Below are 70,554 nucleotides of genomic sequence, written 5' to 3'. Positions count from 1 at the left end.
AAAACCATACCAATTTCTTTCAGCTGGTGGATGGATAAAGGAATGGCAGTACATCCACACAGGGGAATATTGTTCAACAATAAAAAGAAATGAAATTCTGTTACTTGTAACAATGTGGCTGAATTTCAAACACAGTATGCTGAATAAAAGAAGCCAGACTCAAGAGGTCACATACCTACGTGTCCATTAATATGACTACAAGAGGCAAAATTAAAGGAACAGAAAACAGGTTAGAGATGGCCAGGAGCTGGGGGGCAGGGGGGCAGTGGAGGATGACAACCACTCTAGTCCCATCACGGTAGGTACTTACTCGACCCGATGCATCTGCGAAAACTCACTGAACCGACCACCAAAACCAGGAATGTCACTGCCTACAAACAAACTTTTAAATTGAATTTTAAGAACATAGTCTATTGAAGTTCAATAAAATATATACTTGACCAAGTGCCTGGTCACAGAAGGAATCTTAAGAACCAGGAAAGATCCATATTACACACACAGATCTTCTAACTACAGTCCAATAAAACTCTAAATCGGTTATAAAAATTTAGCTCCCAGACGTTATCCTTCTGGAAACTAAGAAGATGCATGTTAAAAAAAAAAAAAAAATCAATGGGGAAAAGAATAGCATGATAGAACCCATAAAATATTTCAAGCAGAATAATAACAGAAGCATTAAATGTGAAAACGTGTAGAACACAGCCCAAGTGGCCTTTGGAGTAAAGAGCATAATCAGAGAAGACAGGAATTTTTTTTTTGTTTGTGTATTTATTTTGAGAGAAAGAGAGAGAGGGAGGGAGAGAGAGAGTGCTTGTGCTCATGTGCGGGAGAGGCGGGGGGTGGGTGGAGAGAGAGAGAGAGAGAGAGAGAGAGAGAGAGAGAATCCCAAGCAGGCTCCCTGCTCTCACTGTGGAGTCGGACCCAGAGCTTGATCTCCATGAGATCATGACATGAGCCGAAATCAAGAGTCAGATGCTTAACCTACTGAGCCACCCAGGAGCCCCAGAAAACAACTTTTTTAATAATAAAGTAACCCTTTGGCTCAAGGAGTTACAAAATGGACAATGACAATTTAAAAAGTGGAAAGAAGGAAGTAATAAAAATAAGAACAAAACTAGCTGTGATGGCAAGTAAGGCACACTGCAGAGAGGACAGTGATAAAATGACAACGGAATTGCGACTGCCAGCCAGCCAAGAAAGCTGATGAAAGAATGCAGAATCCAATCAGGCAGAAAAAAAGATACACTGAAGCCAGTCACGTGGAAAAGGAAATCAGGCATATTCCAGCTCGGAGTGCAGAAGTTCATTCCCTGAAATCAAGTGATGGAGAAAGATTGCAATTATTGGTTCCCCAGAAGAAACACTGGTTTCTTTCTTTCTTTTTTTTTAAATTTTTTAAAATGTTTATTTTTGAGAGAGAGAGAGACAGGGAGACAGAGTATGAGCAGGGGAGGGGCCAAGAGAGAGGGAGACACAGAATCCGAAGCAGCCTCCAGGATCTGAGCTGTCAGCACAGAGCCCAACGCGGGGCTCAAGCTCACGGACCACGAGATCATGACTTGAGTCGAAGTCAGATGCTTAACTGACTGAGCCACCCAGGCACCCCAAACTTGTTTCTAGATCTCAGTCCACCTGAAAGGTTTTGGCCGGGTCCGCCCATGCCCACCTGGTCCTGGGCACAGACAGGGCCCCATCCTAAGAAAGGGCTGAGTATGTGCCGATCTGTGGCGCAGGCAGAATTGGCCTAGAATAGTTCTCAGGACCCCAAACGGCTTTTATTTTCATGGATTTTAGCTACCGATATTCACTGTATTCAAATTAAAAAAATTTTTATTCACTTAAAAATAACAATAATAAATTCAATACATCATTCACAGACAATGCGAAATGATAACAAGGCAAATATCCATAACTGTGGAAAACCATGAGTGAACTGTGCTTTATTTGTTTAATAAAATGGTATACAGCTTACTTGTAACTAAATCTATAGATGACGGGTGAGTCTCAGGGGAAAAAAAAAAACTCTTGAATGGGAAAGGCAGGTTGGCAGAAGAGAAGAGCCATATACAATACCATTTACATAATTTCTCAAGTTAGAAAAGAAATTAATTGGTAGAAGCAAATCTCTGAATGTCGGGCTGAATTTGGACTTACTTTAGCAGGCAGTGAGAGCTCACTGTTGAATGAATGAACCACCAAAAGATTTTGAGCAGGAATCCCACACTTCTGCTATAAGATCAGTCTGGCAGTTTCTTAACCTGAGGTCCACAGACAGAAGTCAGGGGGCTTGTGTCCTTGCCTGGGGGGAAATTTATCTTTGTTTTCAGGAAATGGGACGTTTCCTTCCATTAAGTGTAGTCAACAAAACACAGTGCTATTGGCAGGAACTGGGACTTTGGCCCTAACAGAATATTTTTATTCTGATATTTTCCTATCAGATATTTTCCTATCACATTATAGTTGCGGTAGATTTCTTTAAATACCCTTCTAGTCATCACCCTTGGAAATTACAGTAGGCTTTAGATCTGCTGCTGGATCTCATTACTTAGTAAATTGATTTAAAAAACACTCATAGGGGCACGTGGGTGGCTCAGTAGGTTAAGCATCTGACTTTGGCTCCGGTCATGATCTCCTGGTTTGTGGGTTCGAGCCCCAGAGCAGGTTCTGGGTTCGAGCCCCAGAGCAGGTTCTGTGCTGACAGCTCAGAGCCTGGAGCCTGCTTTGGATTCTGTGTCTCCCTCTCTGCCCCTTGCCTGCTCACGCTCTCTCTCTCTCTCTCTCTCTGTCTCAGAAATAAACAGCTAAAAAAAATTTTAAAGCACACATATATATTACATCTCAAAATTGATTTTTAAAACATTTCAAAAATGCATTTTAATATGAAGGTTTCCTTTGTAATTCTGTGTTTCATTTTATGCGTTTAAAAAACTGATTCTGAGAATGTTCATAAGGTTCACTGGACTGGCAAAGGGGTCCAAGGCCCCAAGGAAAAAAGAAAAGTGAAAAATAAGACGGCTAAGAGTGGGAAGAGGAGGGAAGATGTCTGAAGGCTGCAGCAGTCTGATCCAATGATAGCGGGGCTGGAATGAGGGTGTGAAGGACAGAGGGGAAGCTCAGCCCTACAACCCGATCTGACTCATTTCCTGCCCAGCCCCAGCCCCTAGCACAGTGCCTGGAATGCAGAGGCCACCAAGTCTAATTTGTTAAATGAATGGAAAATGGAACTGGCGTGGGAAGCAGCAGTGAACTGGGATATACTGGGCTGGTCCAGTAAGTGGGCTTATGAGGTTAGAAAGAAGGAAGGATCCTGGTCCCCGGGGGGCTCAGTCGGGTAATCGTCTGACTTTGACTCGGGTCTTGATCTCGCCATTTGTGAGTTTGAGCCCCGCGTCGGGCTCTGTGCTGACAGCTCAGAGCCTGGAGCCTGCTTCGGGTTCTGTGTGTCTCTCTCTCTGCCCCTCCCTCACTTGTACTCTCTCTCTCTCTCTAAAATAAATAAATATTAAAAAAAAAAAAAGAAAGAAAGAAAGAAGGAAGGAAGGGAGGATCATAGGGGGATAGAAGCTGTTGCATCAAACCTGGCTGCATTCCAGTGGGGTCTGGCCCCGGGGACAGGTCTAGAAGGATGGAAACGTGCAGGGAGCCCCTACTAAAGGGCAAGAATAGCCCAGAAGTGCGCAATGGTCTCACTTTTCAATTTCACTGATCTTGTTCCAGATTTGCCTTTTCTCCTTTCTAGATGGGACTCTTGAGCCATTGCCACAAAGCACATCTGTCAGTCTTCCTGAACGTCTCCACAGAAGCAGGTTGGGACAAAGCTTTTCCCGGCCCAGAACTTCTATTGCAAAGAATGGCTTGCCTATGTGACACCGCCCAGGCAAGATGTGGATCCGGGGCCAGGATCGACATGCAAGAAAAGGCAACTGGATTTGAGAAGAGTTAATTTTATATGTCAACCTGACTGTGTCATCCCATGCTCAGATATCTGGTTTAACAGAGAAAGGCAAACTCACTGTGCCTGTTTTGGAGGTAGGACTTGGTTTTCTCCGGTCTCCAGACTTGGACTCAAATTGAAACTCACAGCATCGGCTTTCCTGGTTCTCAGGCCTTTGACTCAGGCTAGAAATACACCATTGGCTCTCCTGGGTTTCCAGCTTGTCCAGTGTGGATCCTGGGACTTCTCAACCTCCATAACCACACAATTGATTGATTGATCTATCGATCTCTCTATCCCCTATTGATTCTGTTGCTGATTCCACAGCAGTAGAAATGATCTTTGTCCATGGCCTTTCACCTACAAAAGTGGTACAGATGTGACCAATGTCGTAAATTCAGAGAACACATGCTCCTCGTGCTTTATTAAATTTGCTAAATCAACAAAAGAACATCAGGGAAAACGAGGTAATGAATTTCAGTAGAACTTAAGTTTGGCTCAAATGGTGGAGGTGAGGACTGCTTTGGAGGGGGGCAGGAATTTGGGTTGTCGGGGACACATGGACACACACACACACACACACACACACACACACACCTGCTTCACATCCTCCTCGTGCATTCTTCATGATCTCTGGCAACATGACTTCCACCCCGAGACTCCACTCTTAGATCTTTACCCTTGGTCGCCTCTAGTCTCCAAACTCCAGCCCTTCCCAGCTAATGATGTATATCCCTAGCCTTGAGCTTTCAAAAATAATGGAAACATAGATAGTATGATGGCACCCAGTGCCTTCATTTCACAGATCATAACATTGAAGAGCTTAGAAACCTAGAGATGTGTCCAGGGACGTGTATCTGCTGGTAATTTAGCAGAGTTGAGACTAGAAGCCAGATTTCCCCAATAGAACTCTAGCACTCTCTCGGATAACCTGGTTTTCCCTCTGGTCTATATCCTTGTTAGCTATCTGCTGTCTTCAATTAGATATGCTCTGTTCACCTCAGATACTACAAATCCTCAACATACAGCAGTCACCCGTAAAAACGTTGAGTCTTTTTTAAATTCAAAAAAAAATTTTTAATATGAAATTTATTGTCAAATAACAGTGCTCATCCCAACAGGTGCCCTCCTCAATACCCTTCACCCACCCTCCCCTCCCTCCCACCCCCCATCAACCCTCAGTTTGTTCTCAGTTTTTAAGAGTCTCTTATGTTTTGGCTCCCTCCCTCTCTAACCTTTTTTTATACTACGTGGCAATGAGAAAGAATGAAATATGGCCATTTGTAGCAACGTGGATGGAACTGGAGGGTATTATGCTAAGTGAAATAAGTCAGGCAGAGAAAGACAGATACCATATGTTTCCACTCTTATGTGGATCCTGAGAAACTTAACACAAGACCACGGGGGAGGGGAAGGAAAAAACATTGAGTCTTAAATAGAAAGCTAGGGGCAAGTATTTGTCCCGTCGGAGAGTCACAGGGTTAATATCCTTAATTTGTAAAAGAGCGTCCTGTTCATTCAACACGTTTATTCAGTGCTCAGCAGGTGCACTGTGCTAGACATTAAGAACACAATGGTGAGTAAGAATAGCACGGTTTCTCCGTGCGTGGAGTTCACTGTCTAGTGGGCAGAAACAAATGAATCTGAAATCGCCATTGGGAAAGGCAGTCACGTGCAGCTTCTAGGCTCCTGCATCGGAGGGCGGCCCTGGGCCTGGAACATTCCCTTACAAAGTGATAAAGAGCCCTTATGACCTGTGCTGGGTATAGCTCTGGGCTCTGGGATATCTTTTCCCATCCCACGTTTGAACAGACGTAGTTCTTTGTTCTATTTAAGCGTGGTCAAAGGCCCTCGGGCCTGACTTCAGCTTTCTGGATTTCAGACCCCAAGGGGGAGGGCATGGGGTCCTCGGCCTCCAGTGCAAAGGGGGTGCGTGCGGACCATCTCCCCGTGTGGGCTGTGAGGTAAAGACCCGCTGGCCGTGCGTGGGAGACAAACACGGCTATTGAAGCCGATCTTGCTCTGTCTCTTCTCTACGTGAGTGAAGTGTCCTTCCACCCAGGGCCCGCGTGAGTCATGTCTTTCCTGGCAACCTCGACACCTGCAAACTAGGCAGTGGTTTGACATCCTGGGACTCCTGTCCCTGCTGTTAGGCCACAGGTGCCACTCACCCGACAATTATCATAATGAAACACGAACTGGAGGAAAGGAATGCCTGCCGAGGACACATGTCATGGAGGGCCTGACCCATGCTGGATGTGTGACCCAGACTGGGGAGTGTCGGGGGCTATGAATGAAGTTCTGAGCCGAGAATGAAAGCCTACACAAGCACGAATTAAGGAAGGGTGGAAGAAGGGGCAGACACCACAGGCCAAGGAAATTACGTGCAAAGGCCCTGTGGCATATTTGAAAAACTGAAAGAAGGCTGCTATCCCCTCCGGGTATAAAGTGGGAAGAAGGATGTGGCTCAAAGAGATTGGAGAGGGAAGCAGGCACCAGACAGTGCAGGGCCTTCTAGGTCACATTAAGGATTGAAACCTGCATCGACTGAGGAATGGACAGCACAGGAGCGATTGTTAAGGAGGCGCTGACACAGCGAGATTTGTGTTTTGACGAGATGAAGCCGGCGGTGGTGGGAAAAATGGATCTGAAGGGGAGAAAGTAGACACCGAGAACTAGGTGGGACCGTTGCCAGCATCCAGGAGAAAGAGAATGGTTGCTCAGGCCAGAGGTTCTCAACCAGGGACACGTTGCCCCCTCGGAAGACACCTGGCAATCTCTAGAAACGTTTTCGATAGTCACACCGTGCGTGAGGATGTTACTGGCATTTAGCAGCTAAAGGTCAGGGTTGCTACTAAATAAACACCCTATAGTACACACGATTGTTCCCGCAACAAAGAACTACCTGGCCGGAAATATAAATCGTGCCTAGACTGAGAACCCCTGGCTCCGACTGTGGTGGCGGTGGAGACGGGGCGCACACTGCGGGGAGAATTAGGAGGGGAAAGTCAGCCGTGCTCGGTGACTGGTGGATGATGAGGGAAGAGGGAACGATTAGCAAAGCGAACCCTCCGCTTTCTGGCTTGCTCACTCGAATGAGTGAGGCTACCATCCACTGAGACAAGACACACAGGAGAAGTTGACGGTTTGCTGGGGGAGGATGAGGCGCTCGGCTGGAGCCCGACAAAACTGAGACGCCCCTGAGACATCCAGAAGAAATCAGACAGGCCATTCCCTGGGTCCACGGCTCAAGAGGAAAAGCCTGAGCAGGACACGTGCGTTTAAGAGGCTTCGGTGCGCCTTGGTGGGGCGATTGAGCGACTGACTTGATTTCACCTCAGGTCACGATCTCAAGGTTTGTGAGTTCGAGCCCAGCACTGGGCTCTGTGCTGAGAGTGAGGAGCCTGCTCGGGATTCTCTCTCTCCCTCTCTCTCTGCCCCTCCACTACTCTCCCGCGCACGCGCTCTCTCTCTCAAGATAAATAAATAAGCTTTAAAAAAAGAGGCTTCTGTGAATAAAACGGGAGCCACAGGCATGGATGAGATTACCGAGAAAGGGGGTACAGGGTTTGGAAGAAAGAGGGCCCGCGGCAGAGTCTTGAGAAACTCTTGGGAGAGGAGCACAAACCAGCAAAAAGCATCTAGAGAGCATCTGGGGAGGCGGGAAGAAAACTAGGGGCATGTCACCTCCCAGAAACTTCAAGAAGTGTTTCCCCTACACCTTCTCCAACACAGAGCACCTACAGAGTTTTTTTTAAAGCTTTGCTAAACTGATAAGTCAAGAAAAATCTTGTTTAAAGATGTCGAGGTTTTTTTTGTTTTTTGTTTTTGTTTTTTCTTTTTAGAGAGAGAGAGTGTGTGTGTGTAAGTGGGGGAGAGGGAGAAAGGCAGAGAGAGAGAGAGAGAGAGAGGGAGAGAGAGACTCCCAAGCAGTCTCCACGCTCAGTGCAGAGCCCCACATGGGGCTCAATCCCACAACCCTGGGATCTTGGCCTCAGCTGAAATCGAGAGTCAGACGTTCAAGTGACTGAGCCACCCAGATGCCCCAAAGATGTCAAAATTTTAATTGGCAATTTTGGGGTAATGAGATTAAGCACCTTTGCCATATTTACTGGCCATTTATACTTCTTTTGTGAATTGGCCAGTGTATGTCGTTTGTCCATTTTCCTTTTCTAGATACTCCTATTTTTCTAGATGGGTATGACCTCATTATATATTTTGATTTTTCACGCTTTGCTGTCACATTCTTATATATTGCTACACAATTTTTTCTTTTCACTGAGCTCACAACCGTGAGATCATGACTTGAGCCCAAATCAAGAGCCAGATGGTTAACCGACTGAGCCACCCCGGTGCCCCTCTTTTCTCTTTTAAGATGTCTTTTTCCACGCAGTTGTTTCACGTTTTTTTTGGGGGGGGGGTTGTTTTTTGGTTTTTGGTTTTTGCAAGATTGTTAACTTTGTCTTCTTGCTTTGGTTTCACGCTGGAGGACGCTGTTCCTTTCCAAGGATCATAAAAATGTTCTCTTCTATTTTCTTAGGATAGTAAATCCTTTTTTTACATTTAAACCTTTAATCTGACTAAAATCTAGTTTTGTCTGTGATGAGTAATTGGGATTTTTTTTTCTCAATTCAGTTGAGAAATGTCATCTTTCAATCCCCTCTTTATGTTAAACTAAATCCCGTAGGCCATTAATCTGATATCAGCCTATCTTTTAATTTTTTTTTTAACGTTTATTTATTTTTGAGACAGAGAGAGACAGAGCATGAATGGGGGAGGGTCAGAGAGAGGGAGACACAGAATCCGAAGCAGGCTCCAGGCTCTGAGCTGTCAGCACAGAGCCCGACGCGGGGCTCGAACTCACGGTCCGTGAGATCATGACCTGAGCCGAAGTCGGACGCTTAACCGACCAAGCCACCCAGGCGCCCCAATATCAGCCTATCTCTTTTGTTCTTTAGATCTCTTGATATATTCTTGTACCCAAACCACCTGCTTTAATTACTGTAGCTTTATGTTATGGTTTGATATCTGGTAGTGCACATCTGTATTACTTTATAATCAGGAAAACCCATAACGGTTTACATATGTATGAATGTGTATGTACCTGTGAAGGGTTGATAGGGAAGTGTGTGTGTGTGTGTGTGTGTGTGTGTGTTCTTACACGTGGAAGGTTGGTGGAGAAGTGCCTCTGAATGACTAGGAGTAGTTTGGGACCTGCAAAGGAATTTGAGACAGTGCCAGGAGCAGAGTTTCCAGGGACATTTGGAAAATAAAGGAGACCATTGGGCCCTCAAAGGAGGTTGGTGCTCACATTTCCAAAGCCTCTAAATTGAGGGAAGCAAAGAGGAAAGCTGGCAACACGGACAGGTCTCTGTTATCTTTAGAACGAGCACCAACTGTATTTCAAAGCCCTTTAGGCCCAGGAACCTTCTCTCAGCTCCTGGGGAATCACTGAGGATCTTAAGGTCAGTCATTCACTCCATAGCCCAAAGTCACTGACCTCAGGTGTCAGTGCAGCATCAGCAGCTGTTTGTGGGTTTACGGCCCCCGGGTGCAGAGATCAGCTCTCAGTCGTGTGTCTTGTCTCTCATTGGCACAAAGCTTTCAAAGAAAGTAAGTCTTGTAATTCAACAAGCATTCACTGATTGTCTGACATCCGCCTCGAAGACCCTCTACAAATCTCCCAGAAGGGCCCGTTTCAAACAACTCAGAGTGACGGATGCTCCTACACACACACACACACACACACACACACACACACACACAAATGCACACGCCTAGCTTGGAGCCCTTGTCTCTGGGCTCAGAGGTCTCAAATGAGGGCATTCTTCTCTAAAGGGCCCCATAATAGTGGGTTTGGCCCCATTTGCACAGGACAGGAAACCTAGTGGCACATAGGGTCTAGCTCTCCAGGAGAACAGGCAGACACAGCCCAGACCTTAGCTCTTCCTTCCAGGTAGTCTGGAGCCACTAGGAGGGGTGGTCAAACAGAAGCCCACTTAACCCTTTTGCTGGATCATTCCAAGAGTCCTTGAGGTCGCTGAGTAGAGCCAAAAGTCTGCCTGCTGCTGCATTAAAAACAGACTCCTGGGACATTTGAATCGCTGCATTTCTGTCCTGTTTGGCCTCTTCCAGGAAGAGCTTGCCCTGAATCATAACCTAATGATACCCATATAAAATGAGGTAGGAAAAATAGATGATAGATAAGAAAGGAAGAAATGAACTGCGGTGGGGTAGAGCATTGCTGAGTAACCAGTGAGGGGGTCCTTGGGCAGGGTCACCCTAGTTCTTCTAAAATACATGCCAGGAAACGTCTCTGTATTACTTTCCTCCCCTGGCCCAAGTGACTCAGGGACCGGGGTGCCTGCTGGCCTCACGCTCAACACTACGGGTGTTTACCGGCTTCCACTGCACGGAGAGATGGGGCACAGGGCTCACCCGTGCGCACCCGCGAGGCGCTTTCCGTGGCCCCACTCCCCCTCCACTTGGGCTTGGGGTGAGGGTGGAGGAAACCGAAAGAGAGGTCCAAGCGTTCTTGGCCTTGACGTTGACGGAAGAGGGAGTCGGGCAGTCGACACCCTCCTCACCTTCTCCAGGTAGCGCTGGCGGGGCGGGGACGGAGGGCACTGGAAGAAGTGTGTACGAAAGGTGCTGGGCCTTGACCCCGCCGAGGGGGCGGCGCCGGGCCGCGGCGGCCCCGCCCCCGGCCCGCGCAGCCCCGCCTCCCCCGCCTCCCCCGCCGCCGCAGAGCCTCCCGCGAGCTGGCGGCCGGCGGCCACTGCGGCAGCGCAGCTCGCCCTCCGCCGAGCGTCCGCGCGCAGGTGAGGACCGGGGACCCCGCGCCCCCGCCGCCGAGGGAGGCGCTGGAAGCTTCGTGGCGCTGGGCGCTGGGAGGGAAGGAGGCGAAATCGGATTCCGCAGAGGCAGGGAGGGAGGGACCGAAGGACGCGCGCCCCAACCTTCGGGCGGCGGGGAGGGGTCCGTGCCAAGCGGGGAGAGGTGGCCGCGTCTTCCCCGAGCGCATCTGTGGGCCCGGAGATGCGCCGGCGCGCAGAGAGCCTGGCTGCGCGGAGACGCAGTTCCAGAGCGGGGCCTCCCAGATCCCGGGGCGCCGGAGCCGGGGGGGCCCTGGATCCCCTTGCAGTCGGTTCCAGCCGGCAGCTAAAAATAAACCTCCCGGGGCTTCCAGGGGCGACTCCAAGTTCACGGGTCGCCGACCCCCACAGGAACCTGCCCTGCTGCTGTGAGTTGGAGAGCCCTGCCTCAGCCCTGTGAATGTTACCAGTAGGTGGAAGATTCGTTCTGCCCAGGGCGGTGTGCACAGGTGGAAAAATCTGCAGGAAGTGATTGACTTCTTCTCTGAAGATTTTCAGTTTAAAATTTGGGCAGACCCGTTCTTTTCCTCGCGTCTGGGGAGGGGACGCTAGAATTTCAGCCGAGCTTTGGGTCTGGGGCCGAAGATCTTAGGTGTATGTGTCCCCCGGAAGGTTTTGATTTGGAAGAAGTGAAGTGGGTTGGAAAGCGGGTTTTGCTTTGTGATGGGCTTTTCTGCTGGGACCAGTGAGATTCCTTTGCGAAAGGTAATCATAGCCTTTCTATCTGAAAAACAGGATTAAGAGGCAGCTGCGTGGCTTCCACATCACCCCCCTCCCGCCCCCCGGACAGATGTTCTTTAGTGGCGCCCCCAAATTGGGCTTGACACTGCACGTTTGGGGAACTGAAGTCAGGGTCCACGGACACACTGTCATTCTGTGTTCTCTCACCTACAGTTGGGAGGAAAGATGTTCACTGTGCTGACCCGCCAACCCTGTGAGCAAGCAGGTTAGTATCTCCGAACAGGCAGCAAGTGTGATATTGACAAGGCACAATCCCGGCTTCAGCCCCCAGTGTTTTAACGCCTGTCCCCTGCCAATGACTTTAAGGTCTTTGGTTTGAGCCTCAGTTGCTCGCCAGGCTTTCACCACCAGGCATGCCTCAGGTGGAAGTAAGGCTTTCCATCAAAGTTAACACAAAACGAGGACTAACGTAACGTGCATGTTTTGCTTAAATGGTGTTTCCGGGTTGCATAATCCACTAATTTGGCCCTTTGTGGTTTCCCTTACCAACCTGTGTGTGAAGGTTTGCCTGAGAGTATTGTTGATTCTGTGATGAGTTGCGAGGTACTCAGATCACTCCTCTACTTCCACCCAAGTGTTGCTGCTGGCACAGCACCTACGGCACCCGGCGCTCCCCACCCCACCCTAGGTCAGCGTTGTTACCCCTGACACCGGAGGCACATGTGCAGAACTCTCACACACCCGCTTGCAAGCTTGCCCTGCCTGCCTGCCTCTGGAGTATGTTTTGCGGTTGTTCGTGTAGAAGCCCAGAAGGGTCTGGCCTCTCTACTCTCAGGTAGACACCTTGTAATTACGGGGTTTGTTCACTCCTAATGACAGCACAGCTCTGGGCTGTATCCCCTAAATGAATGAGACCTGGTCTGGTCCATTTTGCCTTGTGATACGCTTTTCTGCTGGGGCAAAGGTCTGCTTAAGGGTAATCATAGCTTTTTACCTGAAAACTGCTGAGGCGAAGGACTGGGGAGTCCAGGGTGGTCAGCCACTGCTCACGTATCACCCCCCTCCCTGCCCTGGACAGATTATCCTTAGTTGCGTCCCAAGACTGGGCATTCTTGTCTTCCAAAACGATATGATTTTAGGATAGTAGAAGCAGTTTATACAAACCTTTTTCTGTAGAAGGAAATTGTACCTAAAGAGCTAATTTACTTTGATTTCCAGGTTTTCCCCCAAAATGCTTTCAAATTTTAACACATATGCTGTAATACCACACATCAGGCTAACTTGTTACACTGTTTAATTTAGCAAATTAAAGTTCTCCCGTGTCTTGTTAGGGGGGCGGAAAGTGCCTTAAACCTGTAAAGCTGACACTGACATGTGACATATTCTTCAAATGTTGATGCAGACTCATGTCCGCGGATAAACTGGTTTCTGGCTAGTTCATGTACTTTTATCTGGAATCACAGAAAAGTGATCTGGGACCCATTTAGAGGCTCTGAAGGTCAACTTCACAGTGGCTGGCCTCCCTCCAATTGCTGTCACATACAATTCTGCAGCGAGTAACTTTAGGTATAAGTCGTTTTGCATGCACGGGGCTAGTTCCGTGGCATAAATTCCCAGAAGTGGGATTGCAAGTCAGATGGCACACACCTCTGGAACTTTGATAAACATGGACAAACCACTCTCCGTTGATGGTGTGCCGGTCTACACTCCCAGTGACAAGGTAGGAGAATTAGGTGTTGGGTGACCATCTTGAGTAACAGGAAGTGTCTGTACCTCAGGGAAATCAGAATGGGCGAAGAGAGTTGGCTGTTCTGAGCTACAGAGATGCACTACGTGACTGGCCTTGCCAGCTACTCAGTACTGTGATATAATCGGATATTGAGACCGAACCTAATTCTATACAGTTTTATACACATGCCCTTTTTTCTTTCCAGAAAAATGTCTCCTAGAAACAACGAAGAAGCAAAGCCTGGGTTATATGGTCTACAAGTAAATGTTCTAGAATAGGAACACACGTGGCTATAGAACACTTGAAATGTAGCTAGTGAGACAGAGGAACTGAGTTTTTAATTTTATTTTAATTCGTCTACATTTATTTTTTTTAATGGTTATTTATTTTTGAGAGACAGAGAGAGACAGAGCACGGACAGGGGAGGGGCAGAGAGAGAGGGAGACACAGAATCCGAAGCAGCCTCCAGCTGTCAGCACAGAGCTCCACACGAGGCTCGAACCCAGGAACCGTGAGATCATGACGTGAACCAAAGTTGGATGCTTAACCGACTGAGCCACCCAGGTGCCCCGATTAATTCATCTACGTTTAAATGCCCAATTGGTGATGTTTACAGCAGCACTTTCAACAATAGCCAGATTACAGAAAGAGCCCAAATGTCTATCAACACATGGATGGATAAAGAAGATGTGGTTTATATATACAATGGAATACTGCTTGGCAATGAGAAAGAATGAAATCTGGCCATTTGCAACAACATGGATGCAACTGGAGGGTGTTATGCTAAGTGAAATAAGTCAGAGAACGACAGATACCATATATTTTCACTCGTGGGGAACTTGAGAAACTTAACAGAAGACCACGGGGGATGGGAAGGGGTAAAAATAGTTACACACAGAGAGGGAGGGAGGCAAACCATAAGAGACTCTTAAATACAGAGAACAAACTGAGGGTTGATGGGGGATCAGGGAGAGGGGAAAATGGGGGATGGGCATTGAGGAGGGCACTTGTTGGGATGAGCACTGGGTGTTGTATGTAGCGATGAATCATGGGACTCTACCCCCAAAACCAAGAGCACACTGTATACACTGTATGTTAGCTAACTTGACGATGTTAAAAAAAATAAAAATTAAATAAATAAATAAATAGAATGCCCAATTGATAAGAGACATATTGGGATTATCTGAATCCAGTGATCCTTCTGTGATGCTAGTGTTTATCATATTTCAGCCAATTGGGTATCACCATTGACATTTATGTCATAGTAGTTTTACCAAGACTATTATTTAGTGAATATTTTATTTTATTTTATTTTATTTAATTTACATCCAAATTAGTTAGCATATAGTGCAACAGTGATTTCAGGAGTGGATTCCTTAATGTCCCTGACCCATTTAGCCCATCCCCCCTCCCACAACCCCTCCAGTAGCCCTCTGTTTGTTCTCCATATTGAAGAGTCTCCTCTGTTTTGTCCCCCTCCCTGTTTTTATATTATTTTTGCTTCCCTTCCTTTATGTTCATCTATTTTGTCTCTTAAAGTCCTCATATATGTGAAGTCATACGATATTTGTCTTTCTCTGACTAATTTCGCTTAGCATAATACCCTCTAGTTCCATCCACATAGTTGCAAATGGCAAGATTTCATTCTGATCGCTGAGTAATACTCCACTGTATATATATGCCACATCTTCTTTATCCTTTCATCCATCGATGGACATTTGGGCTCTTTCCATACTTTGGCTGTTGTCGATAGTGCTGCTATAAACATGGGGGTGCATGTGCCCCTTTGAAACAGCACACCTGGATCCCTTGGATAAATGCCTAGTAGTGCAATTGCTGAGTCGTAGGGTAGTTCTTTTTTTAATTTTTTGAGGAACCTCCATACTGTTTTCCAGAGTGGCTGCACCAGCTTGCATCCCCAAGTCAATATTTTAATTGAATGCCTTTTTATGTTTAAAAAAAAATAAGTATAATTTATATACAGTGAAATGGATAGATCTTAAGTTGTGCCCCTAAATTGGGTACCCTTGTCTTCCAAAAGGGGATGTTTTTAGGATGGGACAATTTCTTTTTTTAATTTTTGTCATGTTTATTTATTTATTTTGAGAGAGAGAAAGAACACAAGCAGGGGAGGGGGGGGGGAGAGAGAGAGAGAGAGAGGGAGGGAGAATCCCAAGCAGACTCCACATTGTCAGCACAGAGTCTGACACAGGGTTCGAACCCATGAACTGTGAGATCATGACCTGAGCCAAAATCAAGAATCAAACCAATTGAGACTCCCAGGCACCCCAGGATGGGGCAATTTATTGAAAAAAAAATTTTTTTAAGGGAAATTATACCTAAGGAGTGGTTTACTTTATTTATTTGTTTGTTTGTTTGTTTATTTTCTGCCCTGAGGAATTCTGTCAGTCTTTTATTTTTCTTAAACCTTTTTTTTTTAATTTCCCCCCAGAAGGGTTTACTTACTTACTTACTTACTTACTTATTTATTTATTTATTTAATATAACTTATTGTCAAATTGGCTAACATACAGTATGTAAAGTGTGGAGCTGGTTACTTTAATTTTCACATTTTCCTCAAAGGACTTTGAAAGTTTTGATGAATTTTGACAAAAGCACGCACCCATATACTCCACAATTCTGTGAAGATATGGGGCATTTCTATTACCCCACACAGTGCTCCTGTGTTCCTTCCCGGGGAACCCCTGCCCCAGCCCTCTAGACTGTCACTGTTCTCATCTTAGTCACCTGCCTGTTTTAGAACTTCACGTGAATGGAATCATTTCGGTACAGAACAGTATTTGTTTCTTTCTTTAAAAAAAAAAAAAATCTGTTGCTACTGCATTTATGAAATTTCCATTAGCCCATACTGGTTTCTTACGACCCAAGTAAATATCTGCTCAACATGATCTAGTTAAGTGGGGCGCCTGGTTGGCTCAGTTGGTTAAGCATCCAATTTCAGCTCAGGTCATGATCTCATGGTTTGTGGGTTCGAGCCCCGCGTCAGGCTCTGTGCTGGAGCTGGCTTTGGATTCTGTGTCTCCCCCCTCTCTCTGTCCCTGCCCAGCTCACGATCTGCCTCAAAAATAAATAAAGCATGAAAAACATTTTTTAAGTGATCTAGTTAAGCAATATTAGTTAATCATTAGTCCATTATGGTAATCATGTACCTTTATACAATACAGATATAATTATCTTTATTCAGAGGCTATGTATTTAGATGAAGATGATTCATATGCTGCTTCTTTTTGTTTTGTTTTGTTTTGCTTTTAAATGAGTATAGTTTCCATGTTGTGATTAAACTATGAGTACCAGAGATGACATGACCCCTTTGGGAGTGAACACGTGGGTCTAGTGATTCTTTGTGAATGTAGGGGAGACCCTATACCTTCACTGAAGACACAGGAAAAATGGCTGAGGTTGACGTCTTACTGGAAACTCAAATATTTCAGAAATACATACATGTTACTGTTTCCTTGACAGTATGTCACTGAGTACTGAGCCTGATAATCATTGACTATATCTGAAGCGTAGTATTCATTTCTCTTTGTCTGATGTTATTTTTAAATGAAATATTATACCGCTGGCATTAATAGAAAACCCATATTTTTTCATCTACATTGAAGTAAATGTTATTGTAAAGCATCTCAGGGCTGACCGATAATATGCATAACACGTTTCGGGAGATACCAGGAAACTAAACCACGCACATCTTCTCTGCAAATGGCGTTTTAGTTCCCTCTCTGGAGAAAAGATAAATGGGCTTTGGAGCCCAATCACTCCTCTGCCTCAAAAAGTCTTGGCCTTACTAAAGCCAGAGGAAGTGCTGTAGGCATGCAGTCGTGCACCCAGTCCTTGGATGCTACAAAGAAGGCCAGTGCCTTGTTCCTACTTTCCCCTCATGTGTCTTCTGGGTCTTTCCATTTTAGGCCTCAAGGCCCTCTCCCGAACCCCAGCCATCATCGCCTTGGTGGTCTTGATTTTGAGTGTTGTGGTGCTTGTGACCATCACACTCATCCAGTTTCACCAGAAAGAGGTCCTCCTTCCAGGACTGAAGGTAAGTGTGAAGGGATTGGCACTGAAGGGATGGGCTATGACGTCAGGTATTCTAAGGCCATGAGTTAGAAGAAAACCCTTTACCCCATCTCCAGTGGGGGAAGACCCAAGGAAGAGCCCAAGGATCCTTGACATAAGACCCAGGGAGAAGCTCTGGACATACTGGCTTTGTGCTGTTTGACACTACAGATTGATAATGGTGACCCTTCTCCAAGGACCGTGTGGCCTTGCTTTGACTCCTGACTGTTGGAGCCCAAGCTAGTCCTTGTAGCCAAGGATTCCAGAAGGCTGCCAGAGATCTAGCAGCTTGTACATTTCCCAAGACCACACAACCCTGACCATGAGTGAAGACAGGGAGACCCAGCCTCCTCTTCTGGCCTGATCTGGTAAACAAGACATCAATGACTTGAAAAGGTCCCCTTGAGCTGTATTTGTGCAACCTCTCTTGAGTCTAAAAGTGTGCCATGATCCCTCTGACTCTTCCCCTTGAAAAATTACTCAGGACCCGTGCTCAGTTTCAGAGGCTACTCTTAGCCCTTTTGATAAGTGCCCAAATGACCTCTCAAATGATGTCTGACAGTCTGAGAACCATATACATCACCCCAGCCTTGGATGTAAGGGTGATGGGAGGTGATCCTGTGCAAGACTGTCAGACGAAGGGGAAAAGAGTCCTTCAGTCATTTTGGGTAGAGGTTGGCAAAATTTTTCTGTAAAGAGCTAAGTACTACATATTTAGACTTTAAAGGTCATTATAGTCTCTGTCACGTATCTTTTTTTGTTTGTTTCTTTCCTATGACTCTTTAAAAATGTACAAACCCTTCTTAGCTATAGGGCCATAGGAGCCAAGAAAACCAACTGTTATTTGAATCTCATTTAGCCTTTACCCTTGATCTCAAGAATCCTGTCTACATCTTCCTGCTCTTAGTGACTATTCAAAGGCTGTATTTGAAATAGAAGTTTTTTTTTAATTTTACAAGATAAAAAAGAAACTAATATTGCCTCGGCTGTGTGGGTGAGTTAGACCCACCATTCTGAGGCTGCTCTTCTGAAGGATCAAAGTAAAACTCCTTTAGATGATGGCATTTGGTTCTTTTATAAGACATTTTACTTAAGAATCTCAGTCCCCCCCCCCCCCACTCCAGGGGCGCCTGGGTGGCTCAGTCGGTTAAGCAACCGACTCTTGATTTCAGCTCAGGTCATGATCTCACGGCTCATGAGATCAAGCCCCGAGTTGGGCTCTGCGCTGACAGCATGAAGCCTGCTTGGGATTCTCTCTGCTTCTCCCCTGCTCATTCTTTCTCTCTCTCTCTCAAAATAAATAAACTTAAAAAGATCTCAGGCCCCCATGAATAACATGAAGAAAAAAAAAAAAAAAACCTTATGCAACTGTCCAGTGACGAGAGAAAACCAAATTATCTGGTTGTCTAAAGACAATAGCCAAGGCCAAGAGAAGCCATTTTCCCAACCTCTGGGCACTGTCTTCCTCTCTAAACTGCATAAAATCAGGATTGCAACCAGGAGAATCACCATCTCCTTATGCTTTGTAAACTTTTCAGCTTGGTGAGCACTTTTCCCTGAATTATCTCATGTAACCCTTGTGGCAGCGATAGCAGGGGGACAAAGCAAGCATTGTCACCCCCACTTTGCAAGTGAGGAACCATGGGTTTGGCCAGTGGATGGCAGGACGGGAACTGAAACCTTGTCCCTCCTGTTCCCAAGGCCAGGGCTTTCTTCACTACCTCCCTCCTCTCCCTGATCCTAAGTTCAGAATGAGGGACCCAGGAGGAGGTACTGACCTTGACTAGAGAACTTATCCTCCTTTGCACAGGAGGGATGGGTGGGGGAGGGTGGGTGCAGATGCAGGAAGGCTTGCTGAACGGGGGGATGGAAGTACCCCCCAATTGGGGCAAGACTAATGCCACTCTTAAACCCCAGGAACCACTCTTACACCCCATATTTCAGAGGAACCAGCTCTAGCTGTATTCCAGGTTTATCTCTCTCCATGGCGCAAGGGAATGTGCCCACCCAGAGTCATGCGTCCCCTTCTAGAATGTGCTGTGGTGCCTGAGACTCCAGAAGCCAGGGTCTGTGTGGACCTCCTCCTGAGGACCGGCCTCACCAGTGATCTGAGGGGTGGCAAAGGGGCAGCCATTTGCAGGAAGTGTAGACAGGGCGTGGATATGGGGTCGGAGCTGTCCCACCTTCTATAGTCAGCATACAGGTGCGTGAGGCTCTTTGCTCTGTGGATTTGCCAGGGGTGTGGGGTGAGGACGGGTGGAAGTTTGGAGGGAGAGTAAAAGTCTTCATTTAAAAAATTTTCCCTCAGGCCCTGCAGAAGTTTGGGATGGGTTGGTTAAGGCAGTTGACAGCCGCTAGCTTCCACTTGTTCTAGGAGGTAAGAGGTAAGTCCTCTGTTCATACTGGAGGGGCGTGGAGGGATTAGAAGACTAGAAGAGTAAACTGAGTAGAGAAAAGTAGACCCCAGGGCAGTAAGGAGGCTACCATTGAAAGAGAGGACCACACATGTCTCAGGCTCCTGGGTCAGGTGGGTTCCCCTGATCAAAGATGTGAGTAAAAGCAGGCCATCTGGGAATGACCCGAGGAAACACAGGTAGGGGGTGGGAGGTGAGACAGGAGGGAAGGCAGCCCCTGGAGGGCCTGCCACCCAGCAGGTTACCACCGTGGGCAGTGGGGGCTCAGTCCTGGGGAGGACTCTCAGTCTGGGAGCCAGTGTAAAACTCATCCCCAGGTGAGTCCTCTACCAAAGGGCATCTGGAACACCCGCTTCGCAGGTATCCCACTCAAGGACATACTTACACGACATGGACATGACTCAAGGACATGACTTCCACTAGTCATTGGCGGAGTGGCTGCTCCCTGGGAGACGCTAACCCCCTCGTTATCTCTGGCACGCTGCATGCTCAGGGGGGTTCGGCCACTAGAGAAAGGCTTTAGACGCGTGGAAAGCGCATGGTTGGACAGCACAGCGGTAAGGCCTGAGGAGTGTGGGCAGGGAACCCTCCAGGACTATTCCATGTGGATATGATTACTCACGGGTGAGAACAGAGGAGCAGAGAGGGTGGGTCGCTTCTCACCGTTGCTCGCACTGGAAACGGCAGACGTGGGACCTAAGAAACAAAAGAGAACAGAAAATAGGGCCTCGAACGAGGGTTTAGAAGGACCAGAAGCACCACGCTCGCCAATTAGCAGACAGTTCGTTCAAAGAGGGGATCTGTAATCTGCTCAGAATCGCGCTGCCAGGCCCCAGTCACAGTTGCAGGGGACAAGAGGTTGTATAACCCTGGAATGTTGACTCAGAGGACTCCTTCTGCTTAGCTGGGTGGATTAAATGTGAGAAAAGACAGATGTTCTGAGCCGGGGGTACCGGGAGCAGAATGGCCACCTGAAAGAACATTCCACATGCAGCCCTTCTCAGGTTGAGGACAAGCCTCTTGTGTTTGGCTCTTCGGTGTGTGCCAGGGGTGGGAAGGGCAGTTGTGGAAGTGAAGCTGAATGAATTCAAGGGCTTTTACGTTGTGATGTTTGTGTTTTCATAACCTTGAACGTTGTTTTGCCTCTGTGTAAAAATGACAGCTGGTTACGAGAGCCGGCTCCACAATGGCCTGTGGGGGGGGGGGGGCTGGAATTTTCCTTAAGACCCTAATGAAAGGTCATGATAGCTGGCTATTACATGCAACCTTGGCTTACCTAACCGTGGTCTATCGGAGTTTAAGAGCAGAAGTATCAAAACTCAGTCAAGGGTCAACGCGTGCCCAGTGCCATTTTCATTGTTGCTGGTCCAACCTGCTCCACCAGCCTGAAGGGTAAACATGGTGGCATCACTTCTGTTTTTCACTCGGCCCCCCACCTGCTTCCTTCTCATGAAGTCCAATCTCTTCCTCTCGAGACTTCTCCCTCCCCAGCCCCAATCACAACTGTCTAGAAGCCCTGGAGTTTCTCAGTCCAGGATGATCAGTACCCCATTGCCGCTGCCCCTTGCGGCCACAGGACATCAGTGTCCAAGAGGGGCCTACGTAGTCCCGCTCAGGTCCCATGAGATCGCCGTATTGGGTCACACTCCCGTGCTTGGCCGCTATTCTCCAAAGCACAACCACGAGACCAGGCTGTGCTAAAACCATTCCCTTGTAGGGGCACCTGTGTGGCTCCGTCGGTTAAGCGTCCGACTCTTGATTTTGCCTTAGGTCATGATCTCATGCTGCGTGGGTGTAAGCCCCGCCCTGGGTCTGCGCTGACAGTGCAGAATCCGCTTGGGATTCTCTCTCTCCCTCTCTCTCTCTCTGTCCTTCACCACTTGCATTCTCGGTCTGTCTCTCAAAAACAAACAAACAAACAAACATTCCCTTGTAACCCTCATTGGTTACCAGTCATCAGCCGGGATCTCTGGTGCCTTGTGGCCCTCCCTGGTTACCCCTTAGAGAGCGAAAGTTGGATAATTAGTTTCTTCCTTTCCAGACAGATGTGGCTTCTTCATCACATCGGTCCACCTCCCCTGTAGTCAGATCTGCACACTACTTAGCTACAAGCTTGCTTTTGAGGGACTTTTTGTCTGAACAAAGAAAGTCTGCTCTACGCACCAGGCATCTTTTTTTTTTTTTTTTTTTTTTTTTTTTGAGAGACAGAGAGAGAGAGAGTGTGCATGTGAGTGGGAGAGGGGCAGAGAGAGGAGGGGGGAAGAGGATCTGAAGCAGGCCCCGAGCTGACGGCAGAGAGTCCAAGGCGGGGCCCGAACTCACAGACTGTGAGATCAGGACCTGGGCCAAAATTGGGTGCTCGACCGACTCCCTACTGAGGCACCCTCGGCACCTCATTACTAAACAGTCAACCCTGTTAGACCTGGTTTCCTGGGAACTCAGTGAAAGCATGGGGGCTGTGTGTAGAGGTCTGACGGCCAGTTAGAACCAAGCTCGGGCCCAAGTCTGTGACTGTGGGCAATGATTTACCTCTGTGAGCCTCAGTTTCCCCATGTGTCGAGTGGGAAGGATGACCACACCTGCCCTGTAGATGCAACACTAAAGCACTTTGGGCAATGCCTGGCATATTAGAAGTGCTCCACAAATGTGTATTACTGCTAGGATCCCTCTTATTATGCCAAGAGGGACGATGATGGTGATGGCCATGGATGATGATGACAGTGCCAATAACAAATCTAAGAAAACTGTTCTTACGACTTTTGCTTTTGTTAGAAGCTCACACATCCCTTAAGTTTTGGATCATGGGCTTCTCCCGGAAGACTGTTTCCTTTCGGTTAACCCACTGAGTGTGTCTCCGGTTCTACGTTCAAGCCACGTTCTTTTCTGACACTGCGTTGGACAGGGGGTCACTCACTGCCCAGCTGAACTGAATGAAATCAGTCCCCATCCCACCCACGCCATCAAACCACATTGAGTTCCGCTGATTTAGGTAAGGGAGCTCTCGAAAAGACCAACTTTTCCACTTTGGAAAACGTCAGAGAACAGTGGTGGGGTGGATACCTAGTCCTCAGGAGTAGCCCCGGGCTCAGGGCTGGTCCCTGTCAGCACATCCGGCAGGTGCCCGAGGGGAGGGCCAGCTGCTCCCACCTTGGTGAACATTGGATGCCAGCTGGGATGACGATGAACGTGAAAGTGGCCCTTCTTCCTCCTTCCTGAGCTTGGCACAGCAGCCCCAAGCCTCCTTCACAGGGAAAACGCACTCTTTGTGAAGAGCTGGGATCCAGCAGATCTGGGAAGGGTGGGGACCCTGCGGAGTGGTTGCTCACGTGTGCTCCCTCCTGTAGTCAGGACCTGGTGTGGAAGGGCCAGGGGCCGGTGCTGGGCTGGTGGGGGGTCGGCAGCAGGAGGGAGGAGAGAAAGCGGACTGGTAGGGAGGCTCAGATCGCTTGAGTGCCCGGTTTCCTTCAGTGCCACCTGTGCGTTATCTCCGGGTGAGCAGGCTGTGAACAATGCCTTCCTTGTTCCCCCGGGGGGTGTCATGTCAGGATCCCCGTCAGCATTCGTCAGACTGAAGGCTGAGATTAGCAGCGTGTCTAAGTTCAAATACCGACGGGCGCAGGATGTTCCGTCTCAATATAATGGGAAAGCTGCGATTGAGGAGCTAGGGCCACCCGTTTTTATTCGGTCCCCTTGTTTCAAATGAAACAAGCGTTTGTGGACAGTGGAAAGCTGGAGCCCTCCCAAATGGCTAGCATCAGGGAATTGGTTAAATGGATTATTGTACATCTCACGGAAGAGGTGGGGAATGTATTGAAAGCGATATCAGTGTTTTTATTGGCGGCGAGAGATGTACACGATACACTTTTTATGTAAGAACAGAGCGTTGGAAAAGTCTACGTGCAGTGTAATCCTGGGTTGAATTGAAAACATATGTGTGACCGCATTTTCATATATGTAGCTGTATGCACAGGCGGCCATTAGAAAAGATATATAACAAGGTGTTATAACAATGGTGGGATTTGAGGGGTGTTATTTACTTCTCTTTCCTCTGGTCTTTGTGGTTTTGTTTATTTTGCTTTGTTGATCTTTCCATATCGCCTGTGTTTATTGAGCAGCCACGAGTGTTAGGCATAGGGTCTGTTTACTTCTGCAAGTTAAGTTGTCTGCCCACGAGGAAACCCAGAGACGTTAGGCCTCTTGCTACCTAGGGTCGCAAAGCAAGCAAGCATCCGTCTGAGTTCGACCTGCTTCCAGAACCCAATTTCATCTTCCTCCCTGAGACCAGCTAGCTTAACCCAACAGCAGTGGAATTGGAGAAAAGCTCCAGAAGCCTCCACTGCCCTGGGCTGACTCCGGGCCCACGCACATACTGACCTAGGTCAGCATTACTCATTCCAATCCCCGTAGGCTGCTAACGCATGCCCTTTCCTGCTCAGGCTTGGTCCAGGGCCTGGGCTGGGCCACACCCTCAGGGGAGGAAGCTTCCTGGTGCCTGCCTCAAGGTGGGGACATCGTCCAGGACTCCTAGCCTGCTCTCCTGAGCACAGCTAGTCCTGGCACTGCTCTGGCAGACCCCCCTGTCTGTCCATGTACCGTGTTACCAAAGGGGGACAGTATGTCAGCGTTAGTTGGCATTTTGGGGTTTTTCTCCTTAATTGTGAATACCTTCATTCTGCAGGCCAGTGCGGGTATTGACGTGTGTCACCCTTGTGAGAATTTCCTATATTTACTTCAGGCTTATTGGCCTGGAAGTTTGAAGAACAGAGGGCAGCAGGCGACTATTTTCATTTCCCTCCTGAGGCCCAGGTGGCTTCTGTCCCCCACCTCAGAGGTCTGGAAGAGGAAGAATCAGGGAACAAGTAAGATCCTCGGAGTATTAATTTTCAACCTTGGCTGCATATTGGAATCACCAAGGGAGCTTTAGAAACTGCGGATGCCTGGGTCCACTCCCGGAGATTCTGATTTAATGGGTCTGGGATGTGGCCTTGGCCCTGGGAGTTTCCAAAACTCCCCAAGTCATTCTAATGTGGGCCAAGAGTGAGAACCATGCCCCAGAACACCTGACCCACCCCACCCCCATCCCCTTCCCCCACAGCCCAAGGAGACAAAGTTGGTTTGGAGAAACTCGGTTTTTTCCCTTGGTCAGCCCCTCCCCAAATGAAGCAGTGTGGATTACCCTCTGGAGAATATTCGGGGTTCTCGGTGGCCCATTGGAAAAGAGTCCTCAGAGAGGCCCAGCCCATTTCTGACTCTCCCTTCCCCCTTTTGTTCAGTATGGAATCGTGCTCGATGCCGGGTCTTCCAGAACCACCGTCTACGTCTATCAGTGGCCAGCGGAGAAGGAGAATAATACTGGAGTGGTCAGTCAAACCTTCAAGTGTAGTGTGAAAGGTAAGGCCCGGACTGTGTGCGGGAGGCCCAAAGGGAAGCAAGGGAGAGTCCTAAGGGCCTTCGGAGGCCTGGAGGGATCCCAAGAAGCTGCCTGGAGGCAGGAATGAGCACTGCACTGGGCGTCAGGAACATATGTCATCCAATGGTAGTGGCACTCCCCATCCATGCAGTGACCTTGGGCCAGTCACCCCCTTCCTCTGGGCTTCAGTTTTCTCATGTCTAAAACATGGCGGTGCGTGGTGTGAGATTTTACCCTGCCACATTTGCTCGAATGCTGACGGAAGGCACAAGTCTCCTGGGTCAGAACAAAGGATGGTTTCTTACTCACAGTAATAGCAGTAGGCAGAGTATCAGCATTTTCTTGTGCTGGTTCTCTGAGTTTCACTTTGCACCAGGTGATGTAAGGAGGGCCAGATAGTATCTGCTTGCACGGTGGGTCGTATTACAGAAGAGGAACCCCGAGATTAGGGAATCTGAGACATTTATAATGCCTGCCTCTTGATCTGGGGGGAAACACTGTCTCTATCTTCTGAGCCTTGAAAGTATAATCCGGAGCAAAGGCAGTCGGGGCTTCTGCTCGTAGGACATGCAGAAACATGAGGGAGTCGTGGAAAATTGTATTCCAGTAGGGGAATTGTATTCTAATTGGCCGTGTATGTCAGGGTGGGGGTTGGTGGTGGTAGAGATAGATGGACAAGGCATAACCAGCTGGCCATGGCTCGGGTCCAGTAAAGCTTGATTTATAGACCCTGAAATTTTGAATTTCATATAGTTTTCAAGTGTCACAACATAGTCTTTTAATTTTTTCCCTAGTATTTAAAATTGTAAAAACGGTCTTAGCCCACGGGCTGTACAAAAAAAAAAAGGTGATGAACTGGATTCGGCCTGAGAGATGCCCACCCTTGAGACAGAACATTCTCGGCATCTTTAATGGCCCTCCACAACATAGCCTGAATTTTACATTCACTGTTTCCTTTGTCCTTCTTACAGTTTCATCCTTATGCGTTTAGTTTTTCCTGTTTTTGAAAGCGGGATCAAACATGTATACACATAAATGGAGTCAACATTTATTCTGTAATTTGCTTCGTTGACGGACATCGGGTTTTTTTTTTTTTGTTTGTTTTGTTTTTTGTTTTTTTTCAACGTTTTTTATTTATTTTTGGGACAGAGAGAGATAGAGCATGAACGGGGGAGGGGCAGAGAGAGAGGGAGACACAGAATCGGAAACAGGCTCCAGGCTCTGAGCCATCAGCCCAGAGCCTGACGCGGGGCTCGAACTCACGGACCACGAGATCATGACCTGGCTGAAGTCGGACGCTTAACCGACTGCGCCACCCAGGCGCCCCAGGGTTTTTAAGATCCATCTGTGTGAATAGGGAGGAGAGGAAGCTCATACGTTCTTCCCTGTTGATGGGCATTTGTGTTTCCATGATTATGGAAGGGATAAGGTTGAGTATGTTTATATTTTAATTTACTTATAACATTATAAGTTATAAATATGCTTATGTATTTTATATTTATATGTCACATGACCATTTCTGGTTTTGTGAAATTCCTATTCTTGACTTTTTCTCATTACTCATTGGGGTTCTTTTTTTTTTTTTAAGGTTTATTTATTTTGAGAGAGACAGAGCGTGAGTGGGGGAGGGGCGTAGAGAGAGGGAGACACAGAATCTGAAGCAGGATCCAGGCTCTGAGCAGTCAGCACAGAGCCCACTGTGGGGCTCGAAGGCATGAACTGTAAGACCATGACCTGAGCTAAAGTCGGTCACTTAACCGACTGAGCCACCCAGGCACCCCCGGAGTTCTTTATACATATTGTGAATATGAGTGCCCAGCTAGCAGCATTATTATGTTGTTCTCATATTTCCTCACAGCTAGTGATTTGTCTTTTTAAGTCTCTTCATTGTGTCTTTTGGTGAATAGAAGTTCTTTCTATGTAGGCACAATTATCAGTCTTCTCTTTTATGGTTTTGCTCTTGTGTATTTAAGAAATCCTTTAGCCTGAGATCATAAAGATATCCTTCAGTGAAAGTTTTATAATCTTGTCTTTTATATTTAAGGTTTATTTATTTTTGAGAAGGGGGGGAGAAAGAGAGAATAAGTGTGGGGAGGGGCGGGGAGAGAGGGAGACAGAGAAACCTGAGCAGGCTCCACACTGTCAGTGCAGAGCCCAGTGTGGGGCTCGAACCCACAAACCGTGAGATCATGACTTGAGCTGAAACCCAGAGTCAGACACTTCACCGACTGAGCCACTCACGTACCCCACAATTAAGTCTTTGGTACACATAACCAACCCCAGTTAGTGAGTGTGTGTCTGTGTGTGCCTTTTTATTCTTTTAAATGTATTTATTTAAATAACTTATTGTTTAAATAAATTATGTATTTAAATTCAAACACAGTGTAGTATTGGTTTCAGGAGTAGAACCCAGTGATCCATCCTTTATGTGTGTGCCTTTCTAAAAACCACCCTCTTCAGAGCATCATGATCTCTGACTTGGCCTGGAGCTTCCTGACCAGGATGTTAACACATCCTGAATGTGTTACTGAGGTATACCCTCAGCCCACGGACAACAGGTTAGAGACCCTGGACCGGTTCCCCCGGCCCCAAGCAGCCTCCTTCATTTGCCTCCATGATCTGCCCAAAGATAATCATCTCTGGGGGTCATGGCATTGAAAAAGCTGGGAAGCAGAATTAGCCTTTCCCACAGGGAGACTAACAGAGATCTTTGAATAACAGGGTGAATTCTGATCATCTGCCTTTCAATGGAGGGAAGCCAGGAGCTCACCTACCCCGGTACCTAGGTGTCCAGGTTAGGTTGTCGATGAGCGGATATTGAGACAGTTTGGGATGCAAGGTAATTGTGAGAGATCCATACCTGTGGGGGGAAGGGGGAAGGAGGAGGACTGGCCAGAAAGAGAAGTCGTACTGCCACGTGGGCCTGACGGAGCTCCGGGCGATCAGTTATCTTGCATGGCCCAAATTGGCTGGGCTGCGACACCCCCGTTGCCCTCAGTTGTCGGATGGCGGCATCCTGGGAAAAGCAAGACGTTGAGCCAGGCAGCTGTCTGCAGCTAAGGCAAACCATGAAGGAGCTGACAGCGGAGACCCTAAGCCTTTATTTGAAGGGGCGTCTGCCTGGCCTCTCTCACAACGGGGCACTCGGATGTTTTCTGAGTACCGATTGCGTTGTTATCCACAAGACACGGGTGGCCACGGCCTTGCTCGGAGCTCAGCCGGAGATCCCCTCTCTGCTGTCCTCACTTCTGAGCCATCTCCTCCCCTTCAAGCGTGGAAGAGGGCAGCCGGATGTTCATTTTGAAAGGTGAGACCAGCCACTTCCAGAAAAGAGAGGGTCGGGTAGGGTAGTCGTTAAGACTTCACCTCATCCCTCCCGTGTGAGTTCTGGGATGTTTCTGACCTCTCTGAGTTTTGACCTCTTCATCTCTAAAATACGAAGCATGAGAGTAGTAACGCCCATCCCCTGGGAATCATTTGAAGATTCAATGACGTGATATGTGCAAAGCAGGTAGCAAATGTGTGGCACGTGGTAAGCACTTAGTAAGTGTTAGCTGTTATTATTCATGGCACGGTTTAGAGCTCCTGGATATTCTTGCCACGAAGTTAGTCTGTCCCAGATCTGTCTTTAGACCCGGAGAGCAATTCAGCCAAGTCAGTCCTGATGATCTTCTGGCTGTAGGGGGAGATGTGACCTTCATGGGAGGGGCCCTTGGCCACCCAGGATGTGATTTAGGGGAGGGGCAGGGTCATGGAGCCCACACCATATCCATAAATGAGTCTTCCCTTTGATCGTAGTAGCCTCGGGGATCCATATATATACTCCAAATGACCAGAAGACCACAAACTAAATCGCAAAATACAGACTTGAAGTTTGGCAAGTGCCATCGCCTTGAAGACACGTGGCTTCTCCAAGGATAATTTGGGTTTCTGGTTTCCCAGTTGCAAATTTCCCAGGGCTCCCCTGCCTTGGCCAGTCTGAGGGGGTGGTGAACGCTTGCTTGCCCTGCAGTGTTTCCCGGATACCCAGGCTCTTGGAGATTTCTTTCTTGTGGGCGAGGAGGGACCTGGTGCGTATCATCACTCCTCACTTGCCGCTGTTTTCCTGAGTTCACCAGGTGCTGCCTTAGCTGCTGGTCCCCATGCTGGTGTCTGAAGCTCTGGCTGCTTGTCGTAAAGCCATTCCCTGGAGGGCACCGGTCCCCTACACGCCCCTCCTGTCTTTCGCGGTGTGCGGTTCTCAAGCCTGCTGCTATCTCCTCCCACAAAAGGACATTCACGTGTTCCCTTTAAACCAGTGCTTGAACTCTACTGGGGCCTAAGTGTAGCCATCTCCTCCATTGAAATGCCTTAAGGAGTTCCTTTGGGGACCTGGCCATTACAGTTTTGAAAGCATCCTTTGCTTGGGTACATATCCTCGAGTAAGTTTTGTGTCATCTGTCCAGCCGTCTTTCTCCAGACTGGAATAGCAGTTCCAACCCTCCTTTCTTAGGGTTGTGAATCCCAGGATCCCATGAGCCCATGAGCCCATGAGCCCAATCCCGTCTTCCCTCTAGGAGGCTTATGGGACCTTATGCAAATAGGTCTCAGGTGACATGCTCAGATACCCCAAGTTTTGACATTCCAGCAAGGTTCCTAACCAGTCCCTTTCCAGAGACCAGCTCTGGCCGATCCAGATTGAACTGCATGATCCCCTTAGTATAGAGTTTCATACTGGTTTGAAAATCTCATTGACTGATTGATTGATTCATTTATTTCATAAATATGTATTGAGTGCCAACTGTTTGCTGGTAACTGTTCTTGACACTGGGGATTCCACACTGAAATATACAGGGGCACTGGGCTGGCTCAGTCGGTGGAGCATCTGACTCTTGATCTTGGGGTCATGAGTTCAAGCCCCACGTTGGGCACAGAGCTTATTTAAAAGTAAATAAAAAATAGGGGCGCCTGGGCGGCTCAAGTCGGTTAAGCATCCAACTTCGGCTCAAGTCATGATCTCACCGTTCATGAGTTCACGCCCCGCGTCGGGTTCTGTGCTGACAGCTCAGAGCCTGGAGCCTGCTTCCGATTCTGTGTCTCCCTTTCTCTCCCCCTCCCCTGCTCACGCACTTTCTGTCTCTCAAAAATAAACATAAAAACTTAAAAAAAAAAGATAACAATAAATTAAAAATAAAAGATAAATAAATAGTCAAATAAAATATACAGTCTGTGCTGTTGTGGAACTTGCATTCGAATCGAGGCAATAGATCAGAAATAAATGGGTATGAAACACGTCAGGGAGAAGTGCTGTAAGGAGAAAGCAGCGAGGTAGGCGGACAGAGAGCGGTCCTGCTGTTTTTGACAGGATCACCAGGGAAGGACAAAGGAGGGGACAGTTACGCAGAGGCAAAGTGCAAGAGTGTAAGCCGTACACATTTTTGAGGGAAGAATGTGCTCAACAGAGGGCCCGGCAAGGGAGAAGGCCAGGGGTGGAAGCCGCTCGGCATTTTCTAGGAAAGGCAGAGGGGCCAGTGTGGCTGGGGCAGGATGAATAAGAGGACGAAAGGTGAGAGATGAGGCCAGAACTTCGGCCAAGGCCAGCTCGTGGAGGCCCTGAGCTGCAGTGAGGCGTCTGACTTGCGCTCAGATGCGGCTTCCTCGGAGTATCCTGGGAGGCCACTAGGAGATTCTGGTCAGGGGACTAACATGGATATGACCTCTACGTTTCACGGAGCATTCTGGATGTAGAACATGGAGTCAGAGGCTGCGACCGGAAGCAGGGTCACCAGGGCTATTATGACGTCATGAAGTTATGATGTCATGAAGTTATGACTTGATGGTGGTCTGGCGGAGACTGTACTTGTCAGCGTGGGGCGAGTTTGCTCCCCAGAGAACATTTAACAATGTCTGGGGACATTTTTGGTTGTCCCCACTGGGGTTGGGGATACTTCTGGCATCTAGTGGTGGCCAGGGATGAGGCTAAACATTGCGCAGTGCGCAGGACGGCCCCACAGCAAAGAACTGTCCGGCCCCAAACGGGGGTAGTGGCAACGTGCAGAAACTGATCTAGAACAGTGCTGGGGAGGGAGGGGAGGAAGTGCTCAGATCTGAGAGGTATTTTGAAAGTAGAGCCCGGGTTGGGGCGCCTGGGTGGCTCAGTCGGTTAAGCGTCCGGCTTCGGCTCAGGTCATGATCTCACGGTTCATGGGTTCGAGCCCCGCGTCAGGCTCTGTGCTGACAGCTCAGAGCCTGGAGCCTGTTTCATATTCTGTGTCTCCTTCTCTCTGTGACCCTCCCCCGTTCATGCTCTGTCTCTCTCTGTCTCAAAAATAAATAAACATTAAAAAAAAAACTTTAAAAAAAAAAAAAAAAAAAAAAAAAAAAGAAAGTAGAGCCCGGGCGCCTGGGCGGCTCGGTCGGTTAAGCGTCTGATTGCGGCTCAGGTCATGATCTCGGGGTTCATGGGTTTGAGCCCTGCATGGGGCTGTGCCCTGGCTGTGCAGAGCCTGCTTGGGATTCTCTCTCTCTCTCTCTCTCTCTCTCCCTCTCTCTCTCTCTTCCCCTCCTCCACTTGTGCATGCGTGCACGCTCTCTCTCTCTCTCTCTCTCTCAAAATAAATAAATAATCTTTTAAAAAAGAGAGACTCAAGAGACACACAAGCCAACTGGAATGGATGGAATTTATTTGGACTCTAATTCAAACAAACTGGGAGAGAAAAAGAGAGAGGTGGGGGGAGGGAGAGAGGGAGGGAAAAGGAGAAAACGGGCACCTTAACTAGAATTTGGTTCTGTTCATTTCTACAGGCGTCATAGCAGGCAGGGGCTCACGCTGCTTTAAAAGAATTCTTGCCTAACTCTACTTTCAATTCTTTCTGTGATCGTTCATTTCAGCTTCATGGAGATTTCTGACCAAGCCGAGGAACCCTGTCATGGGTTTGTTTGAGTTATAGGTCTCTCTAGCTGTGTTATTTCTTGTCGACATTGATAAACGTGGACTTTTTGATACTCTTTCATATTTAATGTTTAGGATAACATCTTAAATCACATATAGTTATGCCACAACGTTTCCTGAAGATAAATCATGACAAGATTCCTTTTTTCCCCTCTATGTTTGCATGCATGGAATAGATTTGAATTTTTGTTTCATTTTTCCTGTCCCACCTTTTACTGTGTGTCTCAAAACCAATTGGGTGGAAGTTCTGTGAAGAAGTGAATTTACTAGAGCACCTGGCTGGCTCAGTCAGTGGAGCATGTGACTCTTGATCTTGGAGTTGTAGGTTCGAGCCCTGAGTTGTATGTAGAGATCACTTAAAAATGAAATCTTTAGGGGCGCCTGGGTAGCTCAGTCAGTTGAGCATCTGACATTGGCTCAGGTCATGATCTTTCTGTTCCCGAGTTTGACAGCTGACGGCTCAGAGCCTGGACCCTGGTTCAGAGTCTGTGTCTCCCTCTCTCTCCGTCCCTCCCCCACTCATGCTCTGTCTCTCCCTCAAAAACAAATACACATTAAAAATTTTTTAAATTGGGGCGCCTGGGTGGCTCAGTCGGTTAGGCGTCCGACTTCAGCTCAGGTCACGATCTCGCGGTCCGCGGGTTCGAGCCCCGCGTCAGGCTCTGGGCTGATGGCTCGGAGCCTGGAGCCTGCTTCCGATTCTGTGTTTCCCTTTCTCTCTGCCCCTCCCCCGTTCATGCTCTGTCTCTCTCTGTCTCAAGAATAAATAAACGTTAAAAAAAAAATTTTTTTTTTAAATAAAATCTTTAAACAAACCAAAACACAAGTACACTTTCCAAAAGGCAGGTCGTGTGAAAGGAGACTAGAGAGGCAAAAAGCAGATATGATTATTGCTGAACAAAAAGAAGAAGAAGAATTATTTGTATATTTTAGTGAAACATAGTGAAGTATTTCAAGAATGAAATGAGGGGTGCCTGGGTGGCTCAGTCGGTTAAGCGTCCGACTTCAGCTCAGGTCACGATCTCGCGGTCCTTGAGTTCGAGCCCCGCGTCGGGCTCTGGGCTGATGGCTCAGAGCCTGGAGCCTGCTTCCGATTCTGTGTCTCCCTCTCTCTCTGCCCCTCCCCCGTTCATGCTCTGTCTCTCTCTGTCTCAAGAATAAATAAACGTTAAAAAAAAATTAAAAAAAAAAAGAATGAAATGATACCATCTCTGCAGTTCGCTCTGTGGGGAGAGAGAACAGACGACACCAGAGGTGATCATTGTGAGAGCTGGGAGGTGGGTACAAGGGGGTCCATTATACCTTCTTCCCTACTTTTATTGATGTTTGAAATTTCCGTAATGAGACCTTTTTCTTAAGCGGCTCCTGTTTCATTTTTTCGCTTTTGTAATTCCTTCCTTCCGTATTTGGGGAGTTGACACTTCAGTGTGACCACATGGGACTCAGCACATCCCCCCACTCGAGCCCACTGATTCCCAAAGCCGATTTGGTGTTTATTTCGAAGTTGTGTTGCTCTTGTTGGTTCCTGGGAATGCTAAGAAGTGCTGACTGCTTGCTCCTCAGGCTCTGGGATCTCCAGCTATGGGAAACACCCCCAAGATGTGCCCAAAGCCTTTGAGGACTGCATGCAAAAAGTCCAGGGGCAGATTCCAGCCCACCTCCATAGATCCACCCGCATTTACCTGGGGGCCACGGCGGGGATGCGCTTGCTGAGGTAAGGGCTGGGGTGGCCCCACGGAGCCCATCTGACCGAAATCAAGAATGTGTGGAGCCTTGCCAAGAATGAAACTCTCTGCCTGGGGACAGATCCAAAAGAAAGAAGCCCATATTCTGCCATAAATTTAGGCTTTAAAAGTTGGGACGCTTTTAGTCTTTATTTTAATACCCAGAAAGAAACTGCTCTAAAATGGATTCCCTCCACCTTGGTGATTTTCCCGAGAACTCTGGGGAAAAAAAAGGCAGGTGATGTGAAATCCCATGGGGTATACCTCTAGTTTTTTAGAAAAGTAAAAACTGTTTTGGATGCCTGGTCTTCTGACCCCGGTGTGCTAGCAGCCACCCTGAGTGCGACCCACAGTTACGTGGCATCTACTCACGTACACGATCTCGCTGCAATCTGCTTTACAAGAGTTGTTTTTCACTGGGGCGCCTGGGTGGTTCAGTCAGTTCAGCGTCCGACTCTTGATTTCAGCTCCGCTCACGATCTCACGGTTGTGAGATCGAGCCCCGTGTCAGGCTCCACACTGATGTGGAGTCTGCTTAGGATTCTCTGCCCCTCTCCTCCCTCTAAAAAAATCAGTGGAATTTCTGCCCTTCACCTCAGGCAAAGCCTTTGCAGCTATCAGGAAACAAACAGCTCATTTCATTCAATTTAGCAGTTCCTTCTAGATTTGTAGCCATGACTTTTAGCCCAGTTGCACTGTGTTCAAGTGCCCTTTCGATCTCTCTTTTTTTCCCCCATTGTTGTAGCTCCTTGACCTTGAAATAAAGGAAAAATAGTTTTTATTTTTATTTTTTAAGAGAATATATTTCTTTTTCTTTAATGTCTATTTATTTTTGAGAGAGAGAGAGAGAGAGAGAGCTCACAGGGGAAAGGCAGAGAGAGAGGGAGACAGAGGATCTCAAGTAGGCTCTGCATGGTCAGCACAGAGCCTGATGTGGGACTCAGACTCACGAACCTTGAGATCATGACCTGAGCCGAAATTAAGACCCAGACACTCAAGCGACTGAGCCACCCAGGCGCCCCAAGAAAAATAGTTTTTTTTTAAAAAAATCAAACTTAAATCTACCCAGGGTAAAGCCTGCTCTGAACTTTGAAAATAAGGCTTTATCCCCCAAAGATGACCCTCATATTGCTTCAAAGCCACTTTGTCTGTGGTGCCAGTAACATAAAATTGTATGTGTGGGCGTAAAGAAGATACACCGAAACAAACAAACAGGGCCACTTCAACATGATGATTAAAAGAAATCACTCGGTTGGATTGGGCCTGTTCCTTGAGGTTTTCCTCTCCTTGTTTCTATCCCTCTATCCTCGTTGACCAAACAGAACGTGGGAGAAAGTTGCATGTCTTTGCCCCGCTTGGAATCTGCAGGGTGTTTCAAAATGATTGCGTTTACCTGAAAGAAATGATACAGAAATGCCTTCCTTCTGCCTTTTCCTTTTTTATGGAAACAAAGCATCTGACTTTCTCTTAGTTGCTTTTTCTCCCACTCCTCTCAGTGAGGAATAATTAGAAGACTCTGTGACTTACAGGCCCTGACAAAAACCGTGGAATAGGAAGTTCGCCACTTGGGAAAACAGTGAATGTCCCATTTGAATAAATTAAATATTAACTCCTCCTTGTAAAACTTTCTGATGGTAATCCATTCCTTCTGAGGATCTAGCTGATGTTTCCATTGAGAGAAAAGTCGACTATTAAAAAAAAAAAAAGCATTTAATGAGAATCCTCTGGGAGGGGAACTGATAAAACTAGGAAGACTCTTGGATTATTTTCCAAACAGTGATCACTTGTGGCTGAATTAGAATGGACGTCAGCTTGTGGCGTGGCTCTTTCTCCTCCTCGAGCCAATAGTGAGCCAGTGCCCCGGTTTTCTTAACCCCGTGATGAAAGGGGAGGTACCCTCCCAAGTGAATGTGCTTCCATAAGGTAAAATGGCAGCCAATGAACAATAGTATAATGCCCCGTCATGGGTGATATTAGAATGCTATGTTTCCACTTTCCCGTGGGTCAGCGCACTGATGGATTCCAATCCAATGACGGCCATGATAGCCGTTATATACCCTCATGATGAAGCCTTCCCTGAGAGCAAAGCAGAGACTGCTGAACGCCTAACCCTCTTTCTTTCCCCCCTCCTCCTAAAGATCCCCCTTCCTTCTGGCCTGATGAGGGCTCCTCTATATGATGCCCCCGGCGGATTCCTTATGCCACCCCTATGCCTTCACCAACCCCCTTTCCTGTGCTGATCTGAGACAGAGCAATGGTGATTAAGCAGAAGGCCCTTTTGACCAGCTGGTTGCTAGCGAACGAGACAGGAACAGGTAGGGGAGGAGAGAACAAGGGGTGTTTTTACGTAAAGCTGTCTGCTTGGCGGTGTGACAGGTAACAAGGGCATCTTCCTTGGTTGCCTGGGAGGTTTTGACTTGCGAAACGTTGCCAGTTTTGCACACATCTGGAAAATCATCCCTGCCAGCAGAGGGGTGGGGAGGTTTGCCTTTTCACCTGAGTGACATTATTTGAAGACTCTCTTGTCCAGGCACTCAGCCTTTTGTGTTCTGTGCCTTGCATAGGTTACAAAATGAAACAGCAGCTAATGAAGTCCTTGCCAGCATCCAAAACTACTTCAAGTCCCAGCCCTTTGATTTTAGGGGTGCTCAAATCATTTCTGGGCAAGAGGAAGGGATATATGGATGGATTACAGCCAACTATTTAATGGGAAATTTCCTGGAGGTGTGTGAAAACAAATGCATGGTTTTTAATTTTGCTATCTATCCCGTCCCCTGTGGGTGGTCACTTAAGCAGAGGTGCATGCTGACAGGGGCATCTGTCCTGTGTCATCCCTATCATCTACTGCATTGAGGAAACAACGATGAGACAGTAGCTAAGAAAATACACATAGAGCTGGGGCAAAAACACTGCATCGTAAATAGGACCAAATGCACAGGGGAGAGGGAATATCATCACTTTACTAGCTGATAAGAAATTGGAGGTGGGGGGATCTAAATCTAAAGGCTATGGGTTTTTTGAAGGGTAGCTGGAGAATGACTCTTCTAAGATGCTCCACAGCCCTCTGGAACTTCCAGAGCCCTCAGGCAGTCTGCTTCCCAAACCATCCTGTGTCCCCGGGTCCCTTACCCTGCCCTGCCCCTTGTGCAAAGGAAAGCCGACCCCCAGGGACAATCACCATGTTACAGAGGACATGAGCCTTATCCAGCCCAACACCTATCTTGTTCCCCCTCAAATATATTCTTTTTTTAAAATTTTTTTTTTCAACGTTTTTTATTTATTTTTGGGACAGAGAGAGACAGAGCATGAACGGGGGAGGGGCAGAGAGAGAGGGAGACACAGAATCGGAAACAGGCTCCAGGCTCCAAGCCATCAGCCCAGAGCCCGACGCGGGGCTCGAACTCACGGACCGCAAGATCGTGACCTGGCTGAAGTCGGACGCTTAACCGACTGCGCCACCCAGGCGCCCCTCAAATATATTCTTAAATTTTAGTTAATTGCCAACAGTTCATATTTTAGAAATGTCACACTCACACACACACACACACAAAGAAATGTCACATACAAATGCACATTTCTAGCTTTCCCTGACCCCCACAACCTGCAAAAGCTGGAAGCACTGGTCCCAGTGGGCTCACGTTGGCAATAACCAACCGGAAGAGTGTGGCTAGACCGGAACAGAACGTGGCTCGTGCGGTCCCCAGTTTGCCACAGTCCCCCACCTAACCTTCCCTGTCGTCCCCACCTAACCTACCTCATTCGTTCATGTTGCCTGTCTAGCCCCTGGAAGCATTTGAGGTCGCCACCCTTGAAATAAAAGAGCGTTTTGGCCTCCAGATGCTCATGTCAGACTTCTTAGCAAAAAGAGCTGGGCCTTGGGTGGAGAGTCCCGGGCAAACAGAGATGGTGCCTCTGGCCTTTTCTCTTGTTTCCTTTCCCCACCGTGCAGAAGAACCTGTGGCATATGTGGGTGCATCCGAATGGAGTGGAGACCACAGGTGCCCTGGATTTAGGCGGTGCCTCTACCCAAATATCCTTCGCGGCCGGAGACAAGGTGGGGCTGAACAGCAGCCATATCATGAAAGTGTCCCTCTACGGCTATGTGTACTCGCTCTACACACATAGCTTCCAGTGCTACGGCCGCAATGAGGCTGAGAAGAGGTTTCTGGCCATACTTCTTCAGGTACCTGAGCCGGGGGGGTGGGAGGGGGGGAGGGCGGGTGGAGGGGAAGGGGAGGGGCGGGCAGCAGGCGTTCCTTTGGGGGTCTGGAGGGGAGGGCGCCTTCTGGGGTCTGCCCATCCATCTTCTGATGGGATCGGAAACAAGACCAGTTTGCCAGTTCACTCACGGGGGTCCAAGCTTGCTCGCCCGCTCCCTGCGTTGTACTGACCACTTCCAGTGTATTTGAGTCCGAAGTCTAGGGAAATTACAGGGCACCAGATGTTTGGCAAACGATGCAAGACCTGGGATCCCTTTGCGGACACAAGCGGCTTGAAACCAACAGCTAAATAAACCTGAGAATCTTGTGACTCCCCCGAGTGCTGACAAGATAATGAAAGTGGTCCCAAGAGAAATACTTGCTGACAGGGGAGAGGACTGAGCCCTCCCCGGGTGCGGCCTCCTTTTAGATGGGCCTATATTAGGTAGGTTTGATGCCCTTTGTATGGTGAGATTTGGGAGTAACCGAATGCCATCACATTGGTCAGTAATTGACACGGTAACTGTCCCTTGGCCCAGACGGCTTCTTCAGGCATCAACTGGAAGCTTGTCATTAATATATAATTATTATTTCTTTAATGTTTATTTTTTTGAGAGAGACAGAGACAGAGCTTGAGTGGGGGAGGGGAAGAGAGAGAGGGAGACACAGAATCCGAAGCAAGCTCCAGGCTCCGAGCTGTCAGCACAGAGCCCGACGCGGGGCTCGAACCCACGGATGGTGAGATCATGACCTGAGCCGAAGTCGGACGCCCAACCGACGGAGCCACCCAGGCGCCCCGAGGTTGTCGTTAATATAAACTCAGTGTTAGTGTGGTGTGTGTGTCAGTCAGCACTGACTCCAGGGATACCCTAGACCCCAAATTCCAGTGCTCGGGGGACATCAGTCTCAACCATGCATGGCTGAGCAGGGAAAATGAAAATGAAAGAAAGGGACTTTGACCACCTAGAGGGGCATGAGGCCAGCCAGAGGCCACAGATCCTGGCTTCTGGTGAGACCCAGGGGCAGGGGACAAGGGCTGGGTCAGCCTGTGAACATAGTGGACACAGCACCATTGGTTAATCCCCACCCCTCCCGCCTACTTGGGCAGCTGAGGAAGGAAGCAGTGCCCCCCACCCCCACCAGCCACTAGCCTGAGGGAACAATGGGCTGGCTCAGCAAAGTGCCATCGGCAAAACTGACATCTTCAGACCCCTGCATTTACTGAGTAGTCATGCAGGGATGTGCGTGAGAATTCACCTCCGGATCCGGCCGCTCCCCAAAACTTTGAGCCTCGCAGGAAAGGCTGGAGCCCCGGTACACATGAATGTGACAGGCCTTGTTGGGAGAGGCTGCACACTGCCTGGGGAGGACAGAGTGGGGGACCCTGCAGGCAGCCCTTGGGGCTCGGGAGACCCAGTGCCCACCCCAGACTCACACCACCCCCACTTGGCCAAAGGGAGCCCCACAGGGAACCGGATCGATCCTCCCTAGCAAGGTCTCCATGACCTCTACTCATCCCTGATCGCTTGCTAACGTACTTCAGCCAACATGCTCTTCTGTCCAGGAGAGAAACTCTGGAAACACCTCTTCTCTCCATCTCCTTTTATTTCTGGCAATGCTTAATGCCTCTCCCTCCAGTTCTGACCCTAGTGGGGGCAGAGGGCAGGGGGCTCCTCTGAACTCGAAACAGGAGAGGGGGCAGGTGAAATCATCCTTTTCTCAGAGGGAGTGAAGGTCAGAGAAGCTAACCTCTTAAATTCGACTGGCCCTGAGGAAAATGTGTGCACGTGTTTATTTTTACAAAGTTTATTAAAGAGTGATTATTGGGGCGCCTGGGTGGCTCAGTCGGTTGAACGTCCCACTTCGGCTCAGGTCATGATCTCGCTGCTCGTGGGTTCGAGCCCTGCATCGGGTTCCATGCCGACAGCTCAGAGCCTGGAGCCTGCTTCGGATTCTGTGTTTCCTTCTCTCTCTGCCCCTCCCCCTGCTCATTCTCTCTTTCTCAAAACTAAATAAACATTAAAAATTAAAAAAAAAAAAAAAAAGAATGATTATCTATGTCGGGGTACCCGGGTGGCTCAGGCAGTTAAGCATCTGACTCTTGATTTTGGCTTAGGTCATGATCTCATGGTTTGTGAGATCGAGCCCCATGTCCGTCCAGCTCTGTGCTGACAGCGCAGAGCCTGCTTGGGATTCTCTCCCCGCCCCCCCCCCCCCCGTCCCTCCCCTCCTCTCAAAAATAAACAATAAAAAAATAAAAAAAAGAATGATTATCCACATATCCAAGAACCTACAGTAGAGAAGCCAATACTCCACCTGTCTGAGGTCTCACTTGGGTTTGAGAACGTAGGTCTCAAGGTGTGAGCCTGGCCTGGGGGCAGAGGTGGGCAATCCCACCCTCTAATGTGGACAGTCCGTTCAGAGGGACAGGGGCAGCTCTCCAACTTGCCTGGTAGGCTCCGGATGCCTGAGAAGGTGGCTCTGCCCGCAAAGCCCTCTGACTCAGGTGAGGGAAAGGATCCAAGTGCGCTGACGATCACCCACAAATGCACGTCCCGACCTGCCTGGCCAGTACTTCCATGTGCCAAATACATGTTGCCAAGCCCGGCCTAGAAGGTTCACAAAGATTATTACATCATGAACACTGGCTGAGTAAATTCCACCAGGTCTGGATCTGGTTTCCTCATGTGTCCCAGTCTGGTGTGGATGGTACCCGGAGCCCTACTTTGCAGCCTGTTGTCATATGAACAAGCCTCCAGTGGCCCCAGGGTGACAGCATTTGTAGATGCTAAGGACGCACATTCGCTTGCTTTCTTCCCCTCTTTAAGACGTTTTCTTCTGTTTTTAAAAAACAATTTTTTTAACGTTTATTTATTTTTGAGACAGAGAGAGACACAGCATGAACGGGGGAGGGTCAGAGAGAGGGAGACACAGAATCTGAAACAGGCTTCAGGCTCTGAGCTGTCAGCACAGAGCCCGACACGGGGCTTGATCTCACAAACCATGAGCTCATGACCTGGGCCGAAATCGGGTCAGACGCTTAACCGACTGAGCCACAGGCGCCCCTCCAGCTTTTTCTTTTACCTAACAATATATCATGAACAATCGCCTGTGTTGCTCAGTAGCCTCTGAACTTACTATTTTTATGGACGCATAATATTCCAGGCACCATTATTTAAAAAGAAAAACGAGATAGGTCATTTGCTTATAAAAGAAAGTGCATTTTTATTGTGAAACTGTCAAAGCATGCAAAAAACGCATTGAAGTCAAAATGACTTTCCAATGCTGGTCACCTAATGTCTTCACTGTTCACAGCTTGATACATTGTTATTCTAGACTTTCCAGATCAATATCTAACTTATTTTCTTGATCCTTTAAGATTTCACAATTTGTCAACCATTCCGATCCTGATGGACAACAGGCTATGTCCTGTTTTGCTGCAGCAACAATAACACCGTAAACCTTCTTGTGCACGTAACCTTATGAACTACTGATTTTACTTCCAGAGGATAAAATCGAAGTAGATTTCTCATATAAGTGGATAAATAGGCAATCTTCCAACACAAAACCATCCAGATTCCCACCAACAATGTTGTGATGACCTTTTGCAATCTGAGAATTTTAGGGATCCTGAGCCATTCCATTAATAAGTCCTTGGATAATGAGGATCTGCTTCTGAATTCCCTATTATATTCACCTGTTTTTCCATTCTTGAGCCAGTATCATGTTATTCTAGTTGCAAAAGTTTGTTTTTCTACTCTCAGACATTTATTTTATTTTTTTAATTTTTTTTTAACGTTTTTTATTTATTTTTGAGACAGAGAGAGACAGAGCATGAACGGGGAAGGGGCAGAGAGAGAGGGAGACACAGAATCGGAAGCAGGCTCCAGGCTCTGAGCCATCAGCCCAGAGCCTGATGCGGGGCTCGAACTCACGGACCGCGAGATCATGACCTGAGCCGAAGTCGGCCACCCAACCAACTGAGCCACCCAGGCGCCCCTCAGACATTTATTTTAAGCTTCAAAATCGTTTAAAGTGGCAACAAAGAGGAACTTTTTTTTCATTGAGATTATGATTGCAGTTGCATTGACTGCAAATTAGTTTGGTAAAATACTGGCTTATTAATGATACTAGGAATTTCTGTGTAGAATTACAAAATATTGTTCCAATTATTTAGTTCTTGGTTTGCATCCTTCAGTAAAACCTATCGTTTTCATTATGGGTCCTGTACCTTCCTTTTAAATTAGTTTCCTATGTGTTTTTTAATAGTTTCTATCAATATTAAGAATAGTTCCTATCACTGTTTTTCCACTTTTCATAGGATTTACCCTAAGATCAAGTTATGCTATAGTTTTCCAGTGGCCTTTTTTGCTCTCAAGCCTAATGATTGACCCTTTAGTGCCAATGTCCTGCAAATACTAAGTTCAGGCGAGATTTGTTCCATGTTGAGGGCCTGAACAGCTTGGCCCATTGGCAAATTATATTTAAAGAAGGCATAACAAATAATTCGAACTCCAAAAAGAGCACAGAAATCATCTTTCCTGAGCTGCTTGTATGTTCCAAGCCAGAAACAATTTATATCTTGCTTCTTGTCCAGGCCACACCAGAAATAATGTATTTTATTTTAAGTATCTTAAAAGCATGTCAGATTTGGAGGGGGAAATTAAATAACCGGGTATTAGTTTCTTTTCTTTTCTTTTTCCCTTTAAAATAGTATTTCCACCACAGAGTGACCCTGGTGCGACATGTTACAAATTACACATAACAATTTTTGGAAACCATGGATTTTTTTTCATACCATTGAAGCAGAGAGGAACCTATTTGCTGTCTTCACAGATTCAGTCATAGTAAGATCTTTCTGGAGGACACTCATTAGAGTTATACTGGATGAGTGTTGGACTTCTGTAGGATTTTGTGTGAAGTCCTGTCGCTGACCTTTGTTAAATGATTGCATTACCTTGATACGTGCCTCAATTTCCTCATCAGTAAATTAAAGGAGTTGGAATAAACATTGTCTGAAGCCAAAATGTGACTGAGTCAAAATGAGTGGTTTTGAAACTGGGCAAAGTTCAAATACAATTCCCTAGAAAAGAGAGTCCATAAATAGAACCCTACACATTTTGGAATTTAGCATAAGATAAAACGGAGCATTTTTCACCAGTAAGTAAAATATTGGATAGTCATTTGGAAAAAGTAAAGTCAGGTCTCTACAACAGTCTTTACGCCAAATAAATTACAAGTGGATCAAAGATTTTTATGAATAAGGATATTTGTTGCAGCGTTGTTTATAATGGCAGAATGATCGGAAACCATCTAAATGTTCACATAGAGGAGATACCTTAAATAAATTGTAATTTGTACAGCGGAGGGCTATGCAGCTACTGAAAAGAAGAGGCCATTCTATGTGTACAGTGAACGGGAAGATCTGAAGATACGTTTTTCAGTAAGAACAGCAAAGGGTGTAACTGTGTATAGAGTACTACCATTTATAGTTTTTAGAAGAAGGAAGAGGGAGGAGAAGAAAAGATATTTGTGTATGCGTACAAGAAGTATACACAAAATCTCCGGTAGGAAATCACAAAAACTGGCAAGAGTGGTTACTTCTAAGGAGGGGATCTCGTGGCTAGACATGGTGGGGAGGGAGCCCTCATTTTCACAATATACTTATTTGCAAACTTCTGGGTCATTTTGTCAGGTGGATAGATCATATTCTGTTCCAAATGATCAATTAATCTCAACATGTCTTGTGTTCTCCTCAAAATGGATTTCCTAAAACCTGCTTCACAGGACTGTCGTGGGGCGTGGGTCCGGTAACGTGAGCGAGAGCCCAGCGTGGTGGCTGGTGCAGGGCTAACTGTTCACCCACCCCCACTGGACGTATCGAGGCAACCTGGGAGCTGCCTTCAGGCACGGGCTGACCCAGAATGGCATGTTTTCATCCATTTCTCTCTTGGCACTGGAGGGTAACAATAGTGAGAATTTGCAAGAGGGGAACACTTGCCCCCCCCCCACCAAAAAGTGGTTTCTGACACCTCACTCTTGTACCTGCAGGATTCTCCCACCAAAACCAATCTCATCAACCCCTGCTACCCTCGGGATTATCTCACCACCTTCACCGGGGGCTACATATTTGACAGCCTGTGCACAGCAGACCTGAGGCCTGTCAGTTACAACCCTGACGACATCATCACTGTTGGAGGAACCGGGGACCCATCGCTGTGTAGGGAAAAGGTGGCTTCCCTGTTTGACTTCACAGCTTGCCGTGACCAGGAAGCCTGTTCCTTTGATGGGGTCTATCAGCCAAAAGTTAAAGGGACATTTGTGGTAAGAGCAAAACCCGCCCAAAAGCGTCCTTTTTCCCCCCAGTGAGTATTTACTTCTCACCTTTCTGTTTCTCTTCTGTTGACCTGCTTCCCCCTCTCTTATTCCCCTAGCCTGAAAGCTCCATGGTGTGTCCCATTCTGAGAACTAACTTCCTTCTGTGTTACATCCTTCCAGGCATTTGCAGGGTTCTACTACACAGCCAGCGCTTTCAATCTCTCAGGGAGCTTCTCCCTCAGTGCCTTCAACTCAAGCAGCTGGGATTTCTGCTCAGAGAGCTGGAGCCAGGTCAGTATTTAGAGAGAAAGGGGCAGGGTGCCCGGGTGGCTCCGTCCGTTAAGTGCCAGACTCTGGGTTTTGGCTCAGGTCATGATCCCACGGTTCACGAGTTCGAGCCCTGCGTCAGGCTCTGCTGCCGACAGCACAGATTCTCCAGCTCCGCAGAGCCTGCTTCAGATTGCCTATCCCCCCTCTCTGTCCCTCCCCTACTCGCTCAGTCTCTCTCTCAAAAATAAATAAATAAACATTAAAAAAAAGGAAAGAGAGGGGCGCCCAGGTGGCTCAGTCGGTTGAGCGCCCGACTTCAGCTCAGGTCACGATCTCGCGTTCCGTGAGTTCGAGCCCCGCGTCGGGCTCTGGGCTGATGGCTCAGAGCCTGGAGCCTGCTTCCGATTCTGGGTCTCCCTCTCTCTCTGCCCCTCCCCCGTTCATGCTGTGTCTCTCTCTGTCTCAAAAATAAATAAACGTTAAAAAAATTTTTTTTTTTTTTTAAATAAAACGTGGTGTTCTGGAGCATGCATTTTCCAAGCACGCCTGCCTCATCTGTTTGGAACCTCCTTTTCAGCTCCCGCTGCTGCTGCCCAGGTTTGACGAGGTATATGCCCGCTCCTACTGCTTCTCCGCCCACTATATCTACCACTTGCTGGTGAATGGATACAGATTCACGGAGGAGACCTGGCCCCAAATATACTTTAAAAAAGAAGTAAGTCAAGGCACGGGTTGTTTCCTCCCCTTGCTCTCAAAAGGTTTGTGTGTAGACGTGCGAAAGAAATGTAGACTTTACAGGGGGAGTGGTGATTTCAGTTTGCTGAAGGGAAGCTGAGGAGACTTCGGTCCCTCGTGACCAAAGAAACGACAGTGGAGAACTCAGAGGAGGTGTCGCTGGAGACCCTTCCAGACGAGGCAGCGGTCAGAGGCCAGGTGCCCACGGACCCTGAGCTCCGCGAGCGCAGGACTTGTTTCATTCTTTTCATACTCCTACCATTCAGCACGGGACTGAGAACCTAGAAAGTGTTTACTTAAATGTTTGGCGAGCGTATAAATAAATATGTTAAGGATTAGACCTTTCATACTGAAAAGAAACTTTAAACATAACAGTAATTTTTAAAGAGGATAGTAACTAACTGCTCTCCATTCTACACAGATGTCAGGGTAACGGAGGGTATTAGGGATTCACAGCAGCAGTAAGTAAGAATTTCTCTTGGAATGTGCCTGAGGTCACTGTGTGTACGTCAAGCGTCCGGGGACGGTCTGAAGCTGCAGTCATAGCTGCTACCAGGTGACTGTTCGGTCTGTCACCCTCCGGGCCTTGTTTCCAGGCAGGACTCAGCCTTGCTGACATGTCCACGCAGCACTATGTTCAGGTTTGGGGAAAATATTCTCATTTCAGGAATAGCTGATACAAAGCCTGAAGCCAGTATGTTCAATATTAGCTTTAGCGATAATTAGGATAAACCAATCACTATCCAGCATGAGGCCTGTGATTGTCTACTTTTACATAAATAAAATTGAGTCATCCCACAAAAGATGAGGCTGTCTGGAGACACAGGGACTGTTGATGGCATGCACTCTCTAAGCTTTGCCTGTAATGAATCTAATTAGCAGGAAAGTACATTAAGAGAACGGAAAGTGACTTCCTCTTGAATACCAGTTTGGATGGATACAGAATCCCAGCTTTCAAGTCCCTTTCCTTTATTCATAAAGAAGTTTATATATAGTTAAATTAGCATTCAAATGTAAAGGCATAAAAAAGACTTAAAGATTTGCCACACAAAGACATCCAAAATATTTGTGGAGGAAATAAATACGGAGAGAAATAAATCCAGGAGGATGTTATAAAAATATAGGCAGTCAGAATAAGTGATATGGTGCCTTGAAGTTTTTTTAAAAAAAGAAAACTTACATCACAGAAAAGTAAAAGAGAAGAAACCATCCATAACAACCCAAAATTCAAGTATAGCTAATATCCATTGTGAAGGGAGCAGGGTAAGGGGTCATAACAGTGGCCTAAAATGCTCATCTTGTAAAGGAGGCCTTTAGATATATAACATTTTTAAGGCAAGAATGGAAAAAATAAATATAGGAAAATAGCACTGATTGAAAATTTAAAACTAAGACATTAGACGGAAGCCCAAATATATCAATAACCAAAATAATTATAAATGGACTAAACCTACCGGTGAAAAGACAGATATTGTCAGATCAGATTTTTAAAAATCAAGCATATGTTGTTTGTAAGAAAAACCCTTAGGCGTTAAGCATAAGGACATGGAAAGATTCAAAGTTAAAAAGTTTTCTTTAACTATCAGGCAAACACTACCCCAAGAAAAGGGGTGGAACTGACTGTTTCAAATTTCAGTGGAGCTCTGTAATATCTGACCAAATAGTCTTTAAGAGGATCATTCAAGATACAGAGGATTCCAACATAATGATTCAGAGTCCATTCTGAAGACTGTAAATTCTAGACTTTTTTTGTATCTAATAAAACAGCCTGAAGACATGGAAATGAAAACTGATGGAACTAATGTAAGAAATGGCCAGAGTCTGTGCTGCTTGTTTAAACTGACCCCCTGGGCTTAGAAACTGGTTCTAGATTTATGTAAGCTGCTCATTACCCTCTTTCTTTAGCCACAGACACTTGTGGACCCAACAGTAGAAAAACTCTTGCTGTTATTAACTGTGCCGACATTCCACTTGGCTGTGACGAGGCTGGGAGGATGCTGACGGCTTTTCTCCACGGTGCAGAGAGGGTAGGGCCCTGAGCCTTTGTGGTCTCAGTGACCTGCGTTCTAGCCCAGTCTCTGCAGTGTCTGAACTTGGGCAAGTCCCTTGACCCTAGGCCACAGCTTCGGGTGGGCGGTTCACGAGGATGACAGTGGTGTATGTGTGTAACTTCTGCCTCGAGCCCCGTCCTGAGAACGAAGCCATCTTTCTATCATACAGGTGGGGAACAGCAGCATAGCCTGGTCTTTGGGCTACATGCTTAGCCTGACCAACCAGATCCCAGCCGAAAGCCCCCTGATCCGCCTGCCCATGGACCCACCTGCCTTTGTGGGCACCCTCGCCTTCTTCACGGCAGTGGCCTTGCTGTGTCTGACGTTCCTCGTGTACCTGTGCGCTTCATCCGGGAAGCAGAGGCGCTCCCAGCATGCCTTCGACCACACAGTGGATTCTGAGTGAGCCTCCTGAAGCAGCTCCTGGAGCCTGAGGGCTGCCCGGAACCAGCCTGGGTAGCAACAGACAACGCGGGCGAAATGTCCATCTTCGGGAGATGCGACTCAAGTCAAATACCTAGGTTACGTGCCTCTCCGATAACTAATTTATGCCAAAGCACCTCTTGGGGAGTCTCTCAACTGTTTATTCCTCCAAAGACCCTACCACGCAATTGTTGACCTACTGGGGAACAGAGGAGAGACAGGCCATCAAAGTCAGGCTCTTTATTCCAAGTGCCCTAGAGGAACAGTGAATTGAGACTATGACAGTTTAATGTTGAAGAATTGACCTCAGGGCTCGGTTTGCATTTCTCCTTTCACAGAAACGCCATATTCCTCCCGGCAAGTTTGGAAGCTGGCAGGCACCCATGAAGCATTTGACACAGATAGATATTTGACCATATAGCATTTCACACGCTTTATGGTTTCCTCCAGTTGATTCTTAACTAAAACGTAGCAATCCCATAAGCATTGAGCTCCCTCAGTCTACTAGCATAATAGCATCTGGGGGAGAAGACTCCATTCCCCCGAGGACAGTGGCCATGGCCAGGCCCTGTCATTCAGGCAGAACCCAAAGGACAGAGACGCACGGAAGGTCTCCCAGGATACCGCAGTGGGAGTCCCATTCAGGGCTCCGGTTGGTAGATTGCAGCCCGTGTGTGTCTTCATTCTCACCTCCCCTTCACGTTGCTGTGTCCTCCTATAAAACATTTACTCCTAGCGAGGCTACCATGTTCCAGATCTTTTTGCCTTTGCTAGGCTTTCGCTTCGGGCTGTTTTCTCACTGGGTCATGGTGTGTATGCTACAATACGCCATTCCGGCACGGGCACTTGCCGCTGTCCCAAGATCCCCTTGCTTACCGCCTTCCTGGATGGCAGGCCTCTGTGCGATAGCATCGTCCTTCTTCACTTTGGGGAAAGGAGAGGAGACCGCAGGGACATCTCCTTCCGATAGAGGATGAGAAAGAATCCAGCGAGTGGCTACAAACTGAAAATCAACGTTATTCCAGATTGTTGTTTGTTAGCTGCATGTGGAATAAAGGACTCTTTATTGGCAGCGTGTGTGTGACCTTGCAAACAGTATTTTGTTTTCTCCTAAGGACCCAAGGTGGCATTTATGAGAGGAAGTTCTTAAAGTGAGGAAAATTTGCTTAAGAATAGACTTTCCTGAGCTAAGAAGATTATGCCTTAATGTCACCTTCATTCGCGAGAAGTCAAAGTGCTTCCCTTTGATAAAAGCCGTTGGCTCCTTGAGATATTTGAGTCACACGTTTCTGTACCTTATTTGACACTCAAAAGTGGGGAAGTTAGAACCCGTCACTCAGTTCTTTTTTTTTTTTTTTTTTTTTTTTTTTTTTTTTTTAATTTTTTTTTTTTTTCAACATTTATTTTATTTTTGGGACAGAGAGAGACAGAGCATGAACGGGGGAGGCACAGAGAGAGAGGGAGACACAGAATCGGAAACAGGCTCCAGGCTCCGAGCCATCAGCCCAGAGCCCGACGCGGGGCTCAAACTCACGGACCGTGAGATCGTGACCTGGACCGTGAGATCGTGACCTGGCTGAAGCCGGACGCTTAACCGACTGCGCCACCCAGGCGCCCCATCCGTCACTCAGTTCTTGACGCCTACCCAGAATGGCTGCTCCCTTCCTAAAGTGCACCTTTGCCTGTGCCCCACCTTTGCCCCACCTGGCCTGTGGTTCATCTCCCCAACTGTCCAAATAATGCATATTTCTCAAGGCCTAATTCTAGCTCTGCTTCTTCCACAAAGCTTTCTCTACACACACACACACACACACACACACACACACACACACACACACGTGATCTATCTCCTGGATCACCTTTTAAAAACTAGTTAGGTGAATGTTTATATTCTTGATCTTATGTGTGCACATGGCTTATTTCTAAAATAGACAGTAGGCTACGGAACGGCAAATCCCACCCTTTATCACTCCCTCCTTCATTCAACACACATCCAAAAACCACTTACGATGGGCCTAACACCTTGCCAGGCGTGAGCTTGGATTTAGATACGTGCCAAGGATGTACTATACTCAACATATTTGTTGATTGATGTCATTTCCATAAACGACTGAAGGGTGGACAATAAAGTTTAGAGATATCAGATGAAAATAGCATCCAAATCACCAAGATTTTGCAAGAAAAAAACAGATATGTCTGTGCAGGGAAGAGGGCCAAGGTTTCATGAGAGCAATGTTTCTGGCTTTGGAACACGCTGATGAGGTGTTTTGGGCTTTCTGACATGCATCAAAGAATTCTTACCAGATGGACCATCATGAAATCTGCAGTACAGGTAACAACCTATCTAGTAAGAACTGTGGTAAGCAGAAGCCTCACATGGCCCCCATCACCTTGCCCTCTGGTGGTACTCCGGAGATTACGTCGTTACCTGGCAAAGGGATTTGCAGATGTAATCACTAATCAGTTAACCTAAAAACGGAGAGATTATCCAGGTAGGCGTTTTCTCCTCACATGAACTCTTTAAAGGCAGGGGATTTGCTCCAGAAGTCAGAGAGATTCAAAGCACGAGAAGGATTTGATGTGCTGTTGCTGACATGAAGACAGAGGAGGTCAGGTGTGAGAGAACCCGAGAGCAGCCTCTGGAAACTAACAGCAACCCTTGGCTGACAGCCTGCAGGAAAGCAGGGGCCTCAGGCCTACAACTCCAAGTAACTGTTCCACCGGCAACTGCATAGACTTGGAAGTTTTAGATATTAGATAGAAATTAGATAGATAGCATTAGAAATTAGATATTTCCCCAGAACTTCCGGTTAAGAGTTCCACCAGATTGACACGTCGATTTCAGCCTTTTGAGGGCCCTAAAAGGAGAACCCAGGGGACTTTTGACTTATGGAACCGGGAGGTAATACATAGGTGTGGCTTGAGGCTACTATGTTTATGGAAATTCGTGACACAGCAATAGAAAATTAATACTACAGAACCCAGGCCCCACGACTCCAACCAAAACAAGTGAAAATTTCAAATGTACTTTTTAAAAAAATTTTTTAAAGGTTTATTCATTTCTCAGAGACAGACAGAGCGTGAGCGGGGGAGGGGCAGAGAGAGAGAGGGAGACACAGAATCTGAAACAGGCTCCAGGCTCTGAGCTGTCAGCACAGAGCCCGACGCGGGGCTCGAACTCACGGACCGCGAGATAATGACCTGAGCCGAAGTCGGACGCTTAACCGACTGAGCCACCCAAGGGCCCCCAAATGTATTTGAAAGTGATTAGGTATCACAAATTGTGTCTACTCTTTAGAATAACCACGTAGGAAAGGCATGGGCTCAGAGGTAAAATAACATCCAACATCACGCAGCTAGTAAGTGTTTTGGGAGGTGGAGACTGAGTTGAGATTCTGGTCTGGTTGAGTCTAAAACCCATTATTTCTGCCACATTTCCTGTCACAGGGAAAGGCAGCGTCACATGGCAGATAGGAGTCTGACTTTAGAATGCTGTAGTCCAACATACTCATTCACATACAGACACTTGACTTATGACAGAGGTGTCATGGCAGAGCAGTGAAAAAGATGGGAGTCAATTGGATTTCCATATGCAGAGAAAAGGAAATTCGACCCCTTCCTCATACCATTTTCAAAAATTATTTGCAGGCTGGTTAAAGACCCAAGTGTGAAAGGTTGACTTACAAAGGTTTTAGAACAGAAACGAGAAAATTTTTAAGATCTTGAGTAAGTGAAGGGTTTATTTAGCATTATACAGAATGCATTAACCGTAAGAGGATATGTATACATTTGATCACATTAAAATTAAGAAATTCTGTCCCTCAAAAAACACCATTGTAAAAGTGAAAAGACAAGCCACAGAGTGGAAGGAGTTATTTGCAACATATATAACTGGTAAAGGACCAGTTTCCAAATTTCATGGAGAATTCTTAAGTTTCACTGAAAAAAAAGGCAAATGATCCAATTTTCCTGAATGGGCAAAAGGCTCGAAAAGCCATTTTACAAAAGGAGAAATCTAACTGTCCAATAAATATGAAGAGGTGCTCAACCTCATGCACAGATCAGGGCAACGCAAATTAAAACTATGATGAACTGGGGCGCCTGGGTGGCTCAGTTAGTTGAGCGTCCAACTCTTGATTTCGGCTCGGGTCATGATCTCAAGGTTTGTGAGATCAGTGAGATGAAGCCTGAGTTGGGCTCTGTGCTGACAGTGCAGAAGCTGCTTGGGATTCTTTCTCTCCTCTCTCTCTGCCCCTCCCCACCCATTCTCTCTCCCTCTCTCTCTGTCAAAATAAATCAATAAACATTAAAACAAACTCCCATGAATTAACACAATACACCCACCGTTTGACAAAATTAAAAACTCTGACAACGCTAAATGTTGGTGAGTGGGGAGCAACTGAACTCTCAGGCACGGCTGGTGGGGATGTGATTTAATGCGACCATTCTGGTTTGTCTATTAAAGTTGAAAATATGCGTACTGAATGACCCAAAAATTCTAGTGCAAGGTATAGACCTTAGACATACGTGTTCTAAGGTACACCAGGCTACATGCCTAGGAATGTTTTTACCAGCGGCCAAGATGCCTATTCCACAAAATGGAAGGGTATATTGTGATGTATCTGTACTAGAAAATACCATAAAGCATGGAAACAGAAGAACTGCAAATATATGCAAATATATGGATGGATCTTGCTAAGATAACTTTGAGGGTCAAAAGCAAGTCACAAAAAAAATATATAGTATAATTCCATTTATACAAAGTTCAAAAGCAGACAAAAACACAGAAGGTAACTCTCAAGGAAATCAAGGAAATTATTACTCTTAACTTTGGAAGGGGATAAATGAGTGTCTTAGTCTGCTAGGGCCGCCATAACAAAATACCAGAGACTAGGTAGCTTAAACAATACACATTTATTTTCTCACAGTTCTGGAAGCCAGGAAGCCCAAGACCAAAGTGCCTTCTAATTCAGTTCCTGGTCAGAGCCCACTTTCTGGCTTGTAGACAGCCCATCTTCTTACTGAGGCTACACTTGGCCTTTCCTCTGTGCTTGTGTTGGGGGGAGAAAGACACTGAGCTCTCTGGTATCTTTTATTTTAAGGGCACCAATCCCATCACGAGGGCCCCACCCTCATAGCCTCATCTAACCCTAATTACCTCTTAAAGGTATTTTAGGTATTTTAGGCATTAAAGGCATTACCTCTTAGGTATTAAAGACATTACCTCTTAGGTATTAAAGGCATTACCTCTTAAAGGCATTTTCAGATGCCATCATGGTTGGGGTTAGGGCTTCAATATCTGAATATTGGGGGATACAAACATTTGGCCCATAACAATGGGACTTCTGGGGTGACGGTGATGTTCTATAACTGGCCAGTAGCTACACGTATTACCTTTACTCAACCATTTGTATACATTTATTTACTTATTTATTTACTTAATTTTAGAGAGAGCGTGAGCTGGGGAGAGGGGCAGAGGAAGAGAGAGAGGATCGTAAGCAGGCTCCATGCTCAGCACAGAGTCCGACTCAGGGCTCAGTCCCATGACCCTGGGATCATGACCTGAGCCAAAATAGAGAGTCAGACGCTCAACCGACTGAGCCACCCAGGTGCCTCATCAGCCGTTTATATACTTTCTATTGTCTTACGTGACATTAAAAAAATAAAAATTGTAAATCTAGGTTAACTCAAAGATTTTCTACCTCTATGATCTTCATAAAGCCTTTAAACTTCTTTGAGCCTTGATTCCTTCATATATAAAATAAGGATAATACCTATACCTCATGGGATGGTTATAAGAAAAGAGAAAATTTAGCACATAGCCAGTGCCTGGCACGGAGGATAGCCAATGAATTCAAGTTTAAAAAGTATTTGTTTCGCCCACTTATTCATTCATTCATTCATTCATTCATTCATTCATCATAAATTTTCCAAAAGACTACTCTGTGCTAAGGGCTGGGCTGCGGCGTGACTGAGGTTATAGGAGAAGCCAGACCAACCTCTTTCCTTTGGAAACACATGAGACCTGAGGCCCTCTGCTGGAGCCACAGAGAAAATCCTTCGAAGGCGGTGTTTGCTTTTTCTCTCCCTAACTAAAGATGCTGAAAAAAATCGCTCATTCAAAAATATTTTTAGTATTATAAAAGAATGTGACAATTAGAGTTCTGAACGTTTGATGATATCAGGAAACTGCTTTGCATTTTTGTTTAGGTGAGATAATGAATCTGTGGGTATGTCTCAAGAATCCTTCAGGGTTTAGGCAGAGAAAGAGAACCAGTAGGAGATACACGTCAAGGTACAGTTTTTCCAAGAAATTGGCTTGTGTGATCACGGGGGCTGAAGGTAAGTCTGAAATCCACGGGGCAGGCTGTCAGGAAGGGCGGGCCGGAAGCCGAGGCCTGAGCTAATGCTTCCGTCCACAAGTAAAGGAGTCAGCCATCTGAACACCTGGTGAAAGGTCATTCTAAGCTCAGGACATAGCACGTGCAAAGATTACATGCGGAATTTCTTCTTGCTCAGGGAGGCCTGGCTCTGCTCTTAAGGTCTTTCAACTGATTTAGTCAGGCTCACCAAGATTATCTAGAATAACCTCCTTCACTTAAAAACTCTGATTATGGGCTTTACTCACATCTGCAAACCTTCATAGCAACGCCTGGATTAATAAATAACGAGGGTCTGTAGCCTAGCAAAGTTCACACATAAAGTTGACCATCACCTCCCTGTCATTTCCCCACCTCCTGGGAACATCATTGAGGAGATACAGTAGGATAAAGAAACCTAAAGCATTGAAGTATCAAGTCTCAAGCCAGCTAAGACACCATAAGTACTTTTCCCGGAGCTAAAGGCCATTCTATCTTCTCTGTCCCTTTACTCGTTCAGAAATGACTCTGTCCACTGGTGCAGGAGCATCAACCTCACCCTGGGATCCCAACCAACCCGCCGGCTCTCCCCACAAACTTCCTACGTGTCCGCCACCCTTTCCCCAAGCAGACAGCCCGACCTTCCTGAGGCAAACTCATTCTACAGGCGATAAAGGAGCATCAGTGGGTTCCAGCACAGCCATCGCGGAGGGTGCTGCTTCTGTACCATTCTTCCAGAGCTCCGTCGGTGCCCCCAGAGGAAGAGCCCTCCCCTGTTCCCAAAGGAGCACAGAGGTGAGAACAAACCAGATCCAACTCTTCTGAGAAAGAGGCTGCCCCAGGCTATGGAGCCCAGTCCTGCCCGGTGAACTCATCCCAGCCTGCAGCACTGAGCTGCGAGAGGGCAGTTTCATGAGAGAAGAGCTGTCCCAGGCTACAGGTCTTTGAGGGCAGAGACTGTCTTATTGACCACAGGGCCTTACTTAGCACAGGGCTTGGCGCTGTGTAATCAACAAATGAGAGCTATAATCATTATGTGTATGTGCTAGTTTGCTAAATAAGTGAATCAATGGATGACAGTCTCACTACAAATCTCTTAGCACCAGGGTAGTTAACCACATATACAAACTTATAATTTACAAGATATTTGTCACAACTTCTATCCCAGTTCAAACTACCAGCAATGTTTAGGGAAATACAGAGAGATTTTTTTTTCTTTCCTTTTTTTAAAAAAATTTTTTATGTCCATCAACTGATGAATGGATAAAGAAATTGTGGTTTATATACACAATGGAATACTACGTGGCAATGAGAAAAAATGAAATATGGCCTTTTGTAGCAATGTGGATGGAACTGGAGAGTGTGATGCTAAGTGAAATAAGCCATACAGAGAAAGACAGATACCATATGGTTTCACTCTTATGTGGATCCTGAGAAACGTAACAGAAACCCATGGGGGAGGGGAAGGAAAAAAAAAAAAAAAAAAAAAAGAGGTTAGAGTGGGAGAGAGCCAAAGCATAAGAGACTGTTAAAAACTGAGAACAAACTGAGGGTTGATGGGGGGTGGGAGGGAGGGCAGGGTGGGTGATGGGTATTGAGGAGGGCACCTTTTGGGATGAGCACTGGGTGTTGTATGGAAACCAATTTGACAGTAAATTTCATATATTAAAAAATAAAAAAAAAATTTTAATGTTTATTCATTTTTGAGAGACAGAGAGAGACAGAGCACGAGTTGGGGGGAGCAGAGAGAGAGGGAGACACAGAATCCAAAGCAGGCTCCAGGCTCTGAGCCGTCAGCACAGAGCCCGACGCGGGGCTCGAACTCACGGACCGTGAGATCATGACCTGAGCTGAAGTCGGACGCTTAACTGACTGAGCCACCCAGGCGCCCCCAGAGAGCTTTTAAACCTCGATTTCAGGGGCACCTGGCTGCCTCAGTTGGTAGAGGGACTCGTAATCTCAGGGTCATGAGTGCAAGCCCCAGATTGGGTGTGGAGTCTATTTATAAACAACAACAACAACAACAACAACAAAACACCTTGATTTCAGACAAGAAAGGAGATTAAAAGGTTAAGTAATGCAACCAACGTCACACAGCCAGAGAGGGACACGGGATATGTGAACCCAGGGCTGACTCAACAGCCCGTGTTTCTTCCCGCAAACCCCACTGCTGCTCTGCCAGGCACCCAGGCACACTCCTCATCAAGTACGTCTTTTTTCACTCTCTGAAGGTCCCCTTTTCCTCCCTTTCCCTTGCCTCGGGTCCTATAAAAGGATTCCTTGACTGTACTAATGATTCTATAGTAGATATTGTTGCTTAGAAAGAAAAATGTGCGGGGTGCCAGGGTGGCTCAGTTGGTTGAGCGTTAGGCTCGGGTCATGATCTCGAGGTTTGTGAGTTCCAGCCTTGCATCAGGCTCTGTGATGGTGGTGCAGAGCCTGCTTGGGATTCTGTCTCCCTCTCTCTGCCCCTCTCCCAGTCACATGCAGTCTCTCTCTCTCTCTCTGTCTCAAAAAAAAAAAAAAGTGTACTTGGGTTTCTACCCAGAATTTCTCTGCAAAGTTTTTTTAATGTTTATTTATTTATTGAGAGAGAGAGCATGCACAGGGGAGGGCAGAGAAAGACAGAGAGAATCCCAAGCAGGCTCTGCATTATCAGCGCAGGGCCCAATCCAGGGCTCAAACCCATGAACTTTGAGATCATGACCTGAGCCAAAATCAAGAGTCAGATGCTCAACCAACTGAGCCACCCCCGGGCACTCCTCTCTGCAAAGTTTTAATCCAATAATAGCAGGGAAAGAAAATGTACAAAGCCACTTGCCTTTAAGAACTCCTCATGAATTCTAATTTCTTTACTGAACCACAGTGATTAAGATTTAAATATATTGAGCACCCCTGCTTGCCTCTTATGAAATTGTCCCTCAACCTGACTGCATTAAAGGTTCACAAGATTCACCTCCTCTAGTACAAGGTCCATTACACTGGAAAGCCTTTTAAAAACAATCATATAAATCAAATAGCAAAACCCAAAATTATGTTCAGCAGATGCATTTTCCCTGGGCCAAGTTCCAAGTACCAGTTATAAGCTCAGCAACTCAGATGGCATCCCAACCACTCTTGTCTGTGTGTGTGTATGCGTCAAAGTCATCCAAGACCCGATGCCTAGCGGCTGTCCTGAGGAATTCATGTCAGAGCCAACCCAGGCAAGCCTTTGCTCCCTGCCAGAGTGCCTTGTAAGGTTCAGATTCTCTTCTGCTGCAGGGTGTACATGAAGAGGCATAGTGGCCAGGCTAGAGACAGCTGTACTGATACAGGGGTAGGAAATGAGGTTCAAATGTTACGTGCAGTATCAGCCTGCTGAATGTCCTGAGGCAAGGACTCGGTATATGAAAGGATGTACTCAACACACAGTGTCATCACCGTAAAGTTGAACGTGCTGATAGAATAAAAAAAAAAGTCTTGGACCGCCTGGGTGGCTCAGTCCGGCTCAGGTCTCGACCCCACAGACTTCGGCTCAGGTTGTGACCTGACAGTTCGTGAGTGTGAGCCCTACATCGGGCTCTCTGCTGTCAGCACAGAGCCTGCTTCGGATCCTCTGTCTCCCTCTTTCTCTGCCTCCCCCACCCCTCCGCGCTGTGCTCTCTCTCAAAAATAAGTAAACATTTAAAAAAAGAATAAAAAAGGTCTTTCAGCACCCCTGTAGGTGCCTATTTCCGAAGAAACTTTGATGGTGATTGTACACTTAGCTGTGAAAAGGCTCAGATGCTCAGTCTGCCCCAGCTGGCATTTTTCTCTGATGCTTCTGTCTCCCTCCTCCTCCTCCTCCTCCTCCTCCTCCTCCTCCTCCTCCTCCTCCTCCTCCTCCTCCCCCTCCTCCCCCTCCTCCTCCTCCTCCCAGGGATTCCCCCTACTCATTCAGGAATGCCTGCCGCAGACCCAGCCTAGTGGTGAAGTGCTCCGAGAATGCCTTTAGCCATCTGTGACTTTGCCCACAGTATCTAGAACCTTGGTAACTGGTTCCACTGCACAGGACCAAATAATAGCGAAACCAACTCCCTCATCTTAAGAGGTAAGAAAAAGACCGTGGGAGAGCTGTCACAAACCGTCGCCAGCTGGCCATCGATGGGATGACCACCCTCTGGCAAATGAAACCCCACAGGAGTTCCTCTGATAAACCCCAGACTGCTGTCGTCTGCAGGGGACTCTCTGTCATGTCAACAGCCTCTACAAAATCAATTCGATCTTCACAAAGTTCCACCTTAACTTCTGCACCCTGGTGAAAATAGCACACCAAGAAGGGGAGACTTCCTTTGAAAGAAATGCCGGTGCTCTCATCTATGATTACACTGAGGAAGGTAGCTGCTTTTCCCTGTTCCTGGAACTTGTTCTGGATTTAGGGGCCTATTAGCTTGACCAGTTCACTCTGCATTTGTTCAGCAGTTCCCAGAGTGCACAGGTAACATCTTCTTTTAACATTGGGTCCGGTTCGGTAATATAATATGAGAAGGCATATATAATCTTGGTGTTAGTGAGCCCTCCATGCAGTGGAATATTCTGTCTTCCACTGAGAACAAAGAGTTTAATGATCTACTTTAGGGCATGACAACTTCTTGCTGTCAACAGCTTCTTATACTCAAAGGCAACAGAAGCCTCCACCTTTGCTGTGGCCTTGCTGTGTTCCTTACATCTGCTATGTTTTCCAAGCATTTTCTTGGACCAATCTTTGAAAAGCACAGAAACCAACACTACCTCTTTGGTTGCTAAATACAAAAAACAGACCACAAAATACTCGATCCAGGCCTCTGGAGTATTGGACAAACCTGGACTGCTGAAGGAGCTGGGTGCTACAGCCCAAGAGTCCGATCCATTCCAGGGTCCATCATCTCTTAGGGAACTTGAAGCTGGAAATGAGCAACCAATGGGTTGCTAAAATAACCTTCATTTGCTCTTACTCCGGTCCCCGGGATTTAATAGGCCATTGTCTTCCTCCCTATGGACATCTTTCTCATCCCAGAATATGTGGTTTGTGAGTGTACCTCCTGCTTTACAACATAAAAGATCTAAAACTTCCCCATTGATAAAAAAACCTTCAAAGTTCTTTCCTCCTATAGCTATCATCAGCATGTCTGTGAAGTAAAAATTCGCTCTGACTGGGGAGCCTGGGTGGTGCAGTCAGTTAAGCATCCAGCTTCAGACCGGGTCATGATCTCATGGTTTTTTAGTTTGAGTCCTGAATTGGGCTCTCAGAGAGCCCGCTTCAGATCCTCTGTCCCCCGCCTTCTCTCTGCCCCTTCCCCGCTCACAATCAAAAAAAAAAAAAAATTAGCTCTGAGTGAGGAAGTAAAACCTGCATGGCTCTTCCTTCGGGCAGAAAAAGCAGATACAAATAAAGACAGCTAGGGGTGCCTGGATGGCTCAGTTGGTTAAGTGTCCGACTGTTGATCCCAGCTCAGTTCTTGATCTCAGGCCTGCGAGTTTAAGCCCCATGTTGGACTTCACACTGGGCACGGAGACTACTTAAAAAAAAAAAAAAAAAAGACAGCTATAAAGTTAAAAAGAAAAAATATTTCTGCAACCAATGCTACATCCATAAAGTGTCATAATAACCTTCTTGTTTTTAATGTTTAGTTTTGAGAGACAGAGACAGAGACAGAGCTTGAACAGGGGAGAGGCAGAGAGAGGAGACACAGAATCCAAAGCAGTCTCCAGGCTCCCAGCTGTCAGCAAAGAGCCCCATGAGGGGCTCCACCACCAGAACAGTGAGATCACAACCTGAGGCAAAGTCGGATGCTTAACCAACTGAGCCACCCGGGAGCCCCAATAACCTTCTTTGACTGCTGCTTTCTTACTTACGGAGAAACTTTGTTCTCTAAAATCAAAGACTCTCAGAAACTTCGGTGTTTGAAGTTTTATCAGCAAGAATGAAATAGCTTCAATTTGCCATCCAGGTGCAAAGCCGCAGAAAAGGGGTTTCTGGACAACACTCTCAAAGAAACAGGACCTTGGGTCCATTTTGCTGTCTAGGACCGATATTGTTCCCTTAACACAGTCCTGCTTTGCTTTGAGTCTATCAAAACAGTGTTCCATTTCCATTCATCTAAACTTCACATCTCCCTCCAATCCTGTAACTTTATTTGGTTAAATGCCCCATGATGTTTGTGATGTGCAGTCTCCCTCATTACGATGAATCAACATACCTGATTTTGTAGGACTACAGGTTTATTCCCGGTGGGTTTTGGTTGATTGGGCTGAGACACTGTCTTGCTCAGCTTCGGGGCTCCTAACATGAAAATTTTGATAACAGTTGTAACGTGCGCTTTTTTTTTTTTTTTTCACTCCTAAATATATTATGCCAGGCAGGCATACACATGACTACCGTGCCGGTTTGGTCGTAACTGGGATCGGTTCACATCTCGGAAAGGTTACCCGGTTCTGGGTAGCTTTTGGTTCACATCTTGAACAGGCTTAGATTTCTCTTTGGGGACATCGACAAACTTGACTGAACTGACGCTTCCACCCCCCGTGACTGAAAGAAACAAACGAGACACACCTACTCAGCTGAAGCTGACAGGCACTCTGGGGAGCAGCTGGTTACAGGTGGACAGCTGGCCGTGCCGACACCCGCAGGGACTCTAAGGGGAAGTCGGCGTGCTGCTGCCGTCCCCCGCGTCTCCCAGCCGAAGCTGGGACCAAGCGCTACTCCCAGGCTCGGCGCTCCCCTGCAGGCACCCGAAGGGCGCCTGCCCTGCCCCTCACATTGACCTCTTCCCACAAGCAAGCGCAAGGCGCAGCTTGAAGCGGACACAGCTTCCCACACATCCCACGCGAAACACCAGCCAAGAGTGCCCGCGGACTGCCACGTGGGTTACCGGTGCGGGCTGCGGCTCGCCCTTCCTCTCGGTGATTGGACGGGCAGGACGGCGTACGGCGGGGGCGTGGCCCCGCAGGGAGGAGCCAAAGGAACTACTGAGCGCATCCCTGGCGTGGTCCAGGAGTTGCCCTTCCTCCCGGTGATTGGACGAGCCTGTTAGGTGTCCCGGAAGGGGCGTGGCCAGCCACCCCTCACGTGTGTTTGATTTGGTAACTTGGTTTCTGAAGTCTCGGCTGTTAAAGATCTTCCTCCTCCCAGGACGCTAGTGACCCGGCGAGGTACACAAAGTTTGCTTGGAGAGTTGCCTACGCATTCTAATGGAGCTTCGAAGAAATCTGAAAACCGCCTTGGGGTTGCTTGGGAAGGGATCTTGACGTTACAGGTGGGTGAGAGAGACCCTGGTCCTTGTCTCACAGAGTAGAAGAAAGAATCTCCCGGACAGGAGAGAGTTGAGCAAAGCGATAGAATTTATTGAGCGAAAGTACAAAGCTCTTGAGAAGGAGAGGGGTCCCAGCTGGGTTGCCGCCAAGGACTTTTGTCTCTGACTTTTTATTGGGACCTTATCAGGAACTGGATAAAAGTCTGTGAAACTCTATTCATGGCACCTAGCATGGGCAGGTCTGGAATCGTTTATCTTTTTTTTTCCCCCCCAAAACCCGTCCGCAGTTATAGCCTCCCACTCGCATCTGCAGCCAGGGGCTGGGGGCACGGTGGACGCAAGGAGTAGGACGGCCGCTGCAATCAACCTCTGGAGGGTACCTATGTATCCCTGCCTACTGTTAACCCTTTCTCTACTCACTGAGATGCTTTCTTTAAGGACGTGCTGTCGTTCTTAAGGGAGAGTGGGGATCCTATTCCAGGAAGAGGGGGCACAGCTGCATGAATGGCCGCCAGACTTGTAGCTACAACGGGATTTGGGGTGAGGGACGCAGAATTGCCAGAGGGAAGAAGCTAGGAAGGGGTTGGGGTGAGATTGTGGGAGGCCGTGAATGCCAGGTTAGGGAGTTTGGACTTCATCCTGCAGAATAGGGGATAAAAAGAAACATTGGAAGCACTTTAAACAGGAGTGACATAATCAGATAATGAAATTAGGAAAATAATTCAGTAACTGTAGAGAAAACTAAAGTGTTTCTCCAGGCGTGTTTCAGTGCACCCGTTGGGGAGCTCGTTTTTAAATGCAGGTTCTTACCCCTCGCTAGGCCCGCAAATCAGATACTCTAGTTGTAGAGCCAGGGAACATACATTTGGGGAAAATAAATGCACAAGTCATAAGATTTGAGTTTTCACAAGCTGAACACACTGGTGTAACCAACACCCAGATGAAGAAACATCACCCACAGCTCAGAAGCCTCTCTTCCCCACCCCATCCCCAGTCACTACTGCCTGCACCAAGGGTAAACATGATCATTACTTCCGACAACAATAGATTGCCTGTTTACTATTTTGAATTGTATATAAATTAAATCATATACCATACGCTCTTTGTATCCACCTTATTTCACTTGGTGCCATATGTAAATTCATCCATATTGTTCTTGTAGTTGCTGTCCATTGCTAGCAACTTTGATCCATTCTCTTATTTATGACCTTTCAATAGTTTCCAGTTTGGGGCTACTAACAAAAATGTGCTATGAACTTTCTTACTCATGCCTTTTGCTTTGTAAATTATAAAGCAAATTACCAAGGCCTAAAGACTAATTCATTCACTACCCATTTATTGAGCCTACTGTACAAAGAAAAAAATGGCCAAAGTCCTGCTCTCATGGAACTTATCGCACCTGGTGCAAAACTACAACCTACATGGACAGAAAAATAAGTCAACAATTGCAATTGTGATAATGGTTCTGAGGAAAACATAAAATTGAGCTAGAAAAAGAGGAAGGGCACTAACCTGTCTTTTTATGTGATAGGTTTAGTCTCTCAGAAGAACGATCTAGAAAGAAATACAAGAGATGAGTTGGCACTGCCATGCATTGAGTGGGAACAGAGGGAAGAGCATCCCTGGCAGGGAGTCACTATGTGCAAAACTCACAGACCAGGAGAGAACTTGGCCTGTTAAGACCAGCGCAGCTGAGGGGCGCCTGGGTGGCGCAGTCGGTTAAGCGTCCGACTTCAGCCAGGTCACGATCTCGCGGTCCGTGAGTTCGAGCCCCGCGTCAGGCTCTGGGCTGATGGCTCGGAGCCTGGAGCCTGCTTCCGATTCTGTGTCTCCCTCTCTCTCTGCCCCTCCCCCGTTCATGCTCTGTCTCTCTCTGTCCCAAAAATAAATTAAAAACGTTGAAAAAAAAAAAAAAAAAAAAAGACCAGCGCAGCTGAAACACAATGAAGATGGGAAAGGAGGGTTGGCACAGGTGTGTTTGAATATAGGCGCATATGATGCGGGACCTTGTAGGCCAGAGTAAGGAGTTTAGGTTTTATTTTAAATACTATAGAAAGCCAAGCCACTGAAGTGTTTTAACAACGAAGTGATATAATCTTATTTTTTTTTTTTTTTTTTTTTTTTTTAAGGATCCCTCTGACTGATGAGCAGAGAATAGATTAAGGGAGGCAATGGAGAGAGCAGGTCACTTAGGCTGGTAGTGCAGTCCTGGAAGATACTGGCATAGAGTTTAGAGGAAAGGACTGAAAGATATTTGGGAATTGCCAGTACAATGACCACCTTAATCCAGCAATGAAAGGTAACACTGCATATTTAGACAAAGAGATATCCTATGCATGTATTCTGACATTCTGCCTCAAGTGGCACAGCATTTCTGCCAAAAATGCATGATCGGAATCTGACTACAAGTCCATATTGAGAGACATTCTCCAAAACAACTAGCCTGTATTTTAAAGACTTTAAAAAAAAAAAAAAATTTTTTTTAACGTTTATTTATTTTTGAGACACAGAGAGACAAAGCATGAACGGGGTAAGGTCAGAGAGAGGGAGACACAGAATCTGAAACAGGCTCCAGGCTCTGAGCTGTCAGCACAGAGCCCGACGCGGGGCTCAAACTCACGGACCGCGAGATCGTGACCTGAGCCAAAGCCGGCCGCTTAACCGACTGAGCCACCCAGGCGCCCCAAGAAGGGCACTTTAAGGAAGGATGAGCACTGGGTGTCATGTAAGAGATGAATCACTGGGTTCTACTCCTGAAGCCAAGACTACATTGTATGTTAACTAACTTAAATGTAAATAAAAATAAAATAATAAAGTTTATTTATTTATTTTGAGAGAGTGAGCGAGAGCATTATGAGAGTTGGGGAGGAGCAGAGAAAGGAGACAGAAAATTCCAAGCAGACTCCATACTGTCAGCACAGAGCCTGATGTGGGGCTCCAACTCGAGAACTGTGAGATCATGACCTGGACCAAAACCAAGAGTTGGATGCTTAACTGACTGAGCCACCCAGGTGCCCCTGAAGACCTTTTTTAAAAATGTTGATTTATTTATTTGGGGGGGGGGGGCAGAGAGAGGAGAGAATCCCAAGCAGGCTCTGCGGTGGAAGTGCACAGCCTGATGCGGGGTTTGATCCCACCAACATGAGATCATGACCTGAGCCGAAATCGGAGTCTGAAGTTAGACTGACTGAGCCACCCAGGCGCCCCTGGCCTGTATATTAAAATGTATTATGAAAGACAGGCTTAGAACTATTACAGATTTTAAAACACTAAACGTGACAGCTTCCAACTTGTGATCCTCCATTAGATCATGAACCAGGAAAAAAAAAAATTATTTGCTCTAAAGGACATAAGTGGGACGACTGCTAACACTTTAATAAGGACTGCAGAATAAACGATAGGCTTAATATTATTTTCCTAAGTTTGATTGCACTGATTATGTAAGATAATGTCTTCGTTTTTTAGGAAATAGTACATCATGTCTAACATCCTCTCAAATGGGTTTAGAAGTAAATGACAGAACAGTAAAGCAAACATAATGTTAACATTTGGGGAACTTAAGTGAAACTGGGGAATTATTTGTACTGTTTTGCAACTTTCCTGTTAAGCCTGAATTAACTTTAAAATAAAAGGTTAAGGGACGCCTGGCTGGCTCAGTCAGTAAAGCATGTGCCTCTCCATCTCAGGATTGTGAATCTAAGCTCCACCATGGAGCCTACTTAAAAAAAAAAAAAAAAAAAAAAAACAAATAAAACAAAAGGTAACAGAATTGCTGGGATCACTTAGAGGAAAAAACAAAACAAAACAAAACAAAACTAGTACTAAGCCATGAGTAACAACATTTAGACAAAAATCCGGGGTACTTAGGAGAAACGGAAGAAAAATGGAAGAATGTTAAAAGAAGCCAAATGGAATGCGGACACAATTATAATGAAAGTCACAGCTTCTGTGCTCTTCATTCTAAAGTCCTACTAGATGACCGTCCTGCCACTAACCAGGCTGCCTCACCATACACCACTGCTCCGGTCAGCCAAAATGCAAGAAGGCTCGAACCAGCTCCGCCATGTTTTCCCAGTGAGCATGCGTGCGCGTATGCACGTACGACCCTAACCAATCAGTGCTCGCGTCGGCGGCTCGTTAATCGCAGGGGCGGGGCGGCTTCTACACATCCGCCCGGTCGGGCGGCCCTTCTTCCTTCTCGCTGAACGCCGCCAACATGGTGAGTATTGCCGTTGCGGCCTCCCGGTGTGGCGGCCATGCCGCTCCACCTCCGCCTCGGAGGGGGAAGGAAGGCGTGGGACGATGTCCAGCGGGACTTAGGTAGCCTGGGGTGAGGGTCCCGAGGCGGGTGGGGCACGGAGTTTCGGAGCTTGCGAGGCGCCCGGCCGAAGAGCGCGTGGAAGGCCTTGCAGGCCCGGCACGCCCGGGCCTCGCGTGCGCGCGGTAGCCGCCAGAGCTGGAAAGCTGGAGCGGCCCGGGGTCTGCCGGGGCCCAGCCGGCCTAGGGCTGTGCAGACCCCACGTGCTTGGAGCTCCAGCCCGCGGGAACCGGACTTTGGCGCCGCCGCCTCTGCGTGTTTTGTCCATTCATCAGGTCGTCTTATGGCACTTGGGCGTGTTTGCCAAACGTTCTTTTTTGCCTTAACTTCTATTGCTTTTGGACTGCAAAGCCTTATAAACTGACGAGTGTTTTCAATTTCAGTAAGTCTTTCCATCTCCCTCCCCCTCGATTTTAGGTGTTCAGGCGTTTCGTGGAGGTTGGCCGGGTGGCCTACGTCTCCTTTGGGCCTCATGCCGGGAAGCTGGTAGCGATTGTAGATGTTATTGATCAAAACAGGGTAAGTGTAAGGAAAAGTAGCACAACTTCACATGCCAGTGACTGATCTGCAGTATGATGGCAATGGTAATTTTCCCAATGGCCCTCTGGAGATAGGAATGGGACAGGCTGTGGCTTTAATTTACCATTGAGGAAACACGCAGTGCCAAGTGGGGGTTTCATGCACAGGCTTGGATTGGCCAGAGGTTCTTGGGTTTGAGTGTTACTCTGCCACTTAAACTGGCCAGACCTTTTGACTGATTGTGGGCTGAAACAGTTGGTGGGGTTTAAAGGAGTTCCTATGCATAAAGTGGGTGTAGAACAGAGCCAGGCACACGGAAAGCCCTTGTATGCTTTTGGTATTTGAGAACCATGAACTAAGTGACCAAAGTTTGCGAATCCTTGTTTGGGGTACTATTATGTTTTGCACTGAGATTTTTGATCTTATGTGTTCTAGGCTTTGGTTGATGGACCTTGCACTCAGGTAAGGAGGCAGGCGATGCCTTTCAAATGCATGCAGCTCACTGACTTCATCCTCAAGTTTCCTCACAGGTAACTACATGCCAGTCAACACCACTCTCCCAACTTTGTTTATACTAGTAAAAGTTTGCTTCATCTAATTCAGAAAACATTTTGCCATTTTGTTTTCTTGAGAATGTAGCATACAGTGTTGAAGAGAAAGAACAATTCAGAAGTGGGGTTTTCAGTATAGAAAGGAATGGCCGTTGTTTCCTTTTTGATTTTTTTTTCCACCCACCCTGCTAGTTCTCTGGCTTTGTCTTTATCCAGGTTTGCCATCTTTTTCTTGCTTCCTTTCAGGATTTACACGACAAATACCACCCGGGGGAATTCTGGTCTCCCAGACATATTGTAGTCACCTTTAGCTTAAAAAGCAAAAACTAATTTTTGTCTCTTCCAGTACTAGCTGTCATTAGTTCAGCTTTTAGTGTGTGTCAATTACTAAGTATTTAACCTACCTCATTTCTTTTTGACAGCCAACAAAGCGATTCTGTTTCCAGCTATTTAGAGGAAATAGAAGATATCAATAGTGATTTTTTTTTTCTTGACATGATATAGATTATGGAAGTTAAAACACTGTGATGTGTTACTCTAAAGTTATTTCGACTGCAGTGACGGTTGATTGCATGGAACGTGTGCTGTCACGTGTACTGCTGGTTTATTAAGCATGCAGGGTTTTGATACTTCAAGTATTTGAACAAAACTTCAAAATTATTATAATTAGATTTTTTGTTGTTTGGCCGCCTATCTTTAAGCATTATTGTACAGAATAAACATTAGGCCTAAGGATTAGCTTTATCTCATTCTTTATGAAAAGGAAATTGCTTTCTATATATCCACTGCACCAGAGTGATGGTATATACAAGATCAGAGGTAATTTTATATCCAGAAAGATCGGTTTGCTTTTTTTATTATTATTATGAAAATTGTATGTTTGAGGGGTACCTGGCTGGCTCAGTAGAGCATGGGACCTCTTGATTTTGGAGTTGTGAGCCCAAGCCCCATGTTGGACTAGAGCTTACTTTAAAAATAAATAGGACATCCTGGTTTAGTGGACAACATTCAAGTGGGTAAAAGACCTAGTGTGCCAAGTGGTATGTGGTCTTTGGAGACAACTACAGCTGGAAGTGTGATGAATGAGTGGGAAGGGTGCTTTTGGCTTGTTTTGCTTATGCTGTTTAACTTAACAGGGTATAAATTGTGCATTCAGAAGGCTCAGAGCTGTCTTTGGGTCTGTGTGGCTTCAAAGTTGATTCCTTAATCTGGTCTCGGCTCTTTGTAGTGCTCGCCAGAAATATGTCCGACAAGCCTGGCAGAAGGCAGATATCAATACGAAATGGGCAGCCACAAGATGGGCCAAGAAGATTGAAGCCAGAGAAAGGGTAATGACTTAGGGCTACTTGAATTGTGACCTTTTCTTTTATGGAGGAGTGGTGGGTGGTGTGAGCGGTCATCTATTTACTTCCTTTTTCACAGAAAGCCAAGATGACAGATTTTGACCGTTACAAAGTCATGAAGGCAAAGAAAATGGTAAGTTTTAAAATTGTTATCAGATTTTTGTATTCTAAATTTTTTTTTAACATTTATTTATTAGTGAGAGACAGAACATGAGCATGGGAGGGGCAGAGAGAGGGGGAGATACAATCTGAAGCAGGCTCCAGGCTCTGAGCTCTCAGCACAGAGCCCGATGCGGAGCTCAAACTCTCAAACCGGGAGATCGTGACCTGAGCCGAAGTCAGATGCTTAACCGACTGGGCCACCCAGGCGCCCAAGATTTTTATATTCTAACCCTAAAGTCGGTAATTCAGGTTGCCCAAGCTTGGTAGACCAGAGTTGAATTCATAGGGGTCTTAGACATAAGGCTTGCTTTCTGTGCGTATACGTCCTACATATACAGGATGGAAAAAATGGGTTTTGTGTGCATGTGTGGTAAATAATTTATGTTGAAATTTTTCAGAGGAACAGAATAATCAAGCTGGAAGTTAGGAAGCTACAGAAAGCAGCTCTCCTGAAAGCTTCTCCCAAAAAAGCACCTGCTGCTAAGGGTGCTGCTGCAGCAGCTGCTGCCAAAGTTCCAGCAAAAAAGATGGCCGCTGCGGGCAAGAAGGCTCCAGCCCAGAAGGTTCCTGCCCCAAAAGCTGCAGGCCAGAAGGCAGCACCTCCAAAGGCTCAGAAGGGTCAGAAAGCTCCAGCCCAGAAAGCACCTGCTCCGAAGGCATCGGGCAAGAAAGCATAAAAGCATAAGAGGCTATTATAAATCCGTAATAAAGGTTCTTTTTGACACGCTGGCAAGTGTACTTGATCTATGACATAAAGTCTGTTGCTAGGGTCAGGATTATGGTGCAGATTGATAGGATTGTTAATGTTACCATTCAAGGGATGATGGTTAAAGTTTCTCTGGTTCCCTATCATTTTCTAACCAGAAGCTGGCTTTGGAGCCTCGCTGGGATTAATGAGGACAAAACTCTTGTTTGGTGATACTAATAGGCAAATGGTGAAGAGTAGATAAGGGAAATACAGGCAGTTTAGGGTTACCTGTCCTTTCCTGAGGGGTGGGGAGTTATCTAGGTAAGTGGGGATCTTCAGCTGGAACCTGAAAGAAAGCTGGTATAAGAAGGGTGGTAGGAAAGTCAAGAATGTGGTGGACTGGCTAAAGACCCCAGAACAAAATGGCAGGTTAGCGTTTGATCCATGAGGAGTGCAACAGGCCATTGAGTGTTTTCCAATGGAGTGATCCCTCAGATTTAGGTCACGTTGGACTGAATCTTAAGGGAACGTTTACTGGGAAGGTCAAAGGTGTGGTACAGATGCGGCAGTATTCCTCACCTTGACTGGTACAAACCAAGTAGCTGTAGTGCCATGTAGGAGGCCTTCATGGATTGGGCTGGAAGGAAAGTAAGAGCCAAATGTGCTAAGGTTTTCTGGTTTGTACTTTGGCTCATTGCCTGTGGAAGGAAAAGCTGGAGCAAGGTTATTCACAGGGTAGGTACTACACAGACTTAACCTGATAGTCTGGTAGATAAAACCAGGATGCTGACAACCTGCATTCAGATCCTGGCTCTGTCACTTAAGTGCTTTGTGGTTCAGGCATGTTCCTTATCAAGCCCAGTTTCCTCCTATGCGGTGTGCTTCATGGAGTAGGGAAGTAAATGGTGATTGGACAGCCCAGTGACTGGTTCATAGGAGCGGTGGTAGTTAATGACACAGCTCTTAAGGACAGATTTGGGGTTCGTGGGTATGTAAGCAGTCACTCAAGATGCCCTCGGGAAGGAGACGAATAGAGAAAGATTGGGAAGGAATGATCAGAGGTGGGAAGCCAGGAAGGGGACGTGGAAGCCACAGAACGTTGGGATTGTCAACGTGAGAGGGAGAAGGCAGTGAGTGAAGAAACGTTACGTAGAGTTTGGAGGTTTTGATTTTGTAGTTGGAGTGATGGACACGTTTGAATGCTTCTGGAAAAGCAGCTAGTTGGAAAGGAATCAGTTTTTGAGAAAAGACAGAACGGAGCCTAAAGGAGGAGGGATTAAGAAGTTATACATCCTTTGAAGAGGAAAAAGAAAAAGTGGATTTAGGAGCTAAATCTGTAGTTTTGCTGTCAGGAAATCAAGGGTGTCTCTGATCTCTGAATTTCTCTGGAGTCTGAAAGCAAGGTGACATGCGCAGAAAGGGATGAGGGAATGTAGATTTGCAGAGAATGCAGGTTTGAAATTGTCCATGGAGGAGAGGGGAGAGTGCTTCTGTCAGATCTTGATTTGGATGGCCCTTCACCTCCAATCCATGAGGTGCTCAGAGGATGAGTTTAAGGCTGAGAGGTTGAGAACGCTTCAGGGTGGAGGCAGTTTT

At 46.8% G+C, this 70,554-nt stretch overlaps 2 protein-coding genes and 1 long non-coding RNA gene across 4 annotated transcripts; 2 read left to right on the top strand and 1 right to left on the bottom strand.

Moving 5' to 3' along the window:
- Window positions 1-10,687: 10,687 nt before the first annotated feature.
- On the top strand, window positions 10,688-55,344 carry ENTPD3 (ectonucleoside triphosphate diphosphohydrolase 3). 2 transcript variants are annotated; one of them, XM_042956428.1, is made up of 11 exons: window positions 10,688-10,755; window positions 11,704-11,755; window positions 17,149-17,276; window positions 24,981-25,098; window positions 33,612-33,762; window positions 36,337-36,496; window positions 37,722-37,955; window positions 44,023-44,295; window positions 44,470-44,580; window positions 45,137-45,274; window positions 54,648-55,344. In XM_042956428.1, exons 2-11 carry the CDS (start codon window positions 11,716-11,718, stop codon window positions 54,651-54,653), a joined length of 1,359 nt encoding a protein of 452 aa, XP_042812362.1. In that variant the 5' UTR covers window positions 10,688-10,755; window positions 11,704-11,715; the 3' UTR covers window positions 54,654-55,344. The 2 variants fall into 2 exon arrangements, with proteins under 2 accessions (XP_042812362.1, XP_042812361.1); XM_042956427.1 differs by lacking the exon at window positions 54,648-55,344 and adding an exon at window positions 47,515-48,840.
- A 6,117-nt stretch (window positions 55,345-61,461) lies between these two features.
- Window positions 61,462-65,445, bottom strand: LOC107179537. Its single transcript, XR_001510180.2, has 3 exons — window positions 65,386-65,445; window positions 62,890-62,931; window positions 61,462-62,016 (listed from the first exon to the last, which is right to left on the bottom strand). It is a non-coding gene; the product is annotated as an uncharacterized LOC107179537 (long non-coding RNA).
- An 85-nt stretch (window positions 65,446-65,530) lies between these two features.
- Window positions 65,531-68,999, top strand: RPL14 (ribosomal protein L14). The gene is made up of 6 exons (NM_001290594.1): window positions 65,531-65,596; window positions 66,113-66,214; window positions 66,650-66,744; window positions 67,994-68,093; window positions 68,188-68,241; window positions 68,669-68,999. Exons 1-6 carry the CDS (start codon window positions 65,594-65,596, stop codon window positions 68,945-68,947), a joined length of 633 nt encoding a protein of 210 aa, NP_001277523.1. The 5' UTR covers window positions 65,531-65,593; the 3' UTR covers window positions 68,948-68,999.
- Window positions 69,000-70,554: the final 1,555 nt, after the last annotated feature.

The sequence above is a fragment of the Panthera tigris genome, chromosome C2 (genome assembly GCF_018350195.1).
Source record: "Panthera tigris isolate Pti1 chromosome C2, P.tigris_Pti1_mat1.1, whole genome shotgun sequence".
Classification (NCBI taxonomy): domain Eukaryota; kingdom Metazoa; phylum Chordata; class Mammalia; order Carnivora; family Felidae; genus Panthera; species Panthera tigris.
Note: the sequence above shows the minus strand (reverse complement) of the source record. Positions and strands in the feature narration are given on the sequence as shown.

Bases quoted from the DNA above. Each gene is read 5' to 3' on its own strand.
- ENTPD3 (XM_042956427.1), top strand. From the start codon at position 11,716: ATGTTCACTGTGCTGACCCGCCAACCCTGTGAGCAAGCAG. The intron at 33,763-36,336 runs GTAAGGGCTGGG...TGCCTTGCATAG, and splicing joins GCGGGGATGCGCTTGCTGAG to GTTACAAAATGAAACAGCAG. The intron at 37,956-44,022 runs GTACCTGAGCCG...TTGTACCTGCAG, and splicing joins TTCTGGCCATACTTCTTCAG to GATTCTCCCACCAAAACCAA.
- RPL14 (NM_001290594.1), top strand. The intron at 66,745-67,993 runs GTAACTACATGC...GGCTCTTTGTAG, and splicing joins ATCCTCAAGTTTCCTCACAG to TGCTCGCCAGAAATATGTCC. The intron at 68,094-68,187 runs GTAATGACTTAG...CCTTTTTCACAG, and splicing joins AGATTGAAGCCAGAGAAAGG to AAAGCCAAGATGACAGATTT.